The sequence below is a fragment of the Hordeum vulgare genome, chromosome 3H, assembly GCF_904849725.1.
Source record: "Hordeum vulgare subsp. vulgare chromosome 3H, MorexV3_pseudomolecules_assembly, whole genome shotgun sequence".
NCBI lineage: Eukaryota > Viridiplantae > Streptophyta > Magnoliopsida > Poales > Poaceae > Hordeum > Hordeum vulgare.
The window spans coordinates 441980864-442052952 of record NC_058520.1 but is presented as its reverse complement, the minus strand read 5'-3'; the positions used below and the strand labels follow the sequence as shown (position 1 = coordinate 442052952).

Genomic DNA, 72089 nt, shown 5'->3' with positions numbered 1-72089 from the left:
TTGAGCTTTGCGATATGCAAAATAAAAGATATGTGGATAATGACGTGATTAAGTTGAAGCTTTTTCCTTTCTCGTTGCGAGATCGCGCAAAAACTTGGTTTTCTTCTTTGCCTAAAAATAGTATCGATTCTTGGGATAAGTGAAAAGATGCTTACATATCCAAGTATTTTCCATCGGCTAAGATTATCTCCTTTCGTAACGATATCATGAATTTCAAGCAACTTGATCATGAACACGTTGCACAATCTTGGGAGAGGATGAAGTTAATGATTAGAAATTGTCCCGCTCATGGCTTGAGTTTGTGGATGATTATACAAATCTTTTACGCTGGCTTGAATTTCGCTTCTCGCAATATCTTGGACTCCGCCTCAGGTGGAACATTCAAGGAAACCACGTTAGGAGACGCTACGAAGCTCCTAGACAATATCATGACCAACTACTCTCACTGGCACACTGAAAGGTCACCTGCTAGCAAATAGGTACACGCTATAGAAGAAATTAACTCGCTTAGTGCTAAGATGGACGAGTTGATGAATTTGGTTGCTAGTAGAAATGCTCCTTTAGATCCTAATAACATGCCACTATCTTCTTGATTGAGAGTAGCAACGCTAGTTTGGACGTTAACTTTGTTGGTAGGAACAATTTTGGCAACAACAATGCTTTTAGAGGAAACTATGTTCCTAGGCCTTTTCCTAGTAACTCCTCTAACAATTATGGCAATTCCTACAACAACACTTATGAAAATCACAACAAATTACCCTCTGATTTAGAGAGTAATATCAAAGAGTTCATTAACTCTCAAAATATTTTCAATGCGTCCATAGAGGAAAAACTACTCAAAATTGACGATTTGGCTATGAGCGTTGATAGGATGTCTTGTGATATTGATGCTTTGAAAGTTAGATGCGCTCCTCCCAAGGTCAAGTTGGATGAAACTTTGAAAGCTATGCGCGCCTCCATGAATGAGAGCAAAGAAAGAACCGCCCAAATTCGCGCTAGGCATGAATGGTTTAAAAGGGTGCGTTCTAGTGATGCAAATCACGAAGATCTTAAAGTGCTTGGTGTGACTCCTCTTGAATCTTTGTTTTCGCGTGTGAAACCTATTGATGAAGGGGCTGGATATGAATCTACTTTGGTTGAAAAACGCCCCAATGATTCGGAGTCTACCCATCTTGATGATAAAGGTGTGGAGAGTGGAGTAGAAGAAATGAAAATTTTGGGTAGTAATGAAACCCCCACTTTGGATTTCAAGGAATTCAATTATGATAATTTCTCCTTGTTTGAATGCATTTCTTTGATGCAATCCATTGCAAACTCTCCACATGCTTATAGCCAAAGCAAGGCCTTTACCGCGCATATCGTAGATGCTATGATGAAATCTCTTGAAGAGAAGCTCGAACTAGAAGTCTCTATACCTAGAAAAATTCATGATGAGTGGGAACCTACTATCAAAATCATGATCAAAAACTATGAGTGCAATGCTTTGTGTGATTTGGGTACTAGTGTTTCCGTGATTCCAAAGTCTTTATGTGATATTCTTGGTTTTCATGAGATTGAAGAGTGTTCTCTTAATTTGCATCTTGCGGATTCTACTGTCAAGAAACCCATGGAAGGATGGATGATGTTCTTATTGTTGCAAATAAGAACTATGTACCCGTGGATTTCATTGTACTTGACATAGATTGCAATCCTTCATGTCCCATTATTCTTGGTAGACCTTTCCTAAGGACTATTGGTGCTATCGTCGATATGAAGGAAGGGAATATTAGATTTCAATTTCCTCTAAAAAAGGGCATGGAGCACTTTCCTAGAAAGAAAATAAGATTGCATTATGAATCTATGATGAGGGCTACTTATGGTTTGAGCACCAAAGATGACTATACGTGATTCCATCATCTTTTGCCTAGCTAAGGGCGTTAAACAAAAGCGCTTGTTGGGAGGCACCCCAATGAATCTATGCTTTTTATTTCTTTATTTTGTTTTCCATACTTTCATAATTCTGTTATGATTGTGTTTTTTGTGTTTATTTTTGCATTTGTGCCAAGCAAAACCGTTATGATTAGTCTTGGGGATGATCATTTGGTCATGCTCGAAAAGACAGAAACTTTCTGCTCAAGAAAATAATTTTCATTTTTTTTGTAAGAGCTTTTGAGTTGATTCTTTTTGCTGCTGCTTGCTACGCAAATTCTTCGGACTGTCCTAATTTTTCAGAATTTTTGAAGTAACAGAAGTATATGAAGCATACAGATTGCTACAAACTGGTCTGCTGTTAACAGATTCTATTTTTGTTGAGTTGGTTGCTTATTTTGATGAAACTATGGATAGTATCGGGGGGTATTAGCCATGGAAGATTGAAAATACAGTAACCCAACATCAACATAAGTAGAATTTAAGTTTGCTACAGTACCTAAGGAAGTGGTGGTTTGCTTTCTTATACTAATGTTATCACGAGTTTCTGTTTAAGTTTCGTGTTGTGAAGTTTTCAAGTTTTGGGTGAAGTTCTTATGGACAAAGAGATAAATAGTGGCAAGAGATCAAGCTTGGGGATGCCCAAGGCACCCCAAGAGATTAAAGGATGTCGTAAAAGCCTAAGCTTGGGGATGCCCCGGGAAGGCATCCCCTCTTTCGTCTTCAAATCCATCGGTAACGTTACTTGGGGCTATATTTTTATTCACCACATGTTATGTGTTTTCCTTGGAGCGTCTTGTACCGTAGGAGTTTTTTATTTTTGTTGTGTCACAATCATCCTTGCTGCACAACTAGAGAGAGATACATGCACTCACCGTGATTTTGTCGAGCTTCACTTATATCTTTTGGTAGACAATTCAGCTCACATGTGCTTCACTTATATCTTTTGAGCTAGTTGATTTTGCTCTATGTGCTGCACTTATATATTTTAGAGCACGGCGGTGCGTGGCTTGGTAGTTGATCTATGCTATGAAAGTAGTCTCAAAAGGGGTAGTTATCCAAAGGGATATGAAAACTTCCACCTTCATGTGCATTGAATAGTTAGAGAAGTTTGAGTCATCTCAATTAGTTTTGAGTTGTGGTTGTGGTAATATTGAAGTTATGCTAGTAAGGTGTTGTGGATCTAGAAATACTTGTGTTGAAGTTAGTGATTCCCGAAGCATGCACGTATGGTGAACCGCTATGTGATGAAATCTAAGCATGATTAGTCTATTGATTGTCATCCTTTGCGTGGCGGTCGGGATCGCGCGATGGTTTATACCTACTAACCCTTCCCCTAGGAGTATGCATTGAATGCTTTGTTTCGATTACTAATAAAACTTTTGCAACAAGTATATGAGTTCTTCATGACTAATGTTGAGTCCATGGTTTAGATGCACTTTCACCTTCCACCATCATTATCTTCTTAGTGCCGTGCAACTTTCGCCGGTGCACAAAACCCACTATTAGCCTCCCTCAGAACAACCACCATACATACCTATTACGGCTTTTTCAAAGTCATTCCGAGATATATTGCCATGCAACTACCATCATGACATGTGCCACCACTTCTACAATGCTATTGCATGATCGTAAGATAGCTAGTATGATGTTTCCATTAATGTCTATGCCATGCTAGATCATTGCCACGGTACACTACCGAAGGCATCCCATATAAAGTCATCATTGTTCTAAGTTTTGAGTTGTAAGTGTGATGATCATCATTGATGGAGCATTGTCCCATATGAGCAAATAAAAGAGGCCAAAGATGCCCACCAAAAAAAAGAGGCCGAAGAGCCCACCAAAAAAATGAGAGAAAAAGAGAGAAGGGACAATGCTACTATCCTTCCACACTTGTGCTTATTAAGCACCATGATCTTCATGGTTGAGAGTCTCTCGTTTTGTCACCACCATATAGCTAGTGGGAAATTTTCATTACATAACTTGGCTTGTATATTCCAATGATAGGCTTCCTCAAAATTGCCTTAGGTCTTCGTGAGCAAGCAAGTTGGATGCACACCCACTAGTTTTATTTAAGAGCTTTCACATACTCTTAGCTCTAGTTCATCATTTGTATGGCAATCCCTACTCATTCACATTGATATCTATTTATGAGCATCTCCACAGCTCATTGATATGCCTAGTTAATGTGATCATCTTCTCCTTGTTTTTCTTGCAACCTCCACCACACTCCACACCACTTATAGTGCTAAAACCATGGCTCACGCTCATGTATTGCGTGAGAGTTGAAAAGGTTTGAGAAAGTAAAGGTGTGAAAACAATTACTTGGCCAATACCGGGGTTGTGCATGATTTAAATTCATTGTGCAATGACAATAGAGCATAGCCAGACTATATGCTTTTGTAGGGATAACTTTCTTTTGGCCTTGTTATTTTGAAAGTTCATGATTACCTTGCTAGTTTTCTTGAAGTACTATTGTTTCCACGTCAATAGCAAACTATTGTTTTGGATCTAATGGATCTGAACATTCACGTCACATAAGAGGAGTTACAAAGGACATCTATGCTAGGTAGCATGAAAGCATCAAAAATTCATTCTTTATCACTTCCCTACTCGAGGACGAGCAGGAGTTAAGCTTGGGGATGCTTGATACGTCTCAAACGTATCTATAATTTTTGATGGTTTCATGCTCTTATCTTGTCATCTTTGGATGTTTTATGTACCTTTTATATCTTTTTGGGGACTAACTTATTACTTCAGTGCCAAGTGTCAGTTCCTGTTTTTTCTGTGTTTTTGGCTCTTTTCAGATCTGATTTTGGAATGGAGTCCAAACGGAATAAAATCCCCGAAATAAATTTTTCCCGAACGAAAGAATATCAGGGGGCTTGAGGGCCAAGCCAGGAGAGCTAAAGGGGCCCCACAAGCCCTGTAGCCGCCACCAGGGGGGCGGCGGCTAGCAGGCTTGTGGCCTCCCTTGCGCCCCCTGACCTAGCTCCTTCGCCTATATATTCCCTAAAATACAGGAAAAAAATCAGGGAATCCACGAAAACACTTTTCCGCCGCTGCAAGCTTCCGTTTCCGCGAGATCTCATCTGGAGACCCTTCCCGGTGCCCTGCCAAAGGGGACTTTGGAGTTGGAGGGCTTCTATATCAACATCATCGCCCCTCCAATGACTCGTGAGTAGTTCACTTCAGACCTACGGGTCCGTAGTTAGTAGCTAGATGGCTTCTTCTCTGTCTTGGATCTTCAATACAAAGTTTTCCATGATCTATCCGATGTAATCCTCTTTGGCGGTGTGTTTGTCGAGATCCGATGAATTGTGGATTTCTGATCAGATTATCTATGATATATATTTGAGTCTTTGCTGATTTCTTTTATGCATGATTTGATATCCTTGTAAGTCTCGCCGAGTCTTGGGTTTTGTTTGGCCAACTAGGTCTATGATTCTTGTAATGGGAGAAGTGCTTGGTTTTGGGTTCATACCGTGTGGTGACCTTTCCCAATGACAGTAGGGGCAGCAAGGCACACATCGTGTAGTTGCCATCAAGGGTAACAAGATGGGCTTTTGTCGTTGATATGAGATTGTCCATCCACATCATGTCATCTTTCTTAAGGCGTTACTCTGTTCTTTTGGACTTAATACACTAGATGCATGCTGGATAGCGGTCGACGTGTGGAGTAATAGTAGTAGATGCAGAAAGTATCGGTCTACTTGTTTTGGACGTGATGCCTATAGATATAATCATTGCCATAGATGACGTCACGACTTTGCGCGGTTCTATCAATTGCTCGACAGTAATTTGTTCACCCGCCGTCTACTTGCTTTCATGAGAGAAGCCACTAGTGAACACTACGGCCCCCAGGTCTATTCACACCTATCGTTTCCAATTTCGCTTTACTTTGCTTTGTTACTTTGTTGCTTTTAGTTCTCACTTGGCAAACAATCTATAAGGGATTGACAACACCTTCATAGCGTTGGGAGCAAGATTTTTGTGTTTGTGCAGGTACTTGTGATACTCCTTCACTGGATTGATACCTTGGTTCTCAAAACCGAGGGAAATACTTACCACCATTGTGCTTCATCACCCTTTCCGCTTCGAGGGAACACCAACGCAAGGCTCCAAGGCCACGGGGGAATCCTTTGCATATTTGCCTAGGAAGTCCCTTAAGGCGTAGCCGTAGCAGAAAGATTCCTGGTGTCGTTGCTGAGGAGTATCAAGACAAGAATAGTTTCCCATCAGCACGTATTTCTGGTGCCGTTGGAAGGTCTTTTGTTGCAGTAGCAGGAGGCCACAAGCCCCCTAGCCGCAGCCTGGGGGGTCGCGCCTACCAGGCTTGTGGGCCCCCCTGGCTCCTTTTGCCCTACTTCTTCCGCCTATAAATTCCCTAAAAATCTGAAACCACGGGAGAGAGCCACGAAAGTACTTTTCCGCCGCCGCAAGCTTCTGTCTCCGCAAGATCCCATCTGGGGACCGTTCTGGTGCCCTGTCGGAGGGGGGATTCGGACACGGAGGGCTTCTTCATCAACACCATTGCCTCTCCGATGATGCGTGAGTAGTTCACCACAACCTTCGGGTCCATAGCTAGTAGCTTGATGGCTTCTTCTCTCTCTTGGATCTTCAATACAAAGTTCTCCATGATCTTCATGGAGATCTATCCGATGTAATCTTCTTTCGCGATGTGTTTGTCGAGATCCGATGAATTGTGGATTTATGATCAGATTATCTATGAATATTATTTGAGTTTCCTCTGATCTCTTATATGCATGATTTCGTATCCTTGTAATTCTCTTCGAGTTGTGGGTTTCGTTTGGCCAACACTATCTACAATTCTTGCAATGGGAGAACTGTTTGGTTTTGGGTTCATACCGTGCGGTGTCCTAACCTAGTGATAGAAGGGGTAGCGAGGCATGTATCGTGTTGTTGCCATCAAGGGTAAAAAGATGGGGTTTATATCTATTGCATGAATTTATCCCTCTACATCATGTCATCTTGCTTAAGACATTACTCTATTTGTTATGAACTCAATACACTAGATGCATGCTGGATAGCGGTCGACGTGTGGAGTAATAGTAGTAGATGCAGACAATATCGGTCTACTTGTCTCGGACGTGATGCCTATATGTATGATCATTGCCTTAGATATCATCATGACTTTGCGCGGTTCTATCAATTGTTCAACAGTAATTCGTTCACCCACCGTAATACTTGCTATCATGAGAGAAGCCTCTAGTGAACACTATGGCCCCCGGGTCTACTTCACATCATATTTTCAACTCTACACTTTCACTTTGTTGCACTTTCCGCCTTTAGATCTCACCTTTCAATAAATCGTGAAGGGATTGACAACCCCTTTATAGCGTTGGGTGCAAGTTTGTTTGTTTTTGCGCAGGTACTTTGGAGACTTGCCTTGACACTCCTACTGGATTGATACCTTGGTTCTCAAACTGAGGGAAATACTTACTGCTACTGTGCTGCATCACCCTCTCCTCTTCAAGGGAAAAACCAACGCAAGCTCAAGAGGTAGCAAGAAGAATTTATGGCGCCGTTGCCGGGGAGTATCAAGTCAAGAATAGTCTTCCTTCAACGTGCCAAATTCTGGCACCGGGGACTATTCCAACTGAATCTTAACCAAGTAACTGTCGCAAACTCATCTCTTGCATTTACTTTTTTTGCCTCTCATTTTCCTCTCCCCCACTTCTGAAAAACAAAAGTTTACAAAAATAGTTGCCTTTTTCGTTCGCCCTTTTCTTTCGCTTGCTTTCTGATTGCTTGTGCGGGATAGTCTACCTATCCTTATGGCTAGTCCTATCGCTTTGAATGATACTCCCGAGAGAGAAGTTCTTAATTTCAAACAGAATGAGGGAGAAAATTTAAAGGCTGCTAGGTATAGGATTTGCAATGCTCAGAATAGATCTACTCGTAAGCAATCCACTATCGTTCTGCTTTGAAACTTTTATGTGGGTATTTCCCCTTGGAATACGTATGTTCTTGACGCAATCGTAGGTGGAAATTTCTTGGGTAGACATACCGTTGATTCTTACGATGCCTTAATAAATTTGGTAGGCTCACCCCCACTCATGGTTAATGGAACTACCTTAACCTTGGAACAAGTGATGCGTAGGTTGGATATCATTGAAAATAAGGTTGCTACGATTGAACTCATTGAAAATTTGGATAAAAAGATCCACAATCAAATCACTCAGTATGGATCAAAGGTGGGAATGACTTTGAAAAATTTAAAGGAGAGGGAACCCATAGTTAACGAAAAACTAGGTCATGATTCCGCTAGAATTGGCAAACTAGAGGATGTTATAACCAACTTGGGTTCCGCTTTTGCCGCTGTTCAGAACACTCCAAATTTTGCCCACAATAAGGCCACCAAGTTTATTTTTGTTCCTAAGAAAGTGGTGAACCATCTAGTAAGAGAGATGAACATCTTAAAATGTTGAGTGTTCACCCTACTTATGGTTTGAGCACCAAAGGCGACGATACTTGATTCTATCGCATTATGCCTAGCTAAGGGCGTTAAACAATAGCACTTGTTGGGAGGCAACCCAATGAATTTATCTTTGATTTTTTGCTTTCTGTTTTGTTGTGTCCACACCATCATAATTCTGTTATGATTGTGTTTTTTGCGTTTCTTTTTCTGTTTGTGCCAAGTAAAACCTTTATGACTGGTTTTGGTGAAGGTTGTTTGATCTTGCTGAAAAAGACAGAAACTTTGCGCTCACAAAATTATTTTTAATTCCTATCCAGAAAAAGATTTTGAGTTGATTCTTTTTTATGCTGGTTTATATGCCAATTTCCCTAATTCTCATAATTGTTTAGAATTTTAGGGATACCAGAGGTATACGAAGTATACATATTGCTACAGACTGGTCTATTTTTGACAGATTCTGTTTTTTGTTGTGCTGATTGCGTATTTTGATGAAATTATGGATAGTATCGGGGGGTACTAGCCATGAAAAAGTGATAATACAGTAATATAACACCAATATAAATATAAATCAAGTTTTCTACACTACCTAAAGAGTTGGTAGTTTGTTTTCTTATGCTAATGATATCACGAGTTTCTGTTTAAGTTTTGTGTTGTGAAGTTTTCAAGTTTTGGGTGATGTTCTCATGGACAACGGGATAAAGAGTGGAAAGAGCTCAAGATTGGGGATTCCCAAGGCATCCCAAGACAAATTCAAGGACACCAAAAAGCCTAAGCTTGGGGATGCCCCAGGAAGGCATCCCCTCTTTCGTCTTCAATCCATCGGTAACGTTACTTGGAGCTATATTTTTATTCACCGCACGATATGTGTTTTGCTTGGAGCGTCGTGTATTATAGCAGTCTTTTATTTTTGTTGTGTCACAATCATCCTTGATGCACACGTTTTTGAGAGAGACATGCACTCATCGTGATTTTTCTAGAATACTCATTGAGCTCCGCTTATATCTTTTGAGTTAGGCAACTTAGCTCGCATGTGCTTCACTTATATCTTTTGAGCTAGATAAATTTGCTCTAGTGCTTCACTTACATCTTTTTAGAGCACGGCGGTGCCATATTTTGGAGAAATAAGAACTCTCGATCTTCACTTATATCTTTTTGAGAGTGCTCTCTCTGAGTAACTTGGTAATTGGCTTGTGCTATGAAAGTAGTCCTAAAGATGATAGGCATCCAAAGAGGAGATAATAAAAACTTCCATATTCATTTGCATTGATTATAAAGAGAAGTTTGATTCCTCTCAATTAGTTTTTAGACATGGATTTGGTAATATTAGATTTATGTTAGTAGGGTGTTGTGAATCTAGAAATACTTGTGTTGAAGTTAGTGATTCCCTTAGCATGCACGTCTGGTGAACCGCTATGTTAGGAAGTCGGAGCACAATTGATTTATTGATTGTCATCCTTTGTGTGGCGGTCGGGATCGCGCGATGGTTAACACCTACCAACCCTTCCCCTAGGAGTATGCGTTTAGCACTTTGTTTTGATTACTAATAAAACTTTCGCAATAAGTATATGAGTTCCTCATGACTAATGTGAGTCCATGGTATACATGCACTTTCACATTCCACCATTGCTAGCTTCTCTAGTGCCGCACAACTTTCGCCGGTGCACAAACCCACCATATACCTTCCTCAAAACAGCCACCATACCTACCTATTATGGCATTTTCATAGCCATTCCGAGATATATTGCCATGCAACTCCCACTATTCTGTCTCATGACTTGTGTCGTCACTTTCATATTGCCATTGCATGATCATAAGATAGCTAGCGAGATGTTTCAACGTCATACGCTAAGCTAGATCGTTGCACATCCCGGTACACTGCCGGAGGCATTTCCTATAGAGTCATCATTGCTCTAAGTGTTGAGTTGTGAGTAAATAAAAGTGTGATGATCATCATTATTAGAGCATTGTCCCATGTGAGGAAAAATGAAAAGAGGACAAAGTTGCCCACACAAAAAATGAAAAGAGGCCAAAGAGCCCAAACAAAAAAATGAGAGAAAAAGAGAGAAGGGATAATGCTACTATCTTTTTCCACACTTGTGCTTCATAATAGCACCATGTTCTTCATGATAGAGAGTCTCTCGTTTTGACACTTCCATATACTAGTGGGAATTTTCATTATATAACTTGGCTTTTATATTCCAATGATGGGCTTCCTCAAAATTGCCCTAGGTCTTCGTGAGCAAGCAAGTTGGGTGCACACCCACTAGTTTTCCGCTTGAGCTTTCACACACTTATAGCTCTGAGTGCATCCGTTGCATGGAAATCCCTACTCATTCACATTGATATCTATTGATGGGCATCTCCATAGCCCATTGATACGCCGAGCCGATGTGACCATCTCATCCTTTTTGCCTCACAACATCCACCACACTCTATTCCACCTATAGTGCTATATCCATGGCTCACGCTCATGTATTGCGTGAGAGTTGAAAAGGTTTGAGAAAGTAAGAGTGCGAAAACAATTACTTGGCCAATACCGGGGTTGTGCATGATTTAAATTCGTTGTGTGGGGATGATGGAGCATAGCCAGACTATATGATTTTGTAGGGATAACTTTCTTTGGCCTTGTTATTTCGAAAGTTCATGATTACCTTGCTAGTTTGCTTGAAGTATTATTGTTTTCATGTCAATAGCAAACTATTGTTTTGAAACTTACGGATCTGAACATTCATGTCACATGAAAGAAGTTACAAAGAACAAATATGTTAGGTAGCATTCCACATCAAAAATTCACTCTTTATCACTTACCTACTCCAGGACGAGCAGGAGTTAAGCTTGGGGATGCTTGATACGTCTCCAACGTATCTATAATTTTTGATGGTTCCATGCTATTATCTTGTCAACTTTGGATGTTTTGTATGCATTTTCTATCTTTCTTGGGACTAACCTATTAACTCAGTGCCAAGTGTCAGTTCTTGTTCTTTCCGTGTTTTGACCCTTTTCAGAGAAGAATATTAGACGGAGTCCAAACGGAATAAAATCTTCGGAATGATTTTTTCCGTAACAGAAGATACGCAGGGAACTTGAGAACCAAGGCAAAGGGTACCGGGGGAGGCCACAAGCCCCCTAGCCGCGGCCTCGGGGGCCGCGCCTACCAGGCTTGTGGGCCCCCCGTGGCTCCTTTTCCCTACTTCTTCCGCCTATAAATTCCCTAAAAATCTGAAACCACGGGAGAGAGCCACGAAAATACTTTCCCGCCGCCGCAAGCTTCTGTCTCCGCAAGATCCCAACTGGGGACCGTTCTGGTGCCCTGCCGGAGGGGGGATTCGGACACGGAGGGCTTCTTCATCAACACCATTGCCTCTCCGATGATGCGTGAGTAGTTCACCATAGACCTTCGGGTCCATATCTAGTAGCTAGATGGCTTCTTCTCTCTCTTGGATCTTCAATACAAAGTTCTCCATGATCTTCATGGAGATCTATCCGATGTAATCTTCTTTCGCGGTGTGTTTGTCGAGATCCGATGAATTGTGGATTTATGATCAGATTATCTATGAATATTATTTGAGTTTTCTCTGATCTCTTATATGCATGATTTCGTATCCTTGTAATTCTCTAAGAGTCGTGGGTTTCATTTGGCCAACTTGATCTACAATTGTTGCAATGGGAGAAGTGCTTGGTTTTGGGTTCATACCGTGTGGTGTCCTCACCTAGTGACAGAAGGGGTAGCGAGGCACGTATTGTGTTGTTGCCATCAAGGGTAAAAAGATGGGGTTTATATCTATTGCATGAATTTATCCCTCTACATCATGTCATCTTGCTTAAGGCGTTACTCTGTTTGTTATTAACTCAATACACTAGATGCATGTTGGATAGCGGTCGATGTGTGGAGTAATAGTAGTAGATGCAGACAGTATCGGTCTACTTGTCTTGGATGTGATGCCTATATGTATGATCATTGCCTTAGATATCATCATGACTTTGCGCGGTTCTATCAGTTGCTCGACAGTAATTCGTTCACCCACCGTAATACTTGCTATCATGAGAGAAGCCTCTAGTGAACACTATGGCCCCCGGGTCTACTTCACATCATATTTTCAGCTCTACACTTTCACTTTGTTGCACTTTCCGCCTTCAGAGCTCACCTTGCAATCAATCGTGAAGGGGTTGACAACCCCTTTATAGCGTTGGGTGCAAGTTTGTTTGTTTTTGTGCAGGTACTTTGGAGACTTTCCTTGATACTCCTACTGGATTGATACCTTGGTTCTCAAACTGAGGGAAATACTTACTGCTACTGTGCTGCATCACCCTTTCCTCTTCAAGTGAAAAACCAACGCAAACTCAAGAGGTAGAAGTGCCTTGTCGGGGGGGGTTGATTATGGAGGGCCTCTACATCAACCTTGATGTTCCCATGGTGATGTGTGAGTAGTTTACCATAGTCCTACAAGTCTGTATTTAGTAACTAGATCTCTCTCTCTCTCTCTCTATCTATCTATCTATCTATCTCTTTATGTTCTTCATTTCCAAGATCACCACGATTCCCGCGGTGATCTATATTCTGTAATCACTTGTGCGGTGTGTTTGTTGGAATACGATGAATTGTGGGTTTATGTTCAGATTATTCATGAGATTATACTTAGTTCCTTGTTGGTCTTTCATATATATGCATGATTATGATAACTTCGTAATTCTCTTCGATATATCGGTTTGGTTTGGCCAACTAGATTGATTTAACTTGAGTCAGAGGGGTGTGTTGTAGTGGGTTCAATCTTGCAGTGCTCAGCCCATTGACGGAAAGGGACATGATCCATATTGTATTCCTACCACTAAGGGTAAAACGATGGGTTTCATTTATATTAATTGGATTTACTTTATCTATATCATATCATTATCTTCCAAGTATTACTCTGTTTTTACTTAATACTCTAGATGCATGCTAGATAGCGGTGGATGGGTGGAGCAATAGTAGTAGATGCATACAAGAGTTAGTCTACTTGCTTACGAATGTAATGTCTATATGTAATGATCATTTCCATGAATAAACATTGCATAACTATGCGTTTTTCTATCAAATGCCCAACAGTAATTTGTTTAACCATCGTATACTTTCTCCGAGAGAGAAGCCTGTAGCGAAAACTATGGCCCCTGGGTCTCTATAAATTAAATTCCAAAAACCAAAAATAACTTGTTGTTATTATTTACTTTCTTTTTATTTTTATTTTTATATTTATCAAATTATATATCTATCACTACTTATTGCTCGCAAATAACGACTTCAAGGGGATTGACAATCCTCTTGCCCGCGTTGGGTGCAAGTGTGTGCTCTTTTGTGTGTAGGCGCTGAAAACGGGAAATTGTGTGGTTCTCCTATTGGTTCGATAACCTTGGTCTTCACTGAGGGAAATACATACCTCTACTGTGTTGCATCATCCCTCCTCTTTGGGGAAAATCCCAAGGCAGTTTAAAATATCATTGCGTCACGATTCGGTTCTTTTCCATCTTGAAATTTTTTACCTTGCAAGACAACACGAACAACAATCCAGACTTATGACCAAGTATATGCATTTTCATCTTATGCTTACAACTAGCAAAGTTTGTACCATCAAGATATGGGCCTCTACGGTGATAATTTTCCTCACTGGACGACATACCCTCATTGGTGGTTAAACCAATATAACAGAGACCAAAGCTCTGATACGACTTGTAGGATTGCAAGTAGGTCCATAAGAGGGTGATTAAAATACTTGACCAAATAAAACCTAGCCTTTTCCCAATTTTAGTTTTTGGCAAGTTTTAGTGGTTCATGACATTCAAGTAACACCCTACACGTGCAAGTATGGATAGGCAGCGAAAAGTAAAGACTTTGCATATGAAAGTAAAGTGATTGATGACCTAATCACTTTCCACACTTCGATGAGACCGATCGATTTCACTTGATAATTCCAAAACAAAATTGATAAGCAACAGAAGGTTGGAAAGTACACTTCGGTGGCACCGATCAGTTCAATCAGAAATTCCGAAATGAAGTCGATGGGTAATAGAAGGTTGGCACACTCACTTCGGTGAGACCAAAGGGTCATCTAGGTGCGTCTGATTTTCTAGGGTTAGCCAGTGAATCTGTCAAGTTTATCTCCATGGGTCCAGGTATAAGAGTTTCAGTGGGACCGAGCTAGGCTTTAGAGTTTTGGACAAGTAGCATTTGGAGGGTGTGGTTGAGGGTTTTGGAGAAATATCTTTAAGCACTTGAGCAAATGTCTCATGATCAAAACCTCATCCCATTTAAAATATTGGCTTTCGTATGGACTCAATGTGGCCTTGGATCACTTAACCAAAAATGTACAGTCTTGGAGATTTTGCCCATCCATGTCCTTTTTATTTTAACGGGTCCACATATTCATCCATTAGAGCAACTCCAATGGGGCGACCCATTTCGGCTGCCGTCGTCCGTTTGGGTCGGCGCGGACACAAAAGTCGGCCCAACGCGGCGACCCAAACGGATGCGCGTCCGCTCGGCGTCCGCCTGGCGACCCATTCATGGCCCAATTTCGGGTCGGATTTGCCTCAGCGCAGACACGAGACGGACGCGTGCGCGCGCGACTACTCCTCTCCTCGGGCCCGCCGGTCGGTGGCATCCATCGCCATTTCCCCCCAAAAACCCTCCCGCTCTCGCGCGCTCCCGCCCCAGGCCCGCCATGGACGGTGACCTCGACCTCGACGCCGCCGCCAGCCTCGCCTCCCTCGCCTCGTTCGACAAAGGCAAGCCTCCGCCTCCCAGAAGGCCGCCGCGCCAAAGCCGAAGAACATGTTGACACCCAAACAGCGGGCAAAGGAGTCGGCAAAGAGGAAGGACCGGAGGCACGCGGCGCGCACGAGGGATGAAGCCATCGCGGCGGCCGCCGTGCAACAGCAGGTCACCAACGCCCGCGTCGCGGCGGCAACGAGGGAGGCGCTCTGCATGCTGGGGTTAAACCCTAGCCAGCACGGCCTCGTCAACGCCGTCGTGGCCGCCACGGTCAGCACCGGCTCATCCGCCTTTCCTTGGACGCTGCTGCCCGACTCGCCCGACGCGTCGGTTTGCAACCCGGTGCCCGGCTTCCACGTCTACTCGCATGCCTCCCGCCTCTCGGTGAAGTGATCACCCGAGGTGAGCGTGGTCGCGCCTTCCACACCCGTGCCCGCGACCATCAACCTCAACGCCACACCGGTGGCCGCTGGCTCGTCAGCCGGAGGCGCGAGGAAACGTGCGCGATAGATGCCACTTGACCAGCTGCCGGGCGCGCGCAACCTGTTCGACGGAACGACGGTCGTCGACGACGACGACTACATGAAGGACATGATCTTCGAGGGTGGTGCGCAGGCCGCTGGCTTCAATCCCGACGAGACACAAAGCCAGGATGGCCGAGGCTACAATGAAGATCAGGTCGCCTTCCTGCGTGATCAGGTCGGCCTGGACCTGGACGGCTTCCCTCTCGACCATGAGTTCCCGGAGGACTACGGGCTAGAGGAAGAGGACGAGTGCGACATCGAAGCGGAGCTTTTGTTTGAGGACGAGGTCACCAACCAAGCGGACGGGACGACACCGAAGCGCAAGAGCAAGCGGACCAAGGCATACACGGCGGTCGAGGACAAGCTTCTTTGCAAGTGTTGGAGAGACATTGGGCAAGACCCCAAGACGGGCGCCGAACAAAAACATTACACCTTTTGGATTCGTGTTCACCGTGAGTTCCATGAGCAGAAGAAGTTTCCGCCGTATCAAATAGCAAGTGCGCGCGGGTGGGTGTCCATTTCGAAGCGTTGGAGGGTGATCCAACAAGATTGCAACAAGTTTTGTGCCACTCTTGAGAGCATTAAGGCCCGCCCCATGAGCGACATCGGCGTGAAAGACATGGTATGCTAGCAAGCCGCCCTCTTTTTGTGTCATCAAGTATATGCTTTTGGGTGTTCGTTTGCATATCATTTTGCTAATATGCTTGCGTGAAATACATTTGTAGGCATTTCAAGCTTTGCACGCATTCAAGGTCCAACACAATGGAAAGTGCTTCAACCTCTCACATTGCTTTATGGTGATCAAGGATGAGGAGAAGTTCAAGGCGCAATATGTCGGCCTCAAGTCGCATGGTGGGAAGCAAGTCATGGAGAAGGTTGGGGACGGCGAGAAGGCTCGGCCGAGGGGGAAAACCAACTCCAAGAAGGAGGACAAGCGGGATGCGGCATCGATCGCCTTGATCGCAACCGTGGAGGGCATGCTCACCAAGATGGACTAAGGGAGGAGAAGCTCCGACAAAAAAGAAAAGAGCAAATAAACGCCTTCTTGGAAATCCAAAGGAGGAGGCTTGACATGGAGGCGAAGAAACAAGCACGGATGCTTGAGATGGAGGCAGAGAAGCAAGCCAAGATGTTAGAGATCGAGGCCGCCAACGCCAAGACCAAGGCCAAAGAAGTGGCTCTCGCGAGCATGATGACCGGGGTGGAGATCATGAAGGTGGATCTCAACACCGTGTCGTCAAGGAAGAGGCCGTGGTTCGAGAAGATGCAGGCCGACATGCTCAAATTCGACAAGGAGTGATCTATGGCGGCGAGCGCCATCTTTTTTGGATGCCGGCAGGTGTGCTGGGATGACCATGGGGGGCCACGATGGCGTGGTCGAACTCAAGTCCCATCCTTTTTGTGTGCTGGCATGTGTGTCGGCCGGCCAGCAGTGCGCGAGCATGAACTGTGGTGCTATTTTTTTAAGCTGGCATTGTATGTCGGCGTTGGCATAGTGCTCGCATGAAACATGGCCGCTGACATGATCGACCGCGTACCTTTTTTTAATCTGTTTATTGCGGACATAAAATGGATCGACGCGTTGGACGCACTTCCGACCCAAACCTAAAACAAAACGGACGTCGGGCGGGCGGCCGACTCAAACGGACAAGAAGTGGACAAATTCACCGTTCCTTTGAATCGGCCCGTTGGAGTTGCTCTTATCAATTGAACTTTTCTGAAATATCATTTTAATAAGTATTAGTTTAATATACGTTCTTATTAGTTATCAAAATTATCCAGGGATTAGTTGCACTTTCAACATGAGATCCCAAGATCCACCGTATCTCGGTGCCAACCTCCGGCGAAAGGAGGTGGCCGTCACCGCCATGTGTGGCGCTGCTACCCCGATGCCCAAGTGATGTGGAAAGAGCCGTAGACCGTCGTTGCCACACACAAGAACCAACAAGATGCAGGATCGAGGCCCGCCAGGCCTGTGCGGGACTGGATCGAGCCTGCTCTGCCGCCGCAGCCGCGCTCCACCGCAGCAGAAGGAGCGGGAACGGGCGCTGTAGCCATGCCTGGACGCCACCAGCAGGAGCCCCCGTGAACACTGCCCAGGATTATTTATTTTTTCTTAGAATTACCAAAGGAGTCCGAACAGTGGTAACTAGTACAGTACTAGTAAACAAACAACTCGCCTTCTACCGTCCTGTAATATGCAGTCTGACCCACAACCATCCCCGTCACCGGCGCGCGGTGCTCCCCCGTCGCCGTCCGCAATGAATGAAGGGTGATTCAAGGACGAATCACCGTGCAACCGCGAGCTGCCGCGTGCTCCGTGGAGGCTCGAAATTTCCACATCCAGTCGAAGCACCTGTCGCCCACCCTCACTTGACTCTCACGCGCCACGATCGCGCCAGCTAAAGTCGGCGCCCCTCCCCCTCCCCATTGCCCATCCACACCGCCGCGATGCCTCCCCTGCTCCTCCTCCTCGCCGTCCTGCTCCTCTCCTCCACGGCCAACGGCTACCCGTCTACCTGCAGCAATGCCACCTGCGGCGACCTGACCATCGCCTACCCGTTCTGGCTCAACTCGTCCTCACCATCCAGCTGCGGCTACCGCGGCCTCGGCCTCGCCTGCGAGGGCAACACCACCCTGATCCTCCCCGCCCAGTCCCACCACCGGTACAGAGTCTCCTACATCGACTACGACACGCGCTCCGTCTTCCTCGTCGACGACGCCGAGGCCGAGGCCCTCAACACAACCACCTGCCCGCACCTCCACTTCAACTTCACCATCGACGCCAGCTCCGCGCTGCACCTCACCCGCTCCGACTCCAACATCACCTTCTTCTACAACTGCAAGAGGAACGCCTCGTCGCCCTCCGCCGTGGAACTGACCGGCTGTCCGGACTACAACGGGAGCTCGTACGCGTTCACCGGCGATGGCTACACGGGCGCAGCGGACGAGTACGGGTGCGAGGCGGCGGTGGTGGCGCCGGTGCTGGACGCTCATAAGAAGGCCATGGTGGAGGCGCCCCCCGCGTCAAGATACGTTGAGGTGCTCAAGGGCGGGTTCGAGCTGAACTACAGCCCGCACTCCGTGCAGTGCGGCGCGTGCGAGCGCTCCGGCGGATGGTGCGGCTACCGGCACAACCAGACGCACGGCGGGCCGGGCGTGGTGGGCTTCGCCTGCTTCTGCGACGGCGGGCCCACGGATGATCAGTGCGGTACGTCTACCTCTTCCACTGTTGCTTGCTTCGGTTTTCAAGATATGCGTTCCTTTATTTGTTGACGATGTCGTCAATGTCTTCAACGGTTAAGATGATGTTGAACATTCACACTATCTGATCTTCTAGCAGAATCAACTTCCGGCCAGAACTATTCTTAGGCCTTAGCAAACGGAGTAGTTCTTAGGCCGCTCGTACTGGTTGTGTTAAGCCGTGAAGGGATTCGAGCCTCTGCCAAAGTTTTTCATAGAAACCAGAAGCAACAGGACCGTGCAAGCCTTTTTTTTGTGTGGCAAAAACAGGATCGTGGAAGCCAATCATTAACGCACCGCAATATAATTAGGTCCTTCTTTATGAGCTTCCCGGCCGGTAGGTGTTTCTCAGTGGTCCGTTAGAACAGCAACAAGTGTTCAAGTCCACGAGTTGCAGCGACACACACACGACCAGACAAACGGCTCGCGAGGTCGGGTTCACAACTCCACGGTAGCTGCCTGGAGAGAGGAGGGCTCTTGTTCGCGGATCGACATCCATCGATGGCTCAGCTCAGTGCCAATGGTGACCGGTGGATGACTGCACCGCGTGGAATTGATCGCTCGCCGGTTGCTTCTCACGCTTCGCTCCGACTTCCGCGGACGAGGAGTTGCGTTGCGTACGTGGGGCGGCTGGATCGCCTCCCGTCTTCCGATCTTTTGCGGCCAATTCGGAAAGTTTGGCTCGGTTGGTAACCGTCCTCCTCGAGGGTTTTTCTCGCGTTCATACTTCGCTCGTACTGACGTCGCGTGCGCCCGTAGCAGGTGGCGAGCGTCGCTGTGCAGCAGCACTGTTACAACTGTACCTTGGGCAGTGACCACACATCAACAGGGGACAGAACATCAGCGTCCCGTACCCACTGGGCTACTACCACAGTTGGAGGAATGCCGGTTAGGTTGCAGCCCGCTGTCAGCGAAATAAGTTTTGCAACTTCCATCCTACAAAACCATATGGGGGAGACTGTAATAGAGGCTAATCTTAGGGTGCAAGAACATACTGAACGTGGACAGTTGGATCTCGGATGGACGCTTCAGATTGGCTATACCGAGCTTGTGGGGCCTCTGTTCATTTTCTGAAAACCCACTTGCTAACACCTAATTTTCTGAAAACCCACTTGCTAACATCTGGAGCATCCGTCCGGCATCCAACGCTCTGCATTCGTTTTCTTTATTTTGCACCATAAGGTTAGCTTCTGTTGCAATAATCTCTTTTCAATTTTTCATCCAACACCGTGACGATATAAATAACACGAGAAGCAATAAAAATTACATGATCTGACTAAAGGTTTGGTACCGTTGTCTATGGTAGACGGTGCTATTGTCATCCTATCAATACAAGAGAATGTCTCTTTCGACAACCGAGTGTGCTTTCGACTAACAACAACATGGATTAACCAATTAGATAACTTTTTCTTTTTAAAAACCGAGACATCTTGCACAAACAACAACTCTGAGGCTACATCCCAACCAAGCCGACAATTCTTCCACCTAGTGATAAGACTTGTTAGGGTGGGCATAAAAAACCGAGGACCGAAGACCGGACCGAAAAAACCGAGACCGAAGCTGAAAGGATCGACGACCGAAATTTCAGATACAAAATCGGTTGTCAATTTAAGAAAACCAAATTAGTTTTGGTGATTTTGGTGCTAATCATCCGCTCATCAAATTGGTCGAAGTATCGAAGAAAAATAGAAGTCGTCTAACTCTAGCTATTAAACGATATAGCCTAAGACCCAACCCCATTTGCACGTGGACCACTTGTCCAGCATAAGCCTGAAGGCTTCACGAGGCTCCTTTTCAGGAGTCCCTGTGCTACTGCCGCTGATTTCCGCGATAATTGTAGCTCAACTCATGCCGGGACTTGCGACCTCTTCTCCGGCGACAACGGCGAGGCTTCTACTTATGCTCGATGATATGAAGGACGACTGACGGCAGATGCACTTCCAAGGTAACATGAATTGTCGTAGTGCACCATCGCTCCTTCCCTCATGGCTACATGATTGCTTCTCCTCGGCGGATGGCAATCAGGAAAAATAGGTGGCCCCGGATTGGGATGGGGGGGGCAAGCCTATACTCCTCGATTTGTTTGGTTTGCACCAAAACTGAACCAAATTTCTCGGTGCACCAAACGCTCATTCAGCGATTATGCAAGAGAACGATCGGTCAATAGTTTATGAAAAGCAATTTTTTAACAAACCAGAGAACATAACTAAATGGTTCAGTTGAATCAAACGCCCACCCTGACTTGTCACTCTACACAAGATGAAGTTTTTTGCGTTTTGAAGTTAGCGCTCTGGCCTCGTACCCTCGCACCACATGTGTGCGCACATACAAACGGGCACCGAATAGTCGGGGACCATAAAGCATGATTTATGGAAAATTGAGGGGTTGTTCTCGCAAATCGAGGTAACTAACAAGAGCAATGGTGGTAAAAAATCTTTCGCTGTCTTGATGCATAAGGTTGTAGCTAAATGGTTTTGACAAAAACAATTCTAAAAGGACAGAGTAGGGGGCATTCCAAAAGGATGTATGGGGGAGGGTTTTATAACCAGGGACAAACTTCCCCGCCACCCCCTAGCTAGGTGTGTCCAAAACGATTCAAAAAAAAGCATTTCTTCATTAGTGGGAATAAGCAATGAACTTCAAGAGTTATTGAACAACTTATTGAACTCTCACGTAGGATCTAAGAGTGTGCACTCCTTCCTTCAAAGTTCACAATACTTTTGCTACACACCCCCAAGTGATGCAAGGTATGGTAAAATATACTTCGAGGAGGAGTATTTAACCAAAACCTACCACAATTCATGGAACCATGCCTACAAACTACCACTTTACGATTTTGTCCCGAAAACTACCATTTTTTCCTAATCTATGGGCTATGGCTAAAAACTACCAATTTTCAGATTTGATAGTTTTTAGGCACAGATTAGGAAAAAAATGGTAGTTTTTGGGACAAAATATTAAAGTGGTAGTTTGTAGGCATGGTTCCATGAATTGTGGTAGTTTTTGGTTAAATACTCTTCGAGGAGCTTATATTGTATACCGCATTGTCGCATTGTACATCCATGATGGTGGTCAACACATCAAAGATAAGAAGCATGTGTTGAAAGCATGTCATTCACTTAAGCTTGTTTCGATAAACTTTGTTTCTTCATGAGTTGAATGATTACTGGTTTCCCTTGACATGCCACCTAAGTTCAGTTAACAAGGAACAACCATGTCATTGGAACTATAGACAAATTAAGGCTAACATTCGCCTAATCAAGTTTGTTTGTCTATGGTAGACGGTGCTATTGTCATCCTATCAATACAAGAGAATGTCTCTTTCGGCAACCAAGTGTGCTTTCGATTAACAACAACATGGATTGACCAATTAGATAACTTTTTCTTTTTGAAAACCGAGACATCTTGCACAAACAACAACTCTGAGGCCACATCCCAACCGAGCCGACAATTCTTCCACCTAGTGATAAGACTTGTTAGGGTGGGCATAAAAAACCGAGGACCGAAGACCGGACCGAAAAAACCGAGACCGAAGCCGAAAGGATTGACGACCGAAATTTCAGATACAAAATCGGTTGTCAATTTAACAAAACCAAATTAGTTTTGGTGATTTTGGTGTTAATCATCTGCTCATCAAACTGATTGAAGTATCGAAGAAAAATAGAAATCGTCTAACTCTAGCTATTAAACGATGTAGCCTAAGACCCAACCCCATTTGCACGCGGCCCACCTGTCCAGCGTAAGCCTGAAGGCTTCACGAGGCTCGTTTTCAGGAGTCCTTGTGCTACTACCCCCGATTCCACTTTTCACCTTCGATAATTGTAGCTCAGCTCATGCCGAGACTTGCGACCTCTTCTCCGACGACAACAACAAGGGCTTATACTTATGATCGATGAGATGAAGGACGATTGACGACAGATGCACTTCCAAGGTAACACGAATTGTCGTAGTGCATCGTCGCTCCTTCCCTCATGGCTACATGATTGCTTCTCCTTGGTGGATGGCGACCAGGAAAAATAGGTGGCCCCGGATCGGGATGGGGGGAAAGCCTATACTCCTCGATTTGTTCGGTTTGCACCAAAACTGAAGCAAATTTCTCGGTGCACCGAACGCTCATTCAGCGATTATGCAGCAGAACGATCGGTCAACAATTTATGAAAACCAATTTTTTAACTAACCGGAGAACCGAACTAAATGGTTTGGCTGGATCAAATGCCCACCCTCACTTGTCACTCTACACAAGATGAAGGTGTTTGCGTTTCGAAGTTGGCGCTCTCGCTTCGTACCGTCGCACCACACGCGTGCGCACATACAAACGGGCACCGAATAGTCGGGGACCATAAAGCATGATTTATGGAAAATTTAGGGCTTGTTCTCGCAAATCGGGGTAATTAACGAGGGCAATGGTGGTAAAAAAAATCTTTCGTGGTCTTGATGCATAAGGTTGTACCTAAATGGTTTTGACAAAAATAATTCTAAAAGTACATAGTAGGGGGCATTCCAAAAGGTTGGATGGGGGAGGGTTTTATAACAAGGGACAAACTTCCCCGCTACCCCCCAGCTAGGTGTGTCCAAAATGATTCAGAAAAAGCATTTCTTCATTAGTGGGAATAAGCAATGAACTTTTAAGAGTTATTGAACAACTTATTGAACTCTCACGTAGGATCTAAGAGTGTGCACTCCTTCCTTCAAAGTTCACAATACTTTTGCTACACATCCCCAAGTGATGCAAGGTATGAAAAAATATACTTCGAGGAGCTTATAATGTATACCGCATTGTCGCATTGTACATCCATGATGGTGGTCAACACATCAAAGATAAGAAGCATGTGTTGAAAGCATGTTATTCACTTACACCTTGTTTTGATAAACTTTGTTTCTTCATGAGTTGAATGATTACTGGCTTCCCTTGACATGGCACCTAAGTTCAGTTAACAAGGAACAACCATGTCATTGGAACTATAGACAAACTAAGGTTAATATTCACCTAATCAAATTTGTTTGCCGGACTCCTTGTGATTAACTGAAAAAATGGAGTCATGTCAGTGTAGGTGATGTCCTCGTCACACACATATGTACCGAAACCACACACCATCCGAACCAACGCTCTTCCAACAAACGACCAATGTCACCACTCTACAACAAGATAATGGTTTTGGATTCTTTAATCTGACTTCCACATAGTCATTGAAATCATGCAAAAGTCGAATTGACAACTATACCACGCAAAGAACCACAGCCAACACCCTATAACACAACGACAACTTTTGAAACCACCGCTTCGCCTTCTAGGTTGGCCCACGACCACCTAAGCAGCCAAACTTAACACACCCACCAAATTATAACATGGCGGTTTTGTAGAGATGCCACTACAGCTTTCTATTGCCACACTGCTCCTGGTTAACTCCTCGCGTCCACCACCCTCACCAATACGACAACCACTTACACTAGAAGCTCGTCTGACTAGGTCAACATCTCCTAAGGCATCACCTCCAAGAAAGAAATGGTGAGGACGTTGTCCTTCCTACTCATGCAAAAACGGTATATTTTGGCTTTCGCCCTAAGGATCCACAAAACATTGTGGCATGAGATTTGGCAGAGAGGACACCCACGATGAAGCCTCTCAGGAGGTGAACAAAGCTCATGGGTGTCGTACTCTTCGGGTCCCAACCAAGGTGGGTCAATGTTTTCACTCAATGCTCTGACTCACCCAATCGGTGTCATCCGCACTAGTTATCACCTAAGCTGGTGTACTATACATGAAGTAGGATTCATTAACCATTGTTTATATTTATTATATTTAATATGTACAAACACCTACTATGGGTGTGTTGTCATCATTTCAGAGGTCATAAGAGTAGTACTAGGATACAAGTGAAGAAGACTAGTGCACATGTTTTTAACATAACATTGACAATCGTCCACCTCATGGCAATTATTAAGCCCGAGGTCCGCACCCAGGTTGAGATAGTTAAGGTTCAAGTGGATGTATCACTCTAAACCTTTGGAATGGGTTGAAAAATATGAAAGGACCTAGATGTTGCCTACAGGGGATGAATACCCATTTTAAAGCACATAAGAATTTAGCTACGGAATTAAACTAGTATTATTATTTTCAAACACAATCCATAAATATGATAGGCTCATTAACAAAAACAAGCAAAAGGCTCAACTCTACACATGATATATAGGGTAATAAGCTAATCGGTAAGTTATTCCGAAAATTAATCCATTAATCGAACGATTTATCGGTTTATCGTCTACTCGATGCCCTATGAGTAGGAATTAATTGGCAAGTTAACTGGATAATCGGACGGATTCTTGAACATGGATCAATAATATAGTGAGTATGATTGGTCTACTTCTACACCTAATATATCGTATAACCTCTTGAGTATTTTAGTGGAACAAGGTGTAGTATTCATATTGCAGAATGGAAGTGGGGAAAAGAGACTAATGATGTATTTCCTAGAGTTCAAGTATCCATCGATATTCTAGTCTGTCTCGAGGAGCTCGTTGGTGGACCCTTTCTTAGTTCAATCTTGTATAATCGGATTCCTAATCGATCCACTATGGATAGCTGACAAGATCCACATACACTTCACAAACAACTCGCACATCTCCACAACATCACAAAGTGATCGCCAAAAAAATACTACATCAACATCTAGGAGGTGGTACCTTCCAAGAGTAGCAAGCTCCCGAACTCTCACTTGAATTAGTAGACACGCAGATCTCAAAGCAACACAATGATATAAAAGAAAACTGTAGGATTGATTGAAGTATAAAGGGGGTGAACTGACTAACAAGAACAAGCCCTAGTCAATTTTAAGTCGACGATAGATTTTAGGAATAGCTAGTAGTTGCCTAGAACATCATATGTGAAAGTACGTGGATTTCGCCTAGAGGGAGGGTGAATAGGCGCTTTAAAATAATTATGATTTAAGCTTGAACAAATGCAGAATAAAACTAACGTTTAATTTGTCAAGCACAAAACCTAAAACAACTAGGCTCACCTATGTGCACCAACTCCTTATGCTAAGCAAGATAAACAACTAAGTGATAGCAAGATATATGACAATAAACAATATGGCTATCACAAAGTAAAGTGCATAAGTAAAGGGTTTGGGTAAGAGATAACCGAGGCACACAGAGACGATGATGTATCCCAAGTTCACACCCTTGCAGATGCTAATCTCCATTGGAGCGGTGTGAAGGCACAGTGCTCCCCAAGATGCCACTAAGGCCACCGTAATCTCCTCACGTCCTCGCACAATGCAAGATGTCGTGATTCCACTAAGGGACCCTTGAGGGCGGTCACCGAACCCGTACAAATGGAAACCCTTGGCGGCGGTCACCGGTACCCGTACAAATTGCTCGGGGCAATCTCCACAACCTAATTGGAGACCCCGACGCTTACCCGGAGCTTTACACCACAATGATTGAGCTCCGAGACACCACCAAGCTTCTAGGACGCCAAAGCATCCACGAAGAAGAATCTCTAGGGTACTAAGTACCAAAGGGTAATAAGCTTCTCAACTTTTCACTTCCACGTATCACCGTGGAGAACTCAAACCGATGCAACTAATGCAATGGAAAGAACATACGAAGTGGTCAAGTTCCTCACACTCAAATCCCTCCACAACAACAAAAGCTATGGAGAAATATGAGAGGAACAAGGAGCTCACGAAGAACTCCAAGATCTAGATCCAAGGGGTTCCCCTCACATAGAGGAGAAAGTGATTGGTGGAGATGTGGATCTAGATCTCCTCTCTCTTTTTCCTCGAGAACTAGCAAGAATCATTGGAGGGATTGGGAATTAGAAAGCTCTAAGAAGGTCAACAATGGGGGAAGAACATGAGCTCAACGGATAGATAAGTCCAAGGGGGAAGAAGACCCCTTTATATAGTGGGGGAAGGCATCAGACCGTTACCCCCACTTACATCCCGCGCACAGCGGTACTACCGCTGGCGAGGCGCGGTACTACCGCTGCCTCTAGCGGTACTACCGCTGACGAGGAGCGGTACTACCGCTGCCCCAAGCGGTACTACTGATGCCGAGGAGCGGTACTACCGCTAGGCCACGGTAGTAAAGATATTACCGTCGGGCCTACCACCGCTTGGAAAAGTATCCGCAAAAAGTACGACGAAGTACAATGTGATAGCCTGGCTTATTAGGGATGATAGACTACTCATATCAATAAGGAATTCCTTCTTTTCCGGGAGCCCATTCGAACAGAACTCGCGGGTTATGTGATAGCCTGGCTTATTACGAATGATAGACTACTCATATCAATAAGGAATTCCTTCTTTTCCGGGAGCCCATTCGAACAGAACTCCCGGTGTGCATGAGTGAGGACAAAGTGCACAGAAAAGACTAGTATTGATATGTGGGGCCCATGATAGACTACTCATATCAATAAGGAATTCCTTCTTTTCCGGGAGCCCATTCGAACAGAACTCCCGGTGTGCATGAGTGAGGACAAAGTGCACAGAAAAGACTAGTATTGATATGTGGGGCCAGTCTAGATCCCGCCAGGAGTAACGACCGCCGGCGGGTGTGTCCGGGGCGTTACAAGTTTGGTATCAGTGCCGAACCTCGCGGTTACACGGATGTTTGCGGACAGGTGTGCGGTCATGTTGTTCATGACATTTGTGACCCGTCGTGGCACACGACATGGTACATGTACTGGACTGGATGCACAGACATTTGTACTAGTCTTTTCTGCGCACTTTGTCCTCACTCATGCGCACCCGGGATCAACTTCCTGGTCGGTCACCCATCCTAGAACTACTGCAAGCCGAGCACGCTTAACCTCGGAGTTCTGTTCGAATGGGCTCCCGGAAAAGAAGGATTTCCTTATTGATATGAGTAGTCTATCATCCCTAATAAGCCAGGTATCACATACACCACCACTCAGAGGAACCGATGTCCTCGTCGGGCCACAGGAGTGTTCCCTCTTAGCACAAACGTCTGCAAACATCCGTGTAACCGCGAGGGTCGGCTCTGATACCAAACTTGTAACGCCCTGGACACACCCGCCGGCGGTTGTTACTCCTGGCGGGATCTAGACTGTCCCCACATATCAATACTAGTATTTTCTGCGCACTTTGTCCTCACTCATGTGCATCCAGGAACAACTTCCCGGTTGGTCACCCATCCTAGAACTACTTCAAGCCGAGCACGCTTAACCTGGGAGTTCTGTCTGAATGGGCTCCCGGAAAAGAAGGAATTCCTTATTGATATGAGTAGTCTATCATCCCTAATAAGCCAGGCTATCACATACAACCGCTTAGAGAGAGGTACTACCGTCCCGAAGCGGTACTACCACCCACCCGGAGCGGTACTACCGCTAGGGAGTGGTACTACCGCCCACCCGGAGCGGTACTACCGCTATGGAGCAGTACTACCGCTTGGCACAAGCGGTACTACCACTCGCCACTGAAACAACCATAACTTTCGCATACGAGCTCCGAATCGAGCAAACCCAAGCTTGTTGGATTAAGGACGACAAGAGCTATCCAAACAGTGATGTGAGACCTCTATGAATAAAGAACGGGTAAAAACTCCAACATCGAAAACATCATAGTATATGCATATGGACTCCATTTTTGATGAACCCGAGTTTGTCATGAAGATGACCATAAGCTCTAAAACTCGCAATGAAAAACACCAAACAAGAACCAAGAAGTATGATGCAAGGATGCAAATGGTTTGAGATCTCAACGAACGACATGATCGAGCTACTCACTTGAGAGCCCCCCTTGACAGTACGACAATCTATCCTAAAACAGAAAACCTATCAAGGGCAAACCTATACATTGCACCTCGTCCTCTTGAGCTAGATGACGATGATCTTGGCTTCCTCAAGATGGATCACCTTCTTGATTGCGTTAGCTTGATGAAGACTAGTTGATTGCTCCCTCATACACAACATGGGTGAGCCGCTCTTCAGCATATCTTCACAAGTCCATTGCCACCACAATGGACGGCAAGCTTCAAGCATGATATCTTCGTGTTGATCCACTTGAACTTGCACACCGCAATCTTGATGACGATCACTACTTGACGTCATCCTTCATGGGATGTATGAGATCTTCCTCTAGACGCAAGCCCATGGAAACACACCTAACCCCACATAGAACTCTCACGAAGACCATGGGTTAGTACACAAACACGTAATGGGCAATGCTTACCATACCATGGGATCACTTGATCCCTCTTGGTACATCTTGTACGCTTTGTGTGTTGATCATCTTGATTTACTCTTTGTATGACAATCTTGATCAACCTTGTGTCTCTATGACCATTCTTTGGATAATACCTTGAATACCACCTTGGTCATCATATAAACTCCTTGAACCCAACAGATGGACTTCAAGAAGTGCGTATGGACAAATCCTATAAATATAACTTAAGGCAACTATTAGTCCATAGGAATTGGCATCAATTACCAAAGCCACATATGGAGAAATATGCTCTAACAATATGCATGCAAGTCTAATAAGAGTAAAGAATGAAAGCTAAACTTACAAGAATGTAAAAGGATACACGAAAGGGATCGCAAACATTGATCCCCCATGAGGATTGGATAGTTGACATTATCCTACTCTTTGTTGGTGGAGATTCATACACAAAGTCCTAAGACTTCATACCACAAAGGTAAAATCATTAGCAACATCACTCACAAAATTCACACTAAGCATTTTCACACCTATTCCACCATGGCTTGATACCACTAATGTCAAATCCTCACTCACGGATCGGTCTTCACACAACGTGGGAAATCTCTGGCCTTCAAATAGTTCTTTTCTTCTTCACACATTCAAGGCTCCCAAGCACTCCTAGTGATCTAGGAGGCGCACTGTCACGAAAAGTAACAAGATAAAGGTTGCTTGGGAATGAATACATTTCTCATGTTTCAAAAGATAATCTCCTACATACCGAAACCTCATGGAATGAATCCATGGGGTTCGAGAGGTTGGTGGTTTTAAAGATAAACTTGGAAAACAAAGAAAAGAGCTAAATATTATAGCATTAGGTTTGATTCAAAAGCCCTTAGAGGCCCAAGCCCGCATTCATCGGGTATTAAATAGCATCTTGCATGGTTGGGATTTAGTCATTTGGGACAGTCTACTCAAACGGTGATTCCTGTTACTCGACTCGAACTAAGAAGAGCATACAACCTTCACTCAGGTGCACTTCACTTAGAAGAAAGCAACCGAACAACAGGAACATCGATGGGGAATTACCAAGTCTTGAAATCTATCATTGGTAATAGCCTTTAGACTCCTCGTTACTGGTGGTAATGTACGTGTAGTAACCTTCTCTCGCTCTCTCTCTTACTCACATGTAACATACCATGCAAGGGGACAACAAACTCTATATAAGCACCCCTATGGCACATGGTTACATGTTTGAGATTTTGTAAAAACACACTTATACACGAGAACAATCTCCCTAGAGAACATGACTATGGTTTTTTACCTCCACCACGAGGGTCCTGAACCTATATACCTTCTTGTGTCACCCCCAGCATCTTGCTTCCTTCCTTATCTTACAGTCAGATTTCACACCACGACACCATCCACCTCGTGTCCCCCACCCCTCGTTGGGAATGAAGGTATATATAAGGGTCCTACCGAGGTGTCTTTATGCATTTTAGAGGCTCTGGAGGACCGGAGTTCTCGCCATGTTCATAAGTTTCTAGACTCGCCTAGAGTCCCAACCAAAATCCATCTAGAGGTTTAGAGAACTAGAACAACAAACAAAAAAAATCATAACTTTCTCATACATCTTTTGTTTTTGACAATATTGGGATTGCATTGAAGCTACCAATAAGATCTACATTCCCACATGGAGAACCACTCGGTATTTTCAACCAATTAACTACACTTGCTCGGACGTAAGTTAGTCTTCAGATTTGATCGTCATTATAGTCACTTTGTAGAACGTTGTCATTGCAGCCAACTTGTGAATCTCACTGGCACGTCCCTAGGGATGTTACCCCAACGTCCACCACCATGAACCACATTGGCAAGATCGACCTTAGACAGAGCCCTCCATTGGATCGAGCATGTGATCGCACTCTGGTAAAACTACTAGAACTTAATGTGGCCAACATTGTGGAATCTTGCTCATGATCACACCTGGATCCATGCCTCTAAGGACCAGATCAGGTTGCAGTCATCTCTACTGGCAGGGATGACCCACCACCTTCTGCAGCATCGCCCGAGCCAAGCGTTTAGACGGGGCCCCCTTTTTAACGACATTGGTAGAATGCCACCATGTCGTGTGCGGCGTTGAATCACTAACATAGCCTGAGAGGACCTCATGTCCTTATTCCCGATGATGCGAATCATTTGTGTTGCATCTTGAGTCATGTGTTGTAGAAATGGCGGTCAGTGCAAACATCTACCAACACTAGCTACCTTCCCACCCACACATGTAGGGGCAGTGGACTTACCCTTGCCCGCCTACATCTATCGAGAGAGGCAAACATAAGCGTGTGAAAGGATGATAGGGACATAATCACTGACGGTGTCGTGGTTATGGTCTACCTATAGCATAACACACACAGAGAGAGAATCAATAGCATGAGGGGTGGCTCTCACCAACACAATCACCCCTCAAGAAGAGGCCAAAGTGGGGTTGTGCAAGGAACGCATGTTGCATGCAGTTGAGGAGAACATGGTGTGATAGTGTCGTCGCCATCACGATGGATGATGGGGACGATCACCCATACTTTTCCGATCAATTAGTTTTGTCCTTGATCTTGGATTGGGGGGGCATTTCATCCAATGAATGGAAGGTTAGGGAAGCTGATAAAATCGTACTCCAATGTAACAAACCCAAATTAATGAGACTCTCATAAACAACAAAATAATGAGGAAATCGAAATACAGTACCCCATTATTGCCCCATGGTACACAACAAGAGAACGGATCAAGTTGGTGGGATCTTGCCGGGTGCACGTCTTCTTGTCGGGTAGCTGGTCACTGCGCTGGAGTGGCGGCAAGTTGGTGGGATCTTGCCGGGTGCACGTCTTGTCGGGGCTCCGCCAGCTATCCCGGCAGGGATCTTGCCGGGATCCCAGCCTTTGGCCTTCTGATTGTAGATTTGAACGTTTTCTTGACATCCTTGTACTTGCCTTCAGCTGTCCCCTGGCAGGCCTCGCCGCTGGTGTGGCGACAACTGCCCGGGCACAAGTATGGGGTACTAGAGCCCAATCTTTAGTACACCGACATCGTGGTGTATGAAATTGTTGTCCACACGATGAGTTAGTGTGTACAATCATTGCACAATGGCCCATCTAGCGTTGAGTTGACATGCATGGATAACTTGATTGCATTATCATCCAAAAATTGGGTGCATAGTGTTGTGTGCATATCAGTGCACCATAGTATATCCCAGAATGTAATAATTCACACATGACGCATTTTCATTTTTTCTTGCGGGTCAATTCATTGTATTGCTTAACTCACAAAATCCATACAATCAACAATGACTAGCACTAAAGAAACCGATGGACCAAAACCAATCCAAGTCATAGTTCTGCGCTCAACTCTAGCAAATTTTGCTAAGTTATCTTTAACCTTATTTTGAGTATGATTTACACGAATAATACAAGAATCATGATGACACATCAGGTGTCTGGTCAACTTAACAAAGGAGAAGTATATCGATCTATTTAGATCCTTGATTTGAATCAGTTTGATAACAATAATGGAGTCCATCTCAATAATGATCAACATGTCATTTCTTTGGATGGCAAAGGACGGAACTTTCATACATGCACACAACTCAACTCCAAGTGCTTCCCGGCAAGAGAAAAGTTACCTGCATGCCAAGTAACTAATACTTCCTTTGTCATCTCTCAGCATCATACCAACATTACCTATACCATTCTCCAAAAAAGAGTGAGGTCTATTTAGTTTAACCCAACCTGTCTTAGGATGAAATTGATGACCCACAAGTATAGGGGATCGCAACAGTCTTCGAGGTAGTAGTTCATCCAGATTTATTGATGCGACACAAGGGAAGCCAAAAATATTTATAAGCCCTAGTGGTTGAGTTGTCAATTCAACCACACGTGAGAATCACTTCCTTGCAGCAATTTATTAGTAGCACAGTTAGATGATAGTAGTGATAGAAAAGTAACACTAACGATAACGGCACTAGTAGTATATTTGTAGCAGCTGCAGTAGTAATAGTAACTTGAGCAACAACGGTAGTAGTAAAACGTAGTCATGGAGTAGCGATGGATATTTAGATGATATTCGACGTGCAATAGTCACAACCTAGAGAGGCACACGATAGCTCCGATTCATCAATTATATATAGGCATGTATTCCATACATAGTCATACGTGCTTGTGATAAGAACTTGCATAACATATTTTTGTCCTGCCCTCATGTGAGAGTGCGGTCCTTATGGAAACTAGGAGTAATTAAGGTGCTCCCTTTAATGGAGAACCGGAACAAGGCATTAACATATAGTGAATACATGAACTCCTCAAGTCAAAGTCATCCTCGTCGATATCCCAATTATTGTCACCTTGGGCGTATAGGGTTCAGTATGATGGCAGGTGCATACAACTTGTAGGTAAGATCAACAACTCAAATATAGTCATGATAAGCACAAGTGTTAAGATTTGAAATCATGGCACTGGGCCCTAGTGACAAGCATTAATCATAGCAAAGTCCTAGCAACATCAATCTAAAAATATAGTGGATAGTAAGGATCAAGCCCTAACGAACTAACTCAATTACATAAGAAATCTCATCCATCTTCATCACCATCTAGTATGCCTACAATGAAATTACACACTCATGGTGGTGAGAACCATGGAAATGTTAATGGAGAGAGGTTGATGATGACGACGACGACGAATCCCTCTCTCCTCAGCCACGAACAGACTCCATATTAGGGCTCATAATGAAGAACGGGAGGTGGCGATGGCTTCGTATCGTAAAACGCGATGAAACTTTCTCTCTGATTTTTTGCAAGGAAGACGGGATATATATGCTTGGAATTAGGCTAGCCAGATGCTCATGGACAAAAATGACAGGTAAGCTAAGGTTGTTGAGGTGGCTGGGTAACCATTCATATTGCATTCGAACTAATTAGTAATGACCATTCATATTGGTCATTACCAGCTACAAATAAGGCAGTGGCCGGTGCTGTCAGCTTTACGACCATTCCAAGTAAGGAAGTTGCGACCTTTCCGACGAAATTGGTCGTTAGTTTTTGGGGTTAGGACCCCTTCGGACAGCTTACGACCAATTGGTCTCAAATGGTCATAGATTTATGACCATTTATGAGAGTGTCACTGCCATAAGGTCGTTAGTTGACATATTTCTTATAGTGGGAGCTCACAAACCTGCCAGACGCGCCATGTGTGGATGGACGTGCTTCTGGCTTATGGCCCCTTATGGCTCTCCTCCTGTACTTCTTTACTTCAGTATTTTTTCTATTCCATAAATAATCCAAGTAAAGTTTCATCCAATTGCAAGAACTTTTATTTCTGCATAAAACTAACACTAATGCAGTTTTATTGAAAATATCATCGATTCAGGTTAGTTTCATTTAAGTCATGCAAATTAGAGTCCAAAACAAAGGGAAAAGTAATTGGAAAAGTAGATACGATGGAGACGTATCACACACTACTTGGCAAGGGCAACCTCGGCCGTTTTCACATGTGTGTTTATTAGTGATTTGTCATATGTAACTACCGACTTTCTTTACCGAAAAAGGGTTTCCCCCCGCTTTGTATTACAAAGCAACCAACACCGATACATAGATCGCTGGGGCGAGTAGCACAACAAACCCAAAAGAAAAAAGAAGAAGAAACAAATGCCAACGACAAAGCGCGGATGATCCGCCACCGATGCGCCCACCGGAAATAAACCACCATACGAGGCTCCAATCCTCCGCATACCAAGCAGCACCTTCAAGAAGTAATGTCACGTCGACGATGTTGCTGCCCGGACGGGTCCTAGGGTTTCCCCAGCATGCGGAGGAAGGATGGGGATGAATACCACCGACACCCTCCAGGAAGGAATGGTGGCACCCGCAGGCGTCACCGCATCGGAGCCGAAGACCAGGAAGGATTTCTCCCATACTCCAAACTCCGCCGCCCAACTGAATCGGAGCCGACCAGCCAAACCTCCGCCCACGACCATGCGCCATCTCGGTTGTGCCATCACCCACGCCGCCTCACTTCGAACACCACCATGAGGCCAAGAGAACCGACGAGAGGCGCCAAACGGCGGAAGCAGCGGCACCGTTACCGAGCAGGAGGGAACCACCTCCCCCGCCGACGAGCGAGAGGACCGACCCCCGGCATCGTCGCGGTCGCCGTCCGGACGCGGCAACGGGGCACACCAGGCCACCCCTGGCCCGGCCAGGCCCGAACGGGCCCGCTAAGCCCCGTCGGCCACACTGCAGCAATTCGGCATCCGCGCCGCTAGTTCCCAGCCTCTCGATGTCGCACCCCCGCCTCCTAGAGGTCGCGCTGCAGACCCACCCCGCCGCCGGCGCTGTAGACCCACCCCGCCGCCGGCCCGCCCGGACCCTGATGCGGCCCGAAGGGCCCATATCTGGGCCGAGCGGGCACCGCCAGGCCGCGCTGCCGCGCTACCCCGCCGCCAACGGCGACGCCACCGTCCAGCCGTCCACCCGCGAAGCGCTAGTACCCCGCCACCATGTCGGACCACCGCTGCCTAGGGACACCCCCTGGCCCGCTCCGTCCCACACTAGATAAAACCGAGAGGGGAATGGCGAGGGGGCCGCCGCCGCTAACGTCCACTGGGCCAGGTCCTACGCCGAGCGCCGACGACAACGATGGGGAGGGAGGGATGGAGGGGAGAGCTGGAGGAAGAAGGTCGGGGACGTGGCCGGTAGCCTGCCGGGGCGACGCGGTCGCGAGAGCTTCGTTTTTGGTGGGCTGGTCGATCCTCCGTATCACTCCTCACTATCGACTTTCGTTTGCAAGGATGAGAGGTTAGATTGATTTTTAGGCCAATCAAAAACTCAAGATAGCTCACAAAAACCTCTTGAAGCTTTCATGGAAGGCATTGTCTTGTGGTGGACCACTTCATTGCGGATGTGTAAAATGCGCCCAAGGGTCGTTAGTACAATGCAATGCTCAATATTTGGGAAAGGATTAATGAGATGTACTCCTTCCGTTTCTAAATATAAGTCTTTTTAGATATTTTATTAAAAGACTACATACGAAGCAAAATGAGTGAATTTATACTTTAAAGTATGTCTATATACATCTGTATGTAGCCCCTAGTGAAAGAGAATGGCGTTTTGGAGGCAGAGCTCCATGGAGGCCTTTATTTTTGAAAAATTCAAATTTTTATGGTTCAAAAAATTCTGAAAAAAATATGCATGTATGTAAGGATGTAACCGACATGTGTGTAAAATTTCAGGTCAAAATACTTTAAAACGTGATCTGTATAAAAAAGAGAAATTCATGGTCTGAAATGATGAATAGTAACATGTGTTAAACAGCCTTAGATTTGTCTTTTTTGCACAGCCTTCATTTCAACGTATTTTGTTCTGAAAATTTACACACTTGTGTATTATACCTTCATTTATCTATGTATTTTTTTTCAGAATTTTTTGAAACATTAAAATACAAATTTTCACTGAATTTGTAGTTTGAATTTGGAGGCCTCCAGTGAGCTCGGGAGCCAAAAGCAATATTCGCTAGTGAAACCTCTTAAAAGACTTATATTTAGAAACGGATGGAGTAGAAATCATTACCTACATGTGCCCTGAATAGATGCTAGGTCGAGTACGGTTCAAACTTCTAACATTGTTGCCAATGGTTCACGAGCAAAGGTGTTGCAGTAGAGGGGATGAAAGTTGTCCTCGGCTTCAACGACACACATGGGGCATAGATCATGGACCTCGAGACCCATGTTATGCTTATTCTGCCAGGTTGGTAATGAATTCGTTGCAACCTTCCAAGAGAAATTGCGGATTGTTGGAGGTTTGTCGTACGACGAGATCAAGTGACAACATGATCGCCGACAACCAGGCCTAGTGCTTGATCATGTTGTAGCGCCCTTGTGAGCATCATCAAAAGCGAACTAGTAAGCACTTTTAACAATAAAATCCCATACTTGTCGGGACCCGAACAAGTGTGTCGTCGTCTAACCAAGGTGAAGCATGAATTTCATAATTTTTGAAACGGCACAAAATACTCCTATATCAACCCATAGTTTCATGACCCATTTTCATTCAACAACTTAGACACAAAACGAATATGACATCTTCCATGTAGTGTGATAGACCTATAGGAAAAGGGGCGGAGATCCAATTGTCATGCCAAACTCGGATGCTTCTGCCGTTCCCGACTCTCCATACCAAGCCATTTTTCAATAACTCCAGCCGTAGCTAATTGCTCGCCATGATGACGAGGCATTCCCGATGAAGACCGTGTCCTCGAGGTTTCATTCACGGTAGTATCTAGCCTCGAGTAGTTGTGCAGGGAGGCTCTCCAGTTTAAAGATTAACCTCCAAGCTTTTCGAGCCAGCACCATGCTTATTTTCGGGTTGCAACAAATCATCCAAGCACGACAATGAACTTTCATTTTACAATTAAAGGTTCCTCAATAGAAGTCTCTCACCATCCTAGTGAGCTCATCCCAACCGGGAAAGTTAGTTTAAGCACATCCATAATGTATGTGCCCGCTACAGATTTGATGAGTGTCCCTTTACCAGGCTGAGCGAGGCGTCCATCTCCTCACTGGATAAAACGTTTTGTCAAGCTCATCTGTAAATTTTGGAAATGTCCTTTGATCCTGCGACCATGTGAAGTTGGAAGACCCAAGTATTTCTCTTAAAAAACCCAAGTATTGACGCGTTTTCAGTTGGTAGCTAAATTGTCTTGTGCAGAAAGGCACAAAAAGATATCACTCAAGTGGCAATGTACTGCTTCATCTATTGATTCGGCTTGGGGTCAAGTCAACTAGTGAAGCCATGGCATGACGTAAGGCAGCCCATCATGTTCCATTCATTTTGGCTGTTCTCCCAACAGCAAAGAGACCGAAGACGCCGAGACCGACTTGCTTCAGTCTTCCTCCAATCAGCTCACCCTAGCGGCACACCAACCAAGCAAATTGTCTACCAGACCCGGTCGTGCCCGCGGTTTAAATACGGCGGCGCTCCCTCAAACCAGTGGCGTGCAGGACCGAGCAGTAAACAGGCAGATTCGTCTTGCTCGTCTCGCCAATGGCTCACCTACCACCACCACCACCACACTCGCTCTTCCTCCTCTTCCTCGCCGTCCATGGCTTCGTCGCCTCCCATGGCTTGCCTCTTCCGCCGTCTAGCACCTACAACGATTCCATGTGCTCGGAGTCGTTCTGGTGTGGCGGCGTTGACATCAAATATCCATTCTATCTGTCAAACGCGATCCAAGAAACACCCAATTACACATCCCACTACTCTTGTGGCTACACCGATATGAAGATCTTCTGCCAAGGCGAGGGGGCAGCTGCGATCGCAACCCTTCCACTGGACCAATACAACTACACCGTCCACAGCATCATCTACGACAATCGCACCATCGTTCTCGGGGATAAGGAAGTCCTTAAGAGCGGCAAGTGCCCCACAGTGAGCCACAACGTGACATTCAGCTACGAGTGGCTCAACTACACCGACTCCTCGACCAACCTCACCTTCTTCTTGGACTGCTACTCCAGGCCAGGCGATCAGCAGCCTCCTAATTCTCAGGCAGAAGATTTCCAGGTCGACTGCAAAGGCATCAATTCGCCTGCAAGGCGTGGAGATGGCGTTTCCTTCGTCTTCACCTCTGAGCAAGGCAACGTTTCTGGAGAATACGAATTGGTTGAGCACTGCAGCGAGATTGTGGTCGTGCCCGTACATGAAGAAGTTCTGATGAGCGAGCCGCCCCTGTTACCGAATGATTACGGTGTCGTGCTTGAGCATGGATTCCAGTTGGAATGGAAGCAGAGCAGAGAGCAGGCATGCAACCTGTGCGAGGAATCCAAGGGACGCTGCGCCTACAGCGAGAACAGGCAATTCATTGGTTGCTTGTGCTCCGGTGGGAAGGTGGGTGCTCCGGACTGCAACGGCAGCGGCGCCGCCGCTGCGTATCCAAACACTTCATCAGGTAAGTTCTTTAGAACTGCTCCTTCAATTTTAGTCCCATCTGAAAACAAACGGCCGACATGTGAGCTGATTTCGCCGGAAGACAAACCTAGTTCCGTTGTGTGAGCCCACGCATGCTCACCCAGCAGACAAGAATAAAGAGTAATTTGGCATGCCATTTTGGCGCTTTCTTATCTACTCCTAGAGCAGTTGCTTGGCGATTTGCAACTCGTAACCTCCTGCACCCCCTCTCCGGTGCGTCGCTGCTGCTTGCCCGCTGCAAACGTCAACCTGATTTTTCACGGGCGCCAAGAGCGCATCTGTCGGTTTCGAATAGAGAATAGCGCGTGGGGTATACGGCAGAAGCAGTAGTAATATTCGTTCCCCATTTCGTCAGTCGTCAGTCGACAAGGATGGTTCCCGGCCTTTTCCACGCCCCTGCTTCACGTCGATCCGCACCAGCCGATGACTGTGGGGTTCATTGTCGTCAGGCGGACCGCTGCCTCGCGTTCGAGAAGCTCTTCGGAGCATTTCTGCTTTTCTTCTCTGAGCTTCCAGGGTTTGGTTTTAAAAACACATACCTATGCATCCTCACTAGGTCCTCGGACGACAGTTGACGTGGTCCTAATTCTTTCTGCACTTGGCCGGGATCCACCAAAACCAAGCGAACTGTTTTTACAGAGACTATATATGAAGAGAGCTTAGCAGTTAGCAATCCCCAAATTAAGAACTTTCGGTGCAAGGCACCAATGTACATACATCGACTAGAACAGAACGGAAGCCTTTCTTCCACGCGCATGGGCGGGTCTCCACGGGACAGCGACGGGAGGCACTAGTACAACAGACGACTCGCGTTGCGTGCCAGACTCGCGTTATGTATGCGCGACAGCGGCGGACTGGTCAAAGGTTTAAGCAAGAGGAGGGGCCTTCCCGGCATGTCCCTCTCATCGGCCTGCCGCTGCCAGCCGCCGGAGAAACTCGCGACGCCTCCGCCACTTATAAACGCAGACGGGCAGCGGCAAGGAAACAGACGACCCGGTGCAGGCAGGCAGCCACCAAACCAAGCCACCAAAGGAGAGGGAAAAGAAAGAGAGCTTCGCGCGCCTAACTTCGTTAGCTCATAGCCATGCCCATGCCTCTCTTGATGTGCCGCCGGGTGCTGCTGGTTCTCCTCCTCTGGGTCGCCGGCTCCCATGGCGATTCATCTGATGACACCTACGATTCCTCCGTGTGCCTGAATGAACCTTCCAGCTGCGGAAGCTTGCAGATCAGCTACCCGTTCTATCTCGCCGGGAAGACAAAAGATCTCAAGGGCAACGCCGACTCGTACTGCGGATATCCTGCCCTGGGGATCTTCTGCGAAGACGACAAGAGGCCCATCCTGCAGCTCAACGGCGCCGCCAGCTACACGGTGAAGAGCATCGACGGCGCGCTAGCAACCGTCTCTCTAGCCTACCCGGAGGTCGACGACGGCAGCCCCTGCCCGAGACCAAAAACCGACAGCAACGTGACTTTGCAACAGGGATCGTTGCTGTACTTTCCTGACAGCACGGTCGATTACCTTATCTTCTTCATCAACTGCACCTTCAACTCTACCTTCCTCCAGCCGAGTAAGATCACCCCGATGAGCTGCCAAACCCTTGGCGGTGGTACAGGATCCTCGTTCGTGCTTAAGGATGATGAAGTGCCCCTCGGGCACTGGCCGCAAGCGTGCAGAAAAGTCATACAACTGCCTGTGCACAAAGACCCGATCAAGTATGCTGATCCTGGATGGGAAAACGGTGGATACGCCGACCTTCTTCGTCAGGAATTCCAGGTGGGATGGAACGCCAGCGCGAAGCCACAGGAATGTGCCCAGTGCGAGGCATCCAATCCCAAGGGACGGTGCGGTTACAGCCGGGCCGGGGTTTTCATCGGCTGCTTGTGCCCTGACGGCCGAAGTTCTTCGAATAGCACCGTTTACTGCGATAGCACCGGTAAGTTCTTCGAATATTCAACTTTTCTTTGTAGAAGTAAAAGTTGCGTGTCTACTTGTTGTGCAGCCCTGTACGTAGGTGCGTCTTTTTTGCCTTCCAAAACAGCCGTGTAGGTGTGTCTGGCATGCTCTATCGGGCCTTCGAATTCAAAATAAAACCACGACACTTATTTTGGATCGAAGAGAGTAATATATGTTTCGAAGTTGGTAGGTGCCTATTCTCTTCTTCTTAATTTATATAGTGATGAGGCTTTTGGAATCTGGTTTTTTTTTAAAAAGGAACATATCCTTAATTTATATGGGCTCATGGCAAAATACCTCACACACATGCTTTTCAACCAACTATAAGCAAAGCCTAAACATTTCTTATCGCTGTAAGCAAAGCCTGTGAGACCGCAAAACTCTAAGCCTTCAGTTTCATCAGTTTGACTTCCAGCTGTGAGAGAGTCTGCACCCTTTGTTTCGGCGGGGGTGAGAGAGCCAGCAAGGCTGCAACTTGGGCCAACTTGTTGCATATAAATGTTGAGCTTCTTTCTCTGTGGCATTGTAATGCTTCAGGTTTATATCAGTACTAAACAGAAGCCCAGAAAATTCTAACTCGTAGGAGAGACCAATTCCCGCCCCGATTTGGACGTGATCGCTTCGTGTCAAGTAAACGCGTTCTATTTTACTCTTCTTTTATCTTGCCGGGAACGCATTTCTGTTACGTGAATGGTGAATAGGGTTGTTCGCATGTTTTCCACAACTATTGTCGGAAGGAATTAGACGCCGTCTCAACCATTCCACGGATATGCCTTTGTTTTTTTCTCCGATATGACGTTTCTTAGTCGTTATTACAATTTGTCTTGGTCGATTGAGCACATTTCTTTCTTGATCGACTGAGTTATTGACCAACTAGAATCCTAAGAAATCCATGCGACAGACTTGAGAGCGCGCCCAATGGCACGCCCCCGCCTTGTCGTCTCCTCGTGAGACTTCTCGTCTCCTCTTGAAGCTTTTAGTGTGTCTTCTGATTCAGAAAAAATCGTTAAAAATTTCGTCACGTTTGAACTACGTTTGGTATAGTTTTTCTGTAAAACTGAAAACAACAGCGAGCGGAAGCCAGGCACCTTCACAATATGTCCACCTTCTTCTCCTCTAGTTTCGACATCAGCAGTGAAGACACATCTGGTTTGGGGCCATATGGCTCTACGGCTGGATGTGACGCATAGGCATATTGTGGGAGGTATGAGAAGAAAGTGAGTGAGGGTTTAAGGAATAGGTTGAGTTGGAACAGGGGCACCCTGGTGAGGGCGTGTTAGAGGAGAGGAGGTACGACCAATGGAGATTCTTCATCAGGGCCATATTGGGCCATCGCACCCCTGCCGCCTTTCCCCAACAACCGATCAAAAAATGTAAATATATCTTAGTATCTCAGCCATATTTGAGCAAAACAAACCATCATAGTTAAGAAAGACGCGCCTAAGCAAGCGCTTAAGTGCGCCTAGGCTTTAGGCGATAGCAAAACGCCTAGCGAATAACTACACTTAATTTGCGTAAGACGATGGCAAAACGCACAATTAACGCCTAGCGGAATGGCACCAACCTCTGCCCCTAAGGGAAGGGACACGGTTGGGTTGCTTAGGGTTTATATATCATTGTCGTGGTTGATCTTTTGGGTCATTTAGTGATGGTGAATTTTGCATTGATAGATCAACATTAGTCACCACTAACCGTTGAATTTATGCCCGCCAGTCGTGTCCGTACCACTGATGGCTCATCTGTAGCTGGACACAAATGTTTGACTACTAATGGTTGTTTTGTAGTAGTGACTCTTCACTAATGCAAGCACACGGCCAAACTAGTTGTCTCTTTTTAGGGCGTGGATCACAAGACAGGCGACAAGACAGTAGACCCAGTGGACATTGGATGTAGCTTGGCTTCATGAGACCTGGGTACCACAGTTATGTGTGTGCGAGAAGCGTCATGGGCTTGGGTGGCAACGCCTAAGTCAAGTGGCGAGTCTCCAATTAGACTACGACATCGAAGCGTCGATGCCGCCTGATTTGATGAGTCGGGCCAAGAGCTAGGCTTTCAGTCATATTCAAGGGGGGAGAAAGATCACAATGATGCCTCCGATGAAGGACATTGATGTTCGCATCGGAATCTATCGTCAATCCGCAATAGCCTTTGTTTGGTCCACATCTTCCCACGCCTAGCAATTGCATCGCCTCCATTTTTGCAGAACCACCATCCTAGAGGCCACCATTGCTCGGGCCCAAAAAGCTCTAGATTAGACCTACCAGCCTTGCCACCTCTCGCTCTAGTGGCCAACTCACCCACCTTACGTCCGAGAAGAAAGACATCGTCCATGAGCATTGCCTATCAAGGGAAGAATGTGATAGTTCGTCAACTGCGAGACGTGATAGTTCGTCAACTGCCAGACGAGGGCACCGCCCTGGTTACCGCGCCATTGCTGCTAGCTAGTAAGCCATCATAGTGGAAGAATGGCCGTTGTTATCCACCATAAAGGCAGATACTGCAATGTCTCCCGACGATGGCGTAGATGCTTGGATTTGACATACATACACCATGGCGGGAGACGTCACCATCCACCATGAGGCTTGGAGAAGGTGGACGCGACCAGGGTTGGGAGAAAGAGTAGAGGCGACTAGCACCTGTCGGTTATATCGAATCAATTCGAGAGTCTATTGAAGGTTTCGCCATGGAAGTTTATTAGAACCATATGAGTATTTTCTTCTAACCGGAAAGGTTTATGGATCATCTCATTTTTGAAGATTTTCGTAACCATGTCGTCGTTGCATTGCGTGTGAGAAGGGAGAATAGAAAGGTAAAGGGAGCGGTTGGGATGTCCACATGGCCGAAGAGAGAGTGTGCATAACCACCTCCCTAAACGTGCAGGTGCAGAATGCGTTCCGAAAGGCAACCAAATATTTCTAGATAAAACGTCAAATTATATCATATAGACCGCGAGAGTATTTCCTTCGACATGCAACAAAAAAGAAAGAAAACAACGTCGAGTCGGTCGAGTCGCGGCTCAGCTACGGGGAGGGAGAAGACTTTAGGCTGATAATCTAAAGTGTATGGATACAAGTTATCTTTTACTATCACTTTGCCTTTTGGTCCCTGGTACGATGGACACCTGGTTGCCTTGTGGTATCCATCATATTCTTATCTTTGCGATAGGAGCAGCCAAATCCCTACCCGCCAAATTCAAATGTGCTTAGCCGCTATTTAAGCCGTCAAAAGGGGGATCCACGCTCTATAATATCCATATCTCGTATTTTATTTTCTTCTAAGTATCTAGAAATAGCTCGTCTAGTATTGATGGATAAAGATGCGAACCCTTTACCGAGGAACAAGAGTGCTCCTCGCATCCAGCTACTTTCAAATCTCTTTATACCAAATCAAGTCCAAAGTCTATTGAAGGTTTCACTTTGGAAATTTATTAGAACCATTTGAGATTTCTCTTCTAACTAGAAAGGTTTATGGATCATCTGAATTTTGAAGATTTTCTAGTAATCAAGAGTATTGTTGCATCGCGCGTGAGAAAAAAGGGAAGATGGAAAGGTCATGGAGCGGTTGGGACGTCCACGTGGCCGAAGACAGAGTGTGTGCACAGCCACCTTCCTGAGAATCGTTCCCAAAGACAACCAAATCTTCCAGAGTAGATAAAATGCCAAATTATATCACCACGAGCATATTTCCTTGGACGGCAACAAAAAGAAACCACTCGACGCGACTCAGCTACGGGGAGGGAGGAGACTTGACACAGGTGCAACTGCCACAGGCGTCCTATCAACTGTCACGGTGCCGTACGTCCTGCACTGCACTGCCCAACCTACCTACCCAACCGGCCACGGCCAACCCCCTCACCCCAACCCCGCCAAGCCATGCTCAGACCGCGGCTTATAACCAGGCCGCAGGCAGGCACCCACACCTCACCAGCCACGCAAGAAACTGGCCATGCCTCCCCTCCAGCGCCACATCACCGCCCTCCTCGTCGTCCTCTTCGCTGCCGCTTCCCATGGCGATCCGACGTGCCAGCTCGAGCCTTCCGTCTGCGGCGATCTCACCGTCCGGTACCCGTTCCATCTTTACAACGGGACAGACGAGGCGCTCACGGGGTACGGCGAGCCGCCGCAGTCGTCGTACTGCGGCTACCCCGGTCTGGCCATCGTCTGCGACGACGACAAGCCCTTCCTCCGCCTCGGCGCCGACGACTACACCTACACGGTGTCAGACATCAACTACACCAGCCTCACCGTGTCCCTCGCCGACGCCGACGTCGGCGTCGGCGACAGCACCTGCCCTACGGTGCGTCACAACGTGACCGTCCGGGACCCCTTCCATCTGCCCACCTCCACCGTCGCCTACCTCTTCTTCTTCCTCAACTGCACCTTCGACCCGGACGCCGTTCTCGGCCCCAAGCCATCGCGCAAGCCGCCGAGCATCAAGCCGGTCACCTGCGGAGGCACCGAAGGAGAGGCCATTGCCATGTCCTTCGTGCTCCCGGAGCGCGAGATCCCTCCCAAGGACTGGTGGCAGGCGTGCCGGTCAGTCTACGCGGCCCCGGTGCTCAAGGACGCGCTCCCGGCCGACGCCAAGGACCCCGGATGGAGGGAGGACGGGTACGCCAAGGCTCTCCGCGGCGGGTTCCAGGCGGGCTGGGACCGGAGCTCCGGCCCGTGCGCCCAGTGCGAGCAATCCGGCGGCAAGTGCGGCTACAACCGCACCGGCGGCCTCCTGGGCTGCTTCTGCGCCAATGGCGCCCTGGCGGGCACCGCCGCCGGCTGCAGCAAGATATCCGACACCACCGCGCCGCTGCCCGGTAAGCCGCACCAATTCCGATCAAACTGCTGCAGCACATCGCACCGTATAAACCATCTAATTGATTTTGGTGCTGAATCATCGTCTGCCTTGCCCGTCCTTCACTCGCAACCAACAATCCGGACGCTCTGGGTAGCTTGGCTTGGCAGACACTTGTACGTAGTAATTTGCATGCCATAATTGAAGTCATAGGGGCTCATAGTACTCGCTAGCTTCATCCACACTCTTAAGCCATAACCTGACGGATGCATAGGCCTGGCCAACCGGAGAATTATCAGCGTACGCTTTTCAAAAAGAAAGAGAAATATATATCAGCGTGTGAAAGGAACCAAAGCTCTCCTCCCTGGAAAAAGAAAGGGAGCAAAGCTTAAATCACATCAGTACAATTCGTCCTCCCATACCTTCTTTTCCGTCTGACAATGACGCCCCCTTCCGATGGCCCAACCGTCCTTACTCTCTCTAGAAGATCCATGTCCGGCAGACACGTCGGCTTCAGTATACGGCTACGCGGGGAGGAAAATCAATTGACAGCTGTTGCACTGCACAGCGACGCAACTCCATTCATGGACTCGTTCTCAACTCCAAAATCCGTCTCCGATTATGTGTTATCGGAGACGATTATGGACTACTACCTCCGTCTCAAAATGTAAGACTGTCTACTGTTTTAGGTGACGATTTTGGAGTTCAGAACTCGTTCTGGAGTATACTTTTCAGTTTTCATGCCTTGTCTACTGCCTACTGTTCCCGATTACTCCAAGATCAAACTCATTCTGGAGTACTTTTCATGCCCTGTCTACTGTCTTAGCCACTGCAGCTTCCCGGCAGCGAATTAATGGGCGATTAGGTGATCGGTCGCAAAGTTGATGTGCGCTGGGCGCTGTTTATTTGAGGGGTCGACATCCTTTCACACTTTGCAACACAAGACAGGCACATTCATTCGACGGCTGGTCGTTGTTGCCCTGCATCTCTGCTGTTCACACCGCATGATCCCCATAGGCCAGATGCAGCAACTTGAGATCTGGGTCACCTCCAAAATCTGTGCAAATCTTCTATCATATAACTACAATATCGTTACTTTGGACCATCGACGTCTGATTTGAACTGTTTGGGGGCGTGTTATTCAGCTTTTATCTTTCAACCAAACCTAGAAAAATCCATAGGTGTGAGTTGGTGGCTCAAATTTTAGCCTTCTATCTTTTGTGGAGAATAATTTCAGCCCTAATGCAAAAGCAAAGCATTGTAGTTCATTGTTAAGTATAAAACCCAAGACTTTCCAGATGTCTTTTCAAATGTCTTTGATTCTGAATGCTCTTTCAGATGTCATGGTCAGCCAATATTTTCATTTTTTTATGAAGGAAATTTTTTCAGTGTTTCAGCTGTCTTGAGCATATGGTTTTGCCTGCCTTTATGACTTCTTCAATTTTCTTTCCTGATGCCGATGCCCTACCTATATGTATCTGTCATGTTCTGCTAAAATACGACTACCTGCCATGCCTCCTATATACACTTCCTCCGTTCCTAAATATAAGTCTTTTTAGAGATTTCACTAAGAGACTACATACGGAGCAAAATAAGTGAATCTATATTCTAATGTATGTCTATATACATCCATGAAATGCAAACGGGTACGTTTTGCTAGGAGGGAGTATATGTTAACTGACTCTAAGGACTAAAGCCCACCATGAAATGCAAACGTGTACGCTTTGCTACAGCTTTATCCAGAGTCATAGTATTTTCTTCTTACTGTCATGATGCACCATTTCGTGAAAGCAAAATGTTAATTCTTTAACAAAACTAGGAAAAGATGAATGCAAAGATCCCGCATCTGCTTTTATCTTTTCCTAATCTAGACAAGTTCAGATGGTGTGAGTTGGTCGCTAAAATTTCGCTCCATCTCTCTTCAGTGGGGAATAAATTGAGCCCTAATGCAAAAACATGGAAGTTCATTGTTAATATAAAACCAAGACTTTGCAGGCCATTCATTATTCTTTGAATGCTTTTCCGAATGCTCTGACGTCAACTGCCAGATGTTCGTTTCATTATTTCAGCTGTCTTAAGCATATATGTTTGCCTGCCTTTAAGACATCTTCAGATTTCTTTCCTGATGCCGATACCCTGCATCTCATAACTTTATCCAAGGTCCTAGTATTTTCGTCTCCTTGTCATGATGCACCATTTCTTGAAAACTAAATGTTAATCCTCCAATGAAACTAAGAAAATATTGATGCAAAGATTCCGCGTCTGCTCTGTTAGTGCAAGATTTGGATTTTAAAAGTGCAGGTGGTTATTCGTCGGAAGTGAAAAGCTATAAACCCATCCTTTCCATTATGGCCAAAGTTTCCAGGCTTTAAAGAATAGCATGTGTGACTGTCATTACCATGTAAGGCAGGCGTTCTGCCGATTTCATTAAGACAATGAAAAAACAGAAAAACAGAGTGTTGTCCATATTTAACGTAAAACACCCCCAAGATTATGACATGGCTATACACACTGTATAGGCTTGCTGGCAAATGTGTGACTGTCACCTTGGCACAGTTCCCCATGCTGTTTCTTTGTATCATATCGGCAGCAGATCCAACGTCTTCTCCTAGATTAGTTAGGCTCCAACAAATAATCTGAATCAATATCAGCAAATAATCAATTAGACGTTTAATTATCCCTGTAATCTCCATTTCTAACTTTTTGTGTGTTCGTTAATCTTTCTTGTAGGATTGAAGAAGAAAAATACAACAGGGGTTATAGTAGGTATGCATATTTCCTGCGTCACTTATCAATATATACATGCAGTTAATTTCTTGCCTTTTATATTCAGTTTGAGGTACTTCATCAGCTATGATTGATATGTGAAATCTGAACTCCTTGAACTTGCTGCTCACGCTGTTTTTGAACTGCATTATTGATTTAACTACTAAACAATACCAATAAAATTGCTCTCTACACCACTTCAATTCTCAATCTATGCAATGGTTACAGTACACCCAATATAGAGACTGGGTAGATGAAAAGAAAAAACTTCAGATCTGTTGTACAACTCGCAGTTCACCTGTATCTGTTCATTCTCCTAGGTAGGACTTCTACATTCTGGCCCCATCGGCCATCACTAATATGTTCGATCTTCATTCGCTATTTTAGGTGCAGTGGTCGGTGCTACCGCTGTCTTGCTTGCTCTTGCCGCGATAGCCTTTTTGTTCATTCGCAAGAGAAGGCAGAGGAAGGTGGTGAACTCGTCTTCGAAGCTCCTCAAGTACCGGTACAGCGGCTCCGGCGGGACCCCGACGCGCTCCAGGGGCGGCGACATGGAGTCCGGCAGCTCCCAGGACATGGGCAACCGGTTCAGCTACGAAGAGCTCGAGGAGGCCACCGATTCCTTCAACGAGAAAAGAGAGCTCGGCGACGGCGGCTTCGGCACCGTCTACAAAGGTACAACACGTGAAATGCACCTCTGCAGCAATCTAGCTCCGTTGCTGGAGACCTGAGCTTTGATCGGTTGCAGGGTACCTTGGGGACGGTCGGGTGGTGGCGGTGAAGCGGCTGTACAACAACAGCTACCGGCGCGTGGAGCAGTTCGTGAACGAGGCGGCCATCCTGGCCCGGCTGCGGCACCCGAACCTGGTCATGTTCTACGGCTGCACCTCCAAGGAGAGCCGCGAGCTGCTCCTGGTCTACGAGTTCGTCCAGAACGGGACGGTCGCCGACCACCTCCACGGGCCCCGCGCGGCGGAGCGCGCCCTGCCATGGCCGCTCCGACTGAATGTCGCCGTCGAGTCCGCGGCGGCGCTCACCTACCTCCACGCCATCGAGCCGCCCATCGTGCACCGCGACGTCAAGACCAACAACATCCTCCTCGACACCGACTTCCACGTCAAGGTCGCCGACTTCGGCCTCTCCCGGCTCTTCCCGCTGGACGCCACCCACGTCTCCACCGCCCCCCAGGGCACCCCAGGGTACGCAGCCATGTCGCTCCGGTCCATGGCATATACTCTACTCGTAGGTCGTAGCATTGTGCAGACACAGGAGCATGTAACCGACCATTGTGTCCATTGTTGCTGATGGCAGGTACGTGGACCCGGAGTACCACCAGTGCTACCAGCTGACGGACAAGAGCGACGTGTACAGCTTCGGCGTGGTGCTGGTGGAGCTCATCTCGTCCAAGCCCGCCGTGGACATCACCCGGCAGAGGAACGAGATCAACCTGGCCGGCATGGCCATCAGCAAGATCCAGAAGTGCCAGATCGAGGAGCTGGTGGACCTGGAGCTCGGCTTCGAGTCGGACCCGGCGACGAGGAAGATGATGACCATGGTGGCGGAGCTGGCCTTCCGGTGCCTGCAGCAGAACGGCGAGATGCGACCGCCGATCAGGGAGGTGCTGGACGTGCTCAGGGCCATCCAGGATGAATGCCTGGGCCACAAAGACGGAGGAGGCAAAGGCAAGGACTTTGTCGAGCCCTTCTCTCCCAACACCGTGCACGCTCCATGGGACAGCAGGACTACCACCCCTAACACCAGCCAGTAGTAGATTAGATCAGTGTTTGCGGCCGGTCCAGTTTTTATTTTATCACTAGTGAGAGCTGCTCGCCGCGTATGAGGCGATCCGACGATTTTTTTTCCCCTTTCCAGGTGATGTAAATATGTGCTTGTTTTTTTGAACTGCTTAGAGCAGAGGCAGTACTGCACATACATACATTGGAGTGGTGTGCTGAACTGGTTATATGTATGATACATATGATGATGATTACATAGGTTTCCTTTTACCATTTGGGATTCGCCTGATCTTGAGTTCTGTCCATTCTGCAGCCCCAACAGTCAGATTCTAAGTAATCTAAGTAATACTCCTATATCATGAAGCGTAGAACGAGACACTAATCTAAGTAATAAGTGGGAAGCTCAGTGCCTGGAAGCCACAAAACATATGAACACTATATTTGCATATCCAGACTAGAATTTGTTGCTTGTGGCAGCAAATGTTCTATCTCTGTCCCCCGTGATTACAGACAATAACGGTACACTTTTACATGATGGGAATCCTACTGCCACTGGGGGGTTGCGATACAGGTTAATTAACCAAGAAAGTTACCATGTTGAGACGTACCCTCTTTGATAAATACTCGTAACAGTTTATTCAGCAGCTTCCGGTTCCTTTTCCCACATTTAAACAGCTATTATCCCTCTACTGCGGGAACTGTCGGCGTCGTTCCTCGCTATACAGTATGACACAGTTGCTTGATTCCCGTTCCATGGTGTTTGGAAACTACTCCATCAACTGTGCAGACGTCATATCATAGATCACCAAACCAAGCATCTTCTCCTCCTAAACTTGTCAACGTCATCTGAGCTCATTCGTGGCTTTTCAGGAACATCCACTGTTTTGGATTTCCCAACTCTACTATCTAAGCTCTTCCGCGAGATCTGTCGGCACTTTGCAGCTTCTTGCGGTTTGTCCGAGGATACAGATTCTGCGTCTTTACGAGAAGTGTCTTCCGTTGCTGGTAACTCTTTCAAGTCAGGTTTTGTCGATTTTTTGCCAAGGCTCGACACAAACTTCTTCAAGTGCCTGATGTAGTCAGGATACAGCTCAAGGTTGCAGTGCCCACCGCCACTTAGCCACAGAGGTGAATGTTTCACCTTGCAAAGCTCCCATAGCTGCTTTCCATGGGACCAATCAACAACGTCGTCTGACGTGCCCTGGCATAAGTATTATAATTGTTTCAGTTATGACAACTGAAGCACTAAAATTCTGATGTAAAAAACTGTGGTGATAGATGTTATATCACCCCAGCAAGTTCGACATCTGATTGTTCATTTGATTCATTTTTGTTTAACTTCCACATACTTGGCTTAGTGAGCATTTACAAATGAATCATTTATCTTTAGCTTCTCAATGTAGTGGTATTACAAGTCCAATTATCCCACAAGAGAGGCAATGCAAGAGACAGACAGTATTGAAAAAGAAGAGGGCAGGGTAAAGTAGAACTTACATGAATGACAAGAACCGGGCAATTTACCAAGCTGATCTTGTCGACATTCTACAAAGTGGATGAAAATATATCAGCCATTGATCAACCACAACTCTGGGGAGGAGGGGGTAAATCGAATTTACCTTGTAAATGTCAAACCAAAAAGATTTTTTGACTGGATATAGCACTCTCAGTCCGGATAAAATGGGACTGTGCAGAACCACAGCTCGCAAGTTTGGCAACCGTGAAGCAAGATCTATGGTTGGACCACTTCCAACAGACTGGCCATACAAAATTATATCTTCATCTGGCACACCATATTTTTCCTTGAGGCAGTTATATGCTGCTTCAATGTCTGCATATGTATTATACTCAGTGGGCTGTTCAATGGAAGAATAAATTGTCCATTAAGATATGCTTGCATAGAAGATTAGCATTGCTACGTAAGTTAAAAGATGAAGCAGCAAAGAGCAAACACAAATATACCTTCCCTGTAGACCTCCCATAACCAGCATAATCATACCTGCAACACATACATATGGGGTCTATTAAGATGGATATCAGGAGGGAAACATATTCTTGTGTAGGGTACTAACTTTGAACAAAAATCAAGCACGAGCATAAAGGGAAAACTATAATATGTCATGTGTGTGCGCGCGCGTATTTGGGGTGGGGGAGGGGGTCTTGGGATCCATAATTGATGCACATACGTCTGCGTAATTCCAATCATTAGGTACATTGGTGATCCACTAGACAGACCCACTAATTATGCCTCGAAATACAACATACCATCTCCTCATCATTCAAAAGGCTTCTTGTGTCAGATCCAAGCTACCTCCACAAAATACATTATCTTATTTCTTTGGCACACCCACAATGTCGGGTACAGTACTTCAGCTCCATTCTTACCGTATAACGGTATAACTAACAAGAGATAGCCTGGAACTATTAAACTTAAGTTACAAAATTCCTGCTGTAGCACATACAGCATGCCTACAAGGAAACCGCTCATGTATTCTGAAATCCATCCAATCCTAGAAATAAGGTCGATGTTTTCTAAACTAACGGACGGATACGGTGTGTCCCTTAACACCAAAAACAAGAACCGAAAATACGTTGAGGGTGTCGCAATTTTGGACAGCAATACAAAGATAATTTTCATGGTTGGACAGATTACATAGTGCTAAACAGTAACTGGAACCGGAAACGTGGTATCTTGCTACCAGCAAATACAGCTGAATTTCATCCGCAGTTAATACTAGCAACTAGGTTCTTTTTCCCGCAAAAAACTAAGTTGTTTTTCCTGTGCAATTCAAAAATTTGAGCCTAGATAAGAGGATCTGCAGCAGTGAAGTACTACCTAAATATAAGGTGATTCATTGAGAATTTACCCCGAACAAAATAGAGAAACCCCCTTTTTTGCAAGATTGCAGCAACCAATCAGAAATAGGCACGCCGAATCTAATAGTACTAATAATAAATGCACACCAAATATCTATTTACTACTCCAGTACGCACCTTTCCCAAACGTCTCCCGGAAGTTTCCCCCAATGGAAACCTTCTCACTAGCGAGCAACTCCGGTTTAGAAGTAGCAGCCGCAAGAATGAAGCGGAGTGATGCGGGGGGGAAGGGGCGCATTACCCGAAAATGTTGACGCGGAGGCGGCGGCTGAGCTCGACGAAGAGGCCGTACATCTGGCCGAGGTCGGCAGCGTTGCCGTGGGAGTAGAGCAGCGTGGCGGAGGCCCGCGCGTGGCGCACGTAGACGGCGACGATCTCGTTCCCGCGGCGCGTGCGGAGGCGCACCACCTCCGTGGCGTCCTCCTCCTCGGCGGCGGCGGCGGAGGAGGAGTCCCCGCCGCCGTCCCGCCTCCGGCGGCGCGCGGGGGGGCGAGAGATCTCGGGGATGAGGAGGCGGCCGGTGGCCGCGTCGGCGACGACCGTGTAGGAGGGCGGCGTGGGCGGGAAGAAGGCGAAGCGCGCGGCGATGGTGGACGTCACCCCGCCCATGACGTCGGCGGGCTCCGGGAGGCGCGGTGTGGTCAGCTACGCCGCCGCCTCGGGGCGCGCGGCGGCATGCGAGGTGGAGGAGGGTTTGGATCGGAGGGTTTGGTGGTGGTGGTGGTGGTGGGAGCAGAGAGGAGGGGGGAGGGAGGTGGGAGCTCACTCACTCGCTGGAGCGAGCTTTTTTCCTGGCGAGCGCGTTTAATCCTAGCGCTGGATTTAGCTCGGGGTTTCTTTAGATTTTAGCGGAAGGAGCGAAGCGGTTGGACTCACCCGGACCGGAATGTGGCGGATCGGCTGAGGCCGTGCCCGCCAATTCTGTGGTCGTCGTGGTAGCCTATGGTCTCTATGACTCTACGGTGGGTGGCCAACTAGTGAAACATTTCTCCCTGCTTTCTCTTTAACTGTATTTTTTTACTGGTACTAATCAAAATGGATTAGAGAACTAGGGGTGGCTGGACGAAGAGAACTAGGAGTCCAGCTACGTTGAAGGGAGAGAACATGGCAAGGCTGGTACCCTTTTTCGTTTCCCGATAAAAGAAAAGGTTTGTCTTTGGGATAGGGGGGTGTAAAGGAATGACGACTGCAACATACCAGTACATGACAAGCTGTATGGCTCCTTTTGTAAAGAACTCGTCTATCTTTCCCTCTCTCGCTGCGCTTCATCGTCAGTGCGGGGCATGTGCTCGAGCTTGGAGTGTATCCTACACTTAATTGGGACGGCTCGAGCAAATGTAAATAAACCTACGCATACACAAACTTGGCGAAATCAACAAACCATGGGCACCAGCAGTCCATAATCATCCGGGAAGTTGTCCCACACGAAGCCACCCACGCAAGGTCAAGCACATACGATGCGCCGACGGGTGAGCCCAAAGCGCGCCCAACCAGCTGCCTCCGGCAACAATCATCATCAATCTTTTCTTTCTTTTGAACCGAATCATCATCAATCGTTCTTTCTCCTGCTGCTGCGGGTTGGATAGGAATCGGTCTCTCCGTCCGTATCCCCCGTTGTTCGCTTTTGAATTGATCCATGATGATGAAGGCAGGGCAAGGAAACAGGAGATGCGGCATCATATCGCGGCGGGGCGTGATGGGCATGGGAGACCAGGTCACGAGGAGGTTGACCAACGAGTTTGGCTGGGACTCGTCACCCATCTGCCGCGCTACCTACGCCCGATTCACCCGGCAAAAACCACGTATCCAACACGGCTGCCGAGCTTCAACGAGATTTATTTAAGATTAAGAGGAGGCTAAATGAAAATTAAACCGGGTTTTTAACACATAAATTAAACCGGCTTCAGGGGGCTAATTTGGTGTATTATGTGGAACTAGATGACCTGCTGCGTATAATACTGCAGATATCGGAGGCGGTTTTCCGACAACAACAAAAACAAAGCTCTCGCAATTGACTGGGGATTCTCCCGGCAAAAATCACGTATCCAACACATCGCCCGAGCTTCAACGAGATTTATTTAAGGTTAAGAGGAGGCTAAATGAAAATTAAACTGGGGTTTTAACACATAAATTAAATCGGGTTGAGGGGGCTAATTTGGCGTATTATGTGGAACTAGATGACCTACTGCGTATATTAATGTAGACGTCGGAGGCGATTTTGCAACAACAACAAAAACATCTCTATATCATTGACATTTTTCATAACTGTATGTTCTTAAGATTTCCTCGCTGTTTGGATAACTCTTGTCGTCCTGAATCCAACAAGCTTGGTCGGTACTTTCGCTATGTAAAGAGCGGGCGTAGTTTTTTACCACCGTTCTCAGACGGTAGTACCGCAACCATGTCCGGTACTACCGTGTCGGATTTTTACACAGTCGTAGCCTGAGCATAATTTTTTACTTCCGTGTACCTCCTGTGGCAGTTGGATACTACCCTGCGGTAGTACCGTAAGGGCGTGCGGTAGTGCCGCTCCGGCGGTTCTACCGCTCGTTGCCTCGTGCAGTAGTTCCTCCCTCTGCCACTACCATGCGTGCGGTAGTACCGCACCGGGCAGCGGTAGTACCGCTCCTAGCAGTGATAGTATCGCTTTGCTCGGGTTGTAAATGAGGGTAACGGTTGGATTTTTTCCTCCACTATATAAAGAGGGTCTTCTTTCCCAATGGTTCTTATCCGTTGACTTTCCTCATTCTTGACCTTCTTCGAGCTTGCTAACTCTCAATCCCTGTAATGATTCTTGCTCCTTTTTGAGGGAAAAGAGAGAGGAGATCTAGATCCACATTTCCACCAATCACTTTCTCCACTAAGTGAGGGGAACCCCTTGAATCTTGTTCTTGGAGTTTTTGGTGTTCTTCTTTGTTCTTCCACAATCATTGTTTTATGGACGCACCTATTTGAGAGAGAGAGACCATCATCATGATTTGTTATATTACTCTATGTGATTCACTTATACCTTTTGAGCTTAGCAGTTGCTCTAGTACTTCACTTATATCTTTTTGAGCACGACGGCGTGTAGATTTTATAGAAATAATACGCTCTCGTTCTTCACTTATATTTGTTTGATATCTGGAAAAATAGTGACGGTAACTTGCATGGGTCATAAGACTAGATCAAAAATAATGAGTGTTCAATAAGTGATAATTAAAACCATCATGTAGCACATATAGAGAAATTATGGTTAATGATATTGATGTGGTGATATGAAAAGGTGTCAGTGCATAACTATTAATTCAGAGAGGTTTTGATATTAAGATATGTTAAAACTTCTTGAACATCTGAAAAATGAAAAGGGCATGATGATGATGTGGGAGCATTTCTATTCCTCGTTGAAAACCTAGTGTTGTTTCGAGTCGGAGTCACGCGATGGTTAATTCCTACCAACCCTCTCCCTCGGGGCATGCGAGTAGTACTTTGATTTGTGATAAGACTAATAAAACTTTGCAATAAGTATATGAGTTCTTTGTGACTAATGTGACACAATGGACATATGCAATCTCACCTCCTCCTACTTGCTAGCCTCTCTAGTACCGCGCATAGCCTATTCTCACCTCAAGGATTGGTGCAACTTCCGCCTGTGCATCCAAACCCCGTGACATGATACACTATGTTGAACATAATCCTTATTATATCCTCCTAAAAACAGTCACCATACCTACCTATTATGCCATTTCCATAGCCATTCTGAGATATACTGCCATGCAAATTTCATCGTCACTTCTCATGAATTGTTCGTTCATCATAGTATTGCTTTGCATGATCATATAGAGCTGGCATCGTATTTATGGCAAAGCCACCATTCATAATAGCATTTGTGGCAAGGCCACCAAAATTCATAAGCTGAATACATGTCATGCTAGATCATTGCACATCCTGGTACACTGTCAGAGGCACTCATATCGGAGTCATGTTGCTTCATTCATCATATTGAGTTATCTATGAGTTGTAATTAAATAAAAGTGTGATGATCATCATTATTAGAGCATTGTCCCTGTGAGGAAATAAATAGGGGGGAGGCCAAATGATCCCACCATAAAAAATGAATGAGAGAAAAAGAGAGAAGGGACTTTGCTACTATCCTTTACCACACTTGTGCCTCAAAATGGCACCATGTTCATCATGTAGAGAGTCTCATGTTATATCATTCATATGCCAGTGGGAATCAAAATATTTATAAAATTGGCTTGTATATTCTGATGACGGGCGTCCTCAAATTCCCAATGTCTTCATGAGCAAGCAAGTTGGATGCACACCCCACTTAGTTTCAGTGGAGCTTTAATACACTTATAGCTCCAGTGCATCATTTGCATGGCAATCCCTACTCCATGTATCAATATATATCAATGGGTATCTTCATAACCCGTTGGTATGCCTGGTTGATACGAGACTATCTTCTCCACCTTTCAACCCCTTTGAAACCTACCACCTTACTCTATTCCACCTATATGTTATATCCAATGGTTCAAGCTCATGTATTGCGTGAAGAATAAAAAGTTGATGCATATTGAAATAGTACGATCCAATTGCATGACTTGCGCACCGTGGTGCTTGACATTTGTAGTTTTGTGATGAAGATGGAGCCATGCCTTGCTAATATAATAAAGATGGAAAGGATTGAAACAATCTTTGAGGACCGTACACTTTGAAAAATTAATTGTTTTGCTCCTTATACTTATAAATATGGCTATGTTAATACTTATTAATTCATCGTTTATCAATGAGCATACGTAGATAAGAATACATCATGGATAGCATGTCACATCAAAAATTCTGTTTTTGTCATTTACCTACTCGGGGACAAGCAGGAATTAAGCTTGGGGCTTGATACGTCTCCAACGTATCTATAATTTTTGATTGTTCCATGCTATTAAGTTATCATTTTAGAACACTTTTTAGGCACTTATCTACCAATTTATATTATTTTTGAGCACTAACCTATTGACCTACTGCCTAGTGAAAACTTTTCAGGTTCTAGTACCAAACAAAGCCCAATTGACCTGAAAGTTTTTGTGAATTTTTTGTGGACCAAAACAAGATCATGGATCATCAAAATAAGGCCGGGAGGCTCATGAGCCCACCACAAGCCATCACGGTGTGGCCTGGGGGCGCGTCCTGATGGCTTATGGCCGCCCCGTGGCTCTCCCAACCCCGTTCTCTAGCTTATAAATTCCTATTTACCCGAAAAACTCCAGAGGAGGTCACGAATCACTTTTTATGGTGCCGCAAGTCTCCGTTCCGATGGAAGGCCATCTAGAGCTCCATTCCGGCACTCTACCGGAGGGGATTGATCATGGAGGGCTTCTTCATCAACCTTGCTACCCTGATGATGATGTATGAGTAGTTCACCATAGACCTATGGGTCCATAGCAGTACCTAGATGGCATATATCTCTCTCTTTGATCTTCAATACAATGATCATCACATCTTCCCTTTGATCCATATGATGTAACTCTTTTGTACGATGTGTTTGTTGGGATCCGATGAATTGTGGGTTTGTGTTCAGATTATTCATGATAAATATTTGAGTCTCCTCTCATTTATAATATGATTCTTATGTGCATGATTATGATATCTTCGTAATTCTCCATGATCTATTAAGATAGTTTGGACAACTAGATTTATATTTCTTCGGTGAGAGAGGTGCTTTATAGTAGGTTCAACCTGGTGAGTTTATATATCTCAGTGACACAAGGGGACAAGTTGTGTCTTTGTGTTTCTGCTACTAAGGTTAAAACGATCGGGTTTATTCATATTAGTTGAGTCTACTTTTGTCACATCCCTGAAACCCTAATCAAGTTAGCATTGTGCTCATATCTTCTTTGCATTGCATCCAAGAAAATTTCAACAAGAACAAAGCAAGTGGTGAAGGAAAACTCAAAAACCCTAGCCACTTCTCAAATTCAAAGGAATTACAAACCTGTTCAAATCAATGAACCCAAAATGGCCTCAAGAAAAGTTCAACTTTTCTGATAATTCTTGAAAGCAAATAAGCAGTGAAGAAAACTATTTTCATAGAACCTTTGGTATTTTATTTAAATGCAAAAAGCTACTGGATTCAAGTTTAAAATTGTTGGGGAACGTCGCATGGGAAACAAAATTTTTCCTACGCGCCCGAAGACCTATCATGGTGATGTCCATCTACGAGAGGGGATTCCCGATCTACGTACCCTTATAGATCGCACAGCAGAAGCGTTAAGAAACGCGGTTGATGTAGTGGAACGTCCTCACGTCCCTCGATCCGCCCTGCGAACCGTCCCACGAACCGTCCCGCGATCCGTCCCACGATCTAGTGCCGAACGGACGTCACCTCCGCGTTCAGCACACGTACAACTCGACGATGATCTCGGCCTTCTTGATCGAGCAAGAGAGACGGAGAGGTAGATGAGTTCTCCGGCAGCGTGACGGCGCTCTGGAGGTTGGTGGTGATCTAATCTCAGCAGGGCTCCGCCCGAGCTCCGCAGAAACGCGATCTAGAGGTAAAACCGTGGAGGTATGTGGTCGGGCTGCCGTGGCAAAAGTCGTCTCAAATCAGCCCTAATAGCTCCATATATATAGGAGGAGGGGAGGGGAGGCTTGCCTTGAGGCTCAAGGAGCCCCAAGGGCTGCGCCACCAAGGGAGGAGGAGTCCTCCTCCAATCCTAGTCCAACTAGGATTGGAAGGTGGAGTCCTTCTCTTCTTTCCCACCTCTTTTTTTTCTTTTCTCTTTGATTTTCTATCTATGGCTCATAGGGCCTTCTTGGGCTGTCCCACCAGCCCACCAAGGGCCGGTGCGCCACCCCCAAGGCCTATGGGCTTCCCCGGGGTGGGCTGCCCCCCCTGGTGATCACCCGTAACCCATTCGTCATTCCCGGTACATTCCCGGTAACTCCGAAAACCTTCCGGTAATCAAATGAGGTCATCCTATATATCAATCTTCGTTTCCGGACCATTCTGGAAACCCTCGTGACGTCCGTGATCTCATCTAGGACTCCGAACAACATTCGGTAACCAACCATATAACTTAAATACGCATAAAACAACGTCGAACCTTAAGTGTGCAAACCCTGCGGGTTCGAGAACTATGTAGACATGACCCGAGTGACTCCTCGGTCAATATCCAATAGCGGGACATGGATGCCCATATTGGATCCCACATATTCTACGAAGATCTTATCGTTTGAACCTCAGTGCCAGGGATTCATATAATCCCGTATGTCATTCCCTTTGTCCTTCGGTATGTTACTTGCCCGAGATTCGATCGTCAGTATCCGCATACCTATTTCAATCTCGTTTACCGGCAAGTCTTTACTCGTTCTGTAATACAAGATCCCGCAACTTACACTAAGTTACATTGCTTGCAAGGCTTGTGTGTGATGTTGTATTACCGAGTGGGCCCCAAGATACCTCTCCGTCATACGGAGTGACAAATCCGAGTCTCGATCCATACCAACTCAACGAACACCTTCGGAGATACCTGTAGAGCATCTTTATAGTCACCCAGTTACGTTGCGATGTTTGATACACACAAAGCATTCCTCCGGTGTCAGTGAGTTATATGATCTCATGGTCATAGGAACAAATACTTGACACACAGAAAATAGTAGCAACAAAATGACACGATCTACATGCTACGTCTATTAGTTTGGGTCTAGTCCATCACGTGATTCTCCTAATGACGTGATCCAGTTATCAAGCAACAACACCTTGTACATAGTCAGAAGACCCTGACCATCTTTGATCAACTGGCTAGCCAACTAGAGGCTTGCTAGGGACAGTGTTTTGTCTATGTATCCACACATGTATATAAGTCTTCATTCAATACAATTATAACATGGATAATAAACGATTATCTTGATACAGGAATTATAATAATAACTATATTTATTATTGCCTCTAGGGCATAATTCCAACAAAAATTTGAATTCAAAAATATATAGTTTTCAAAAATGCTGAAAACTTTATGGGTGATTGGAAATATTCCAACTAACACCCCAGCATTTTTCAAACTATTTTTAGTTTGCTTTTGAAGCCAAAATAAATAGAAATCAATGTCAGTAACTAAAACAGAAACAAAACAGAAAAAAACTAAGGAAGGACTTACCTGACGCTCACCTGGCCCGACCCAGCTTCTTCCTGTCGTCTTCCTTCCCCGCCAGTGGGAGCAGGAGGTGGCCGCCGCGACGCCGCGCGCCTCCACGCAGCTCCCTGCCTGCCTGGCCGCCGCTTCACGCTAGCGGGCATGGGGATAACCTCCCCGAGCTCTGGCCTATCTGTTCCCGTGCTCCATTCCTCCCCCTCCTCTCGGTTTCTTCCCTCTCCTCCTGCCGCCATTGTCAGAAGCTTGAGCTCGAGGAGCCCGAGCTCTCTGGCCATTGGGAAGCCCCCCGAGAGTTCCATCCTCTCCGCAACGTCGAGCCCGACGCGCACGTCGACGAATCCGTCCTCCCCGAGCCCTGCAACGCCCCCAGTGCCGTCGTCTTCAACCTCCGGCCGCCGGCAAATCGACGGTGGATCGCCGGCTACAGCCCCTCCCCGAACAGTCTGAGCCCAGCTTCGCCTCCACCGTGAGCTTGCGAGCATTTCCCCTCTGTTTCCCCTGTCTCTCCGACACTCTAGCCCCGAGACCCATGAACCCGAGCTCCGGCAGCCGCCTCGGCTCGTCGCCGTCATGCTCCGGCCACCCATAGCCCCTCCTGATGCCCGTAGAGGATGAGACCGAGCCTGGGGATCATCCCAGTGCTCTCGGCACTCGATTCCGAGCACCACAATGTGTTTTGGTGCGTCTCCTGTGAAGATCCGCTGCGGATCTGGTCGCCGTCGGTCAGTCTCCGGCGGGGGACGACGTGCCCGCCTAATCCCGGTGGATTAGCACTAAGGAGCCACTGACAGTGGGCCCTAGCAGTGGGTCAAACCCACTTAGGGGCTGGTCGGCGCGAGATTAGCTCCTGGGACGCTGACCAGTGGCCCCCACCCGTCAGGTTTGACCTGATCAGGTCAGTTGACCTGCTGACGCAACGCTGACGTGGTTATGACGCAATAAAGAGTTTTTGATTTAAAAGAATTCCAGAAAAATGCGAAAACTTCTAAAAATCATAGAAATTAATCTATAACTCCAATGAAAATAATTTATATATGGAAAAGTATCACAAAGATCCAAGGAATCTGAATATGTCATTTTCAAACATGTTTGGAAATGTTACTGGACCAAACATATAGAATAACGAATAAGCTAAATTTTATAAATGCATTGGAGAGGGAATTTGAAAATCATTTGAATTTCACTTCAAATGCTAGGATCAAACGTTGTTCAATCACAACCAGCAACTTAGCATATCATTTCCATGCATGTTAAAAACAAGTTGATCTGAGCATCAGGTCGAATCAATTAAAATGGTATTCGAGAATACCTCGTTTGAAGTGATATTTGAGTTTGATTCAAATAAACTTCAAACCTAATAAATGTTAGCTATAATAGCATACCACCTTGCATATTCATGCCATGCTCATGCATCATCTTGTTTCATATGATTGTTATTGATTGTTGTCATTTTCTTCGGTAGGCTCCGCTCCTCCGGATTCCACCGAATATCCGACTGACGGATATTGTCCCTCCTCTGAGCAACAAGGCAAGCAACCATTTTGATCATTCCGAGAAATCCCATGTTCCCGCTCCTGCACTTACTTATTGCATTAGGATCAAATGCTCAAATGCTTTTGCCACGTTAGTTGAACCCACTTCCTTTGCATGACATGTCTTTGTCACAGTAAATAGCTGAACCTTGCAACCTAGCATACCTGGTAGATGCTTGAGCCATGATGTGCCTTATCCTGCTATGCATGCTATGCTTAGAGTTGTGTATGGTCTGTCATCTGGGAGATGAACAGAATTGTGAGAATGTGTTCAGTAAGTAAAGGTTGTCTGTTGAACCTGATTTGGTAAAGGTACCGGTGAAAGGCTATGTAGGAGTACATGGCGGGTTGTTTCATTGGAACCATCCTTAGGAACTGAGTTCCGTGTATGTAATCCAAGACGAGATACTACCACATGCTGGGCCCTGAAATATGACCCTGCTCGACTTATTAATCGCTTAGTACTCGGTCCAGGAGTTGCAAGTAGTTTCTGGTGTTTATAGTCATGCTGGAGGCCATGCATAGTGCTAACCTGAGAGGTGGGCTGTGATGCGGTAGGCAGTGGCACGGTGTACCAAGTGGCACCCGGATGGTGGGCTTGGGAACCCTGCGCACATCGTTTGGGGCCATGGCGGGAACCTCGGCTGGACTTCCGTGCGGGTTACCCCCAGATAGGTGATAGACCTGGACCAAGAATTAGTGTGGTTAACGGTCGTGGTCGACTCCCTCGCTGGGCTTCTGCTTGAAGGTTGCCGAGGTGCATGACGTGCACATGGCGATAAGTGGCGAGAGCGTGTGTGAAGAAGTACACCCCTGCAGGGTTATGATCTATTCGAATAGCCGCGTCCGCGGATATGGACTACTTGGAGACATATTTTGTTCATAGATAACTTCAACGACTACTCATAAAATTGTCAAGATAAGCGTGAGTGTCGTGGACGGCATTTTCGCATGGAGACGGAATGATTCCACGATAGAGTATTGTTGTGGTGTTAGTGGACTCGTGTGCGAGAAATCAAGTTGTCAAAAATTATTTAAAATGCAAGTTGTCTAGCCACGAGTCAAATGCTGGATTTCCGCATGAAACCCCACAATTCCTTATTGATACATTGCATGAGTAGTTAGATATCCTAAAGTCTTGTTGAGTACCTCCGTACTCATGTTTGCTTAATAATTGTTGCAGAGGTCGTTAATGACCCTAACGGAGGGTTCTTCCTAGACATCGACGACGACGAGTAGTTGGTGTCCCAGCTACGATTTGGCCCTAGGTTGGGTCTGTAGTATAGTCAGGCCATGTGCCTTCTAGTTTCATCTGTCTATACTCAGACAGTTTAATTACTTCCGCTGGCTTGTAACTTGAATGACTGTTATGATGGGTCGTGAGACCCCTACTATGTAATATTATGTGTGTGGCTCTTCCGAGCCTCTTAAATAAAGCTTGTATGTTTATGGTTATGTTGTGATGCCATCGATGTATCTATACATATCGGTATGCCATGCGTACGTGTGTCGTACTTGATATGTATGGGGTTCGATTACCTAGTCGTAGACTTTAGTAGTATTCCTTACAGGGAAATGCCCCTTTGTGGTCCAACGAGCCATGGTAGCTGGCTACTGCTCTCGACACATTGGTTGACCGGCGTGTGTCCTTCTTAGCTGATGTGTCCGTCCTCATTGAGGAAATGTCACGCGATGTAATGGAGTCCTTGTAGCTTGCTACAACTCATCTACATTCGTTGGTGACCGACACCTGCTTTGCTGGGTCATGTATGCATCTCCGTGTGCAGAACTGCCACTTTGGTTTATGACTAGTCATGTCGATCCGGGTTCTTTGTCATTGGATTGCTAGCGACACAATTGCATACGCGAGTCAAAAGGCGCAAATGGTCCCGACTAAGGTAAGGCTGCAGCTGTGGGGTTAACCGTGCGCAAGACCGCAAAGATATGCAATGTGTTACAGGCTGGATTCCTATGGCTTAGGATCGGTGTCCCGATAGCGTTGGTATCAGAGACTGACTGACTTTAGGACTACTAAGCCAAACTGGTCGAAGTTGAGTCTAGAATTGCTTTAGTTATATATAAGGGAATTGTTTGTGGAAGGGAACGTAAGACTCTTGTTCTCTTCTCAAGTTAGTCTATTCTGGTTATCCTCGTCTTTTCTGCGGGAATTAAGGACTAGGTTACTCATCTTCTTCAAGGCTCGTGTTTCTGACCGGTAGATTATATTTCTTTTATCCCTAGGAAAAAGGAAGTAAGTTTGATGATCAGAGAATTGAACTTGATAGTTGAGTGGTTACGCTATCTATTTTTGGGTTATCTCAAAATTGTTTTTGAGCATTTACAGCCGTTATGCTGCCCAATTTTGCATTCAGAACTCTAATGCTTTTGCATTACTTTCTATTTTCAGATGCCTGGCCGTCCTTCTCGTCAGGTGGTTCGTCTGACCAGGTGCATTGATGTGCCGGGTCATACATCCATGCTGGTCAGGGTGATGTCAGTGTGCGGTTACCGCTGGTACCCAGAGTACACAGTGGAGGAACAATACCGAGACTTCAACTAGAGCCAGTATATCTGCACTGTTAGGGTATTTCGAGACTACCCTGGAGCTGAGGAGCCAATCCATTGGTCCTACGGATTGGGGGTCACTGTTGACATGACAGTACAAGATGCTGCCTATTCAATGCTGACCATCATGAGGGCGAGACATGCACTGCTGCAGAATTCAGAGTTCTGCTATGTTCCTGCCTCTCAGCCTGGTGAAGAGGGATACCTCAGCGGGGTCTATTTTGATTCCTCTATGGAGGATCCGCTACTGCAGTCCACTGCTGAGATGCTAGAGGAACAGAGACAGGGATGCTCGTGCTCTCCGCATGGAGCTTTATGCCACACGTGCCCGCCTGTGGACGGCTTTGACGCAGTTGGCACTGGTAGTCCAGACAGGGTATGGAGATATGGGGATGTTGAACCCTGTTAGGACCCATCTTCCGGCCCATGTTGACTGGCCAGCTATAGGAGGAGTCACCCCTCTTCGGGGACCCCTACTACCACCAGTCAGGGGACCAAGGCCACATCCGTGTCCTTATGGATCCCAGGGATCTCAGGCCAGAGTATTTCCTGATCCGCAGGTTGAGCTTCCAGGCCGTGGAGGCAATCTCTATGAGATGTTATATGCGGATGCCTGAGCTGTGAGTGGAAGGATAGTATGGTAGTAGCTGTACGTTCACAGTCCTGTGTGACTTGTGAAGTATGTTTGTGATGTGAAATGAATCCCGGAGGCCTAGATAAATAATGTATAGGAAGTTTGTAAGCCTCTGATGAGTAGTTTCATAATTTCAGTAGTTTGCTCTTCGGTTAAGGTTGTACTGAACTATGTAAGGGTGTGTATGAACCATGGTGTATATATAGCAGTTGCTTGTTACCATGTTGTTCGGATATTCATTTCCGCATTCCATGTGTTCAGTGCATTCTCAATCCATAGCTAGTATTGATAATGATATTGGTCTAAGCTGTGAGTTTGTTTGTCAGGATGGTGTTCACCAGGTTGAACCGTGCCCCTGCTCATGAGCAAGGCGAGGGTAGTCAAGCATCGCAGGAAGACCTGCCTCACTCGCCCTCTCTGGTGGAAGTGATGCTTGAGGCAGAGAGAAACAAAAGGGAGACCAACCGACTGTTAGAGCGTATTGAGCAGAATACGGCTCGTCAGCCTAGGAATGTTGCAGTGTCCCTCAATGACTTTGTGAAGCTGAATCCTCCAAAGTTCCATCACTCCGTCGATCCCCTCGACGCTGATGATTGGTTGTGTAGTATCTCACGTAAGATTCGCTCTGCGAATGTTTCTGAGACCGACAAGGTGACCTTTGCGGCGTATTTTCTGGAAGGACCCGCCAATCTGTGGTGGGAGAACTTTGAAGCTATGCGTCCTGCTGAACCAGCAGCCACATGGGCAGACTTTAGTGCAGCCTTCCGTCTGCACCATATTCCAGAGGGCCTGATGGACAGAAAGAGAGAGGAGTTTTGTGCATTCACTCAGGGAAAGTTGATCGTGGATGCCTATAGCCGCGAGTTCGGTAACCTCGCCCGCTATGCAACAGAGGAGGTGTCTACTGATGCCAAAAAGCAAGCAAGATTCCGTAAGGGTCTGAGCCCTGAGCTTCGTCGTGATTTGCGCCTCCACGAGTGTGCAAGCTTCCAAGCCCTGGTCAACAAGGTGATCAGTGCCGAGACTGGTCATACCGACTTTGAAGCCACAAGGAAGCACTCCTGCGACTTTGCCTCATCATCTGGCTCCGCGTTTCCAAAACGCAGGCTATGGGTTCCAAACAGTTCTCTGCCGCCAAGATACACTCTGAGGCCATCCTACGTGGCGCCTCAAACGAATCAGACCAACCCTCCAGCAAAAACCTATGGTGGTCCATCTAGCAATGCTGCACCACGCGCCAACCAAGTGATATGCTACAAGTGTGGAGAACCCGGGCACTATTCCCGTGAGTGTCCTCAGAATGTGGGTGCCAAGCAACCCAGAAAGTTTGTCGGGCAAGGCAAGTTGGGCAAAGCTTACTATGTGAAGCCAACTCGTGCACGTGGCCGTGTGAACTATGTCTCAGCAAAAGAAGCTGCAGGGGATCTCGACGTCATACTGGGTACACTTCTTGTTAATCATCACCCAGCGTCTGTTCTTTTTGACACTGGGTCTTCTCATTCCTTCATTTCAGAAGGTTATGCACAGCTGCATAACATGTATTTTTGTGATATGCCAATTCCATTGGTTGTCCAAACTCCGGGTAGTAAATGGCAAACCTCTAGGATAACCTATGACAATGAAATTCTAGTAGACAGGCTAGTTTTTCTAGCCTCATTGATAGCCCTGAAATCTTCGGATATTAATATGATCTTGGGTATGGACTGGATGTCAGCTCACTATGCCAAGATTGATACTCATTCTAGAAATGTTCAGCTTACCCATCCCTCGGGTGAGATAGTCAATGTCTCTACTCGAGTTGCCAAATGCCAACTCTATTCCCTCAATGCCAACCCCCTTCCGGAACTTGAAGACATTCCAGTAGTCCGTGACTTTCCGGATGTTTTTCCAGAGGAACCGCCAGGAATTCCACCTGACAGAGATGTAGAGTTCGTGATAGATCTTGTTCCGGGAACTGTTCCAATAGCCAGAAGACCATATAAGATGGCACCCCTGGAGCTAGCCGAACTTAAGAAGCAACTAGATGAGGCCTTGAATAAAGGTTTCATTCGTCCTAGCTCTTCTCCTTGGGCTTGCCCCATCCTCTTCGTCAAGAAGAAGGATGGAACGGATCGGATGGTTGTAGATTACCGACCAGTTAATCTAGTCACCATAAAGAACAAGTATCCGCTCCCCAGGATCAACGACCTGTATGATCAGCTCGCTGGATCCTCAGTCTTCTCCAAAATGGATTTGAGGTTGGGATACCATCAAATCAAGATTAAGAACGGGGACATTCCAAAAATGGCTTTTGTTACTCGTTATGGCCAATACGAGTACACCGTCATGTCCTTCGGTTTAACCAATGCCCCAGCCACCTTCTCTCGTCTGATGAATTCAATTTTCATGGAGTATTTGGATGAATTCGTCGTGGTATACCTCGATGATATTCTCATCTACTCGAAGAACGAACGAGAACATGTTGAGCATCTAAGGCTGGTATTGATGAAACTTCGAGAGCATCGCCTTTATGCCAAGTTTTCAAAATGTGAATTTTGGTTACCAGAAGTGACCTATCTAGGTCACGTAATCTCTGGTAAGGGTATTGCTGTCAATCCCGAGAGAGTTCAAGCCGTCCTTGATTGGACTCAACCAGAATCGGTTAAGCAAGTTAGGAGTTTTCTTGGTCTAGCGAGCTATTGTTGCCGCTTTGTCGAGAATTTCTCAAGAAGGATAAAAAGTTCGAGTGGACACCACAGTGTGAGCATAGTTTTCAGGAACTGAAAAGACGCCTGACTTCCGCACCTGTGTTGCTACCACCAGATTTTTCTAAGGACTTTGTTATCTATTGCGACACCTTGCGACAAGGATTAGGTTGCATTCTCATGCAAGATCGTCATGTGATTGCATACGCATCTCGACAGTTGCGTCCACATGAGGATAATTATCCCACACATGATCTTGAGCTTGCAGCTGTGGTCCATGCACTAAAAACCTAGCGACATTACCTTCTGGGTAATCGTTGCGAAATATTCACTGATCACCAAAGTCTGAAATATATCTTCACCCAGCCGGATTTGAATCTCAGGCAAAGACGGTGGGTTGAGTTGATCTCAGATTACGACTTAGGGATAACTTACACCCCAGGGAAGGCCAATGTTATGGCTGATGCACTAAGTCGTAAATCTTATTGTAACAATTTGATGCTACAACAAGGTCAACCACATCTCTATGAGGAATTTCGGAAGTTAAATCTTCATATTGTTCCTCAAGGATTCCTTTCTACCTTGGTGGCAAAGCCTACCCTTAAGGATCAAATTATAGCTGGCCAGAAGCGTGACAAGGGTATATCACGGATCAAGGAGAATATTATTAGCGGAAACGCTAATGAATTCTCCATGAATGATCAAGGTGTTGTGTTCTTCCAGAATCGTCTAGTGGTTCCTAAGAACCCACATCTAAGGCAGTTAATCCTTAAGGGGGCTCATGATTCTCCTCTCACCATTCATCCCGGTAGTACTAAGATGTATCAGGACCTACGCCAGAGGTTCTGGTGGACTAGGATGAAGAGAGAAATTGCTGAGTTCATTGCTAACTGCGACGTTTGTCGTCGAGTTAAGGCAGAACATCAAAGGCCTGCTGGCACCCTTCAACCTTTAGCTATTCCTGAATGGAAATGGGATAAAGTCAGTATGGATTTCATTACCGGATTTCCCAAGACCAAGAAAGGAAATAATGCTATCTTTGTGGTCATTGACCGTCTCTCCAAAGTAGCTCATTTTCTTCCAGTTCGTGAGAGTATAACAGCTAGCCAGCTAGCAGAGTTATATATCTCTCGAATAGTGTCTCTTCATGGTGTTCCCCTGGAGATTAACTCAGACCGTGGGAGTATCTTTACTTCTCGCTTCTGGGAAAGTTTTCAGAATGCCATGGGGACTCACTTATCTTTTAGCACTGCTTTCCATCCTCAATCAAGTGGTCAAGTAGAAAGAGTGAATCAAATCCTAGAAGATATGCTCCGAGCTTGTGTTATATCGTTCGGTATGAATTGGGAGAAGTGCCTTCCATTCGCCGAATTTGCTTATAACAATAGTTATCAATCAAGCTTGGGCAAAGCTCCTTTTGAAGTTCTCTATGGACGAAGATGTCGAACACCTCTTAATTGGTCAGAAACCGAAGAGAGGCAACTCTTTGGCCCGGATATGATCCAGGATGCAGAAGAGCAGGTTCGCATTATTCGTGAAAAGTTGAAAACAGCCTAGTCTCGTCAAAAGAGCCAATATGATCGTCATCATAAGGTTGTGACCTTTGAAGTTGACGAGAAGGCTTACCTTTGGGTTACACCTTTGAAGGGTACCCATCGATTCGGTATCAAGGGCAAGTTGGCTCCTCGTTACATTGGTCCTTTTCGCATTCTTGCCAAACGAGGAGAAGTTGCCTACCAGTTGGAACTTCCTCCGCATCATTCCAAGGTTCATGATGTCTTCCACGTCTCGCAACTCAGGCGTTGCTTTTCGGATCCCATCCGTGAAGTGGACCACGAAACGCTTGATCTACAAGATAACCTTTCATACCGAGAATACCCCGTGCGTATTCTTGATCAAGCTGAGCGTACCACTCGACATCGAAACCTTAAGTTTCTTAAAGTTCAATGGTCAAATCATTCTGAAAGGAGGCAACATGGGAAAGAGAGGATCGTCTCCGACTTGAGTATCCTGCGTTATTTCCGACGACTTCTAAATCTCAGGACGAGATTCTTTTGAGTGGGGGTGAGTTGTCACATCCCTGAAACCCTAATCAAGTTAGCATTGTGCTCATATCTTCTTTGCATTGCATCCAAGAAAATTTCAACAAGAACAAAGCAAGTGGTGAAGGAAAACTCAAAAACCCTAGCCACTTCTCAAATTCAAAGGAATTACAAACTTTTTCAAATCAATGAACCCAAAATGGCCTCAAGAAAAGTTCAACTTTTCTAATAATTCTTGAAAGCAAATAAGCAGTGAAGAAAACTATTTTCATAGCACCTTTGGCATTTTATTTAAATGCAAAAAGCTACTCGATTGAAGTTTAAAATTTGAATTCAAAATATATAGTTTTCAAAAATGCTGAAAACTTTATGGGTGATTGGAAATATTTCAACTAACACCCCAGCATTTTTCAAACTATTTTTAGTTTGCTTTTGAAGCCAAAATAAATAGAAATCAATGTCAGTAATTAAAACAGAAACAAAACAGAAAAAACTGAGGAAGGACTTACCTGACGCTCACCTGGCCCGGCCCAGCTTCTTCTTGTCGTCTTCCTTCCCCGCCACTGGGAGCACGAGGTGGCCGCCGCAACGCCGCGCCCCTCCACGCAGCTCCCTGCCTGCCTGGCCGCCGCTTCGCGCTGGCGAGCGCGGGGATAACCTCCCCAAGCTCTGGCCTATCCGTTCCCGTGCTCCATTCCTCCCCCTCCTCTCGATTTCTTCCCTCTCCTCCTGCCGCCATTGTCAGAAGCTTGAGCTCGAGGAGCCCGAGCTCTCTGGCCACAGGGAAGACCCCCCGAGAGTTCCATCCTCTCCGCAACGTCGAGCCCGACACGCACGTCGACGAATCCGTCCTCCCCGAGCCCTGTAACGCCCCCAGTGCCGTCGTCTTCAACCTCCGGCCGCCGGAAATCGACGGTGGATCGCCGGCTACAGCCCCTCCCCGAACAGTCTGAGCCCAGCTTCGCCTCCACCGTGAGCTTGCGAGCATTTCCCCTCTGTTTCCCCTGTCTCTCCGGCACTCTAGCCCCGAGACCCATGAACCCGAGCTCCGGCAGCCGCCTCGGCTCGTCGCCGTCATGCTCCGGCCACCCATAGCCCCTCCTGATGCCCGTAGAGGATGAGACCGAGCCTGGGGATCATCCCAGTGCTCTCGGCACTCGATTCCGAGCACCACAGTGTGTTTTGGTGCGTCTCCTGTGAAGATCCGCCGCGGATCTGGTCGCTGCCGGTCAGTCTCCGGCGGGGGACGACTTGGCCGGCCTAATCCCGGTGGATTAGCACTAAGCAGCCACTGACAGTGGGCCCTAGAAGTGGGTCAAACCCACTTAGGGGCTGGTCAGCGCGGGATTAG

At 46.2% G+C, this 72089-nt stretch overlaps 3 protein-coding genes across 5 annotated transcripts; 2 read left to right on the top strand and 1 right to left on the bottom strand.

Annotated features, from left to right (window-relative positions):
- The first annotated feature begins 17879 nt into the window (after positions 1-17879).
- On the top strand, positions 17880-37019 carry LOC123444152 (LEAF RUST 10 DISEASE-RESISTANCE LOCUS RECEPTOR-LIKE PROTEIN KINASE-like 1.2). Its single transcript, XM_045120780.1, has 2 exons — positions 17880-18827; positions 36713-37019. The coding sequence occupies exons 1-2, from the start codon at positions 18068-18070 to the stop codon at positions 36769-36771; spliced, it is 819 nt and encodes a 272-aa protein (XP_044976715.1). The 5' UTR covers positions 17880-18067; the 3' UTR covers positions 36772-37019.
- A 963-nt stretch (positions 37020-37982) lies between these two features.
- LOC123444150 (LEAF RUST 10 DISEASE-RESISTANCE LOCUS RECEPTOR-LIKE PROTEIN KINASE-like 1.2) lies at positions 37983-50548 on the top strand. Of its 3 annotated transcripts, none has more exons than XM_045120775.1 (5): positions 37983-39011; positions 48504-48539; positions 48927-49214; positions 49288-49738; positions 49851-50548. In XM_045120775.1, exons 1-5 carry the CDS (start codon positions 38108-38110, stop codon positions 50305-50307), a joined length of 2136 nt encoding a protein of 711 aa, XP_044976710.1. In that variant the 5' UTR covers positions 37983-38107; the 3' UTR covers positions 50308-50548. The 3 variants fall into 3 exon arrangements, with proteins under 3 accessions (XP_044976710.1, XP_044976713.1, XP_044976712.1); XM_045120778.1 differs by lacking the exon at positions 37983-39011 and adding an exon at positions 39031-40965; XM_045120777.1 differs by lacking the exon at positions 37983-39011 and adding an exon at positions 41632-45795.
- Positions 50549-50688: 140 nt separating this feature from the next.
- On the bottom strand, positions 50689-53959 carry LOC123444151 (alpha/beta hydrolase domain-containing protein 17B). The gene is made up of 5 exons (XM_045120779.1): positions 53391-53959; positions 52235-52271; positions 51892-52128; positions 51770-51817; positions 50689-51476 (listed from the first exon to the last, which is right to left on the bottom strand). The coding sequence occupies exons 1-5, from the start codon at positions 53756-53758 to the stop codon at positions 51078-51080; spliced, it is 1089 nt and encodes a 362-aa protein (XP_044976714.1). The 5' UTR covers positions 53759-53959; the 3' UTR covers positions 50689-51077.
- Between the last annotated feature and the right edge of the window lie 18130 nt (positions 53960-72089).

Coding starts and splice junctions, on each gene's coding strand:
- LOC123444152 (XM_045120780.1), top strand. CDS start 18,068: ATGCCTCCCCTGCTCCTCCTCCTCGCCGTCCTGCTCCTCTCCTCCACG. Junction 18,828..36,712: donor GCCCACGGATGATCAGTGCG/GTACGTCTACCT, acceptor TCACGAGCAAAG/GTGTTGCAGTAGAGGGGATG.
- LOC123444150 (XM_045120775.1), top strand. CDS start 38,108: ATGGCTCACCTACCACCACCACCACCACACTCGCTCTTCCTCCTCTTC. Junction 39,012..48,503: donor GTATCCAAACACTTCATCAG/GTAAGTTCTTTA, acceptor TCTTTCTTGTAG/GATTGAAGAAGAAAAATACA. Junction 49,739..49,850: donor GCCCCCCAGGGCACCCCAGG/GTACGCAGCCAT, acceptor TGCTGATGGCAG/GTACGTGGACCCGGAGTACC.
- LOC123444151 (XM_045120779.1), bottom strand. CDS start 53,758: ATGGGCGGGGTGACGTCCACCATCGCCGCGCGCTTCGCCTTCTTCCCG. Junction 51,818..51,891: donor TTTGGTTTGACATTTACAAG/GTAAATTCGATT, acceptor TCCACTTTGTAG/AATGTCGACAAGATCAGCTT. Junction 51,477..51,769: donor GCCCGGTTCTTGTCATTCAT/GTAAGTTCTACT, acceptor TACTTATGCCAG/GGCACGTCAGACGACGTTGT.